Source organism: Amborella trichopoda, chromosome 4 (assembly GCF_054954075.1).
Source record: "Amborella trichopoda isolate Santa Cruz 75 chromosome 4, AtrichopodaSantaCruz75HAP2 v2.0, whole genome shotgun sequence".
Lineage (NCBI taxonomy): Eukaryota > Viridiplantae > Streptophyta > Magnoliopsida > Amborellales > Amborellaceae > Amborella > Amborella trichopoda.
This window is the reverse complement of record NC_142339.1, coordinates 41,575,267-41,647,355: the sequence shown is the minus strand read 5'-3', so window position 1 is coordinate 41,647,355 and position 72,089 is coordinate 41,575,267. Positions and strand designations below refer to the sequence as shown.

The 72,089-nt window shown below is 34.2% G+C and overlaps 2 long non-coding RNA genes, 2 other non-coding genes and 1 pseudogene across 5 annotated transcripts; all 5 read left to right on the top strand.

Annotated features, from left to right (window-relative positions):
- Nucleotides 1-48,746: 48,746 nt before the first annotated feature.
- On the top strand, nt 48,747-52,481 carry LOC148782459 (uncharacterized). Its single transcript, XR_016053552.1, has 2 exons — nt 48,747-48,963; nt 52,001-52,481. It is a non-coding gene; the product is annotated as an uncharacterized LOC148782459 (long non-coding RNA).
- LOC18425049 (transcription termination factor MTERF8, chloroplastic) lies at nt 48,929-51,598 on the top strand. Its single transcript, XR_016053551.1, has one exon. It is a non-coding gene; the product is annotated as a transcription termination factor MTERF8, chloroplastic (transcript).
- A 2,663-nt stretch (nt 52,482-55,144) lies between the features above and the next one.
- Nucleotides 55,145-61,989, top strand: LOC148782458 (uncharacterized). Of its 2 annotated transcripts, none has more exons than XR_016053550.1 (2): nt 55,145-55,364; nt 61,193-61,683. It is a non-coding gene; the product is annotated as an uncharacterized LOC148782458 (long non-coding RNA). The 2 variants fall into 2 exon arrangements; XR_016053549.1 differs by lacking the exon at nt 61,193-61,683 and adding an exon at nt 61,698-61,989 and having other exon boundaries at nt 55,204-55,364.
- LOC18425052 (transcription termination factor MTERF8, chloroplastic) lies at nt 55,516-56,761 on the top strand. Its single transcript, XR_016053548.1, has one exon. It is a non-coding gene; the product is annotated as a transcription termination factor MTERF8, chloroplastic (transcript).
- A 7,251-nt stretch (nt 61,990-69,240) lies between the features above and the next one.
- Nucleotides 69,241-72,089, top strand: part of LOC105421885 (cell division cycle 20.1, cofactor of APC complex-like) — a 3,005-nt pseudogene continuing 156 nt past the window's right edge.

Below are 72,089 nucleotides of genomic sequence, written 5' to 3'. Positions count from 1 at the left end.
TCAAGCTAATCCTACTCCTGCTATGGATTATCGTTGGGTAGAAAATTTTACTAAAGCCCTAAAGGATTTTCGAACTGAAGTACGTGAGATCAATTAGAGGTTGCAGTGGTTGGAGAACAACATGAAGAAGGTACTTACAACCACATTCATCTTGCACCAGTAATTCCACGACAAATCCAAGGTGTTGATTTCAAGCATATTAAAGAAATTTACAAGCTAGATCCACCGTGATTTATAGAGAAGCCATATCCGTCGCGTCTTATAGACGACCACAAAATTTTGACATTAAAATCGATCTCCCAAAATTTCACAGTCAAGGGTGTTCATCGATTGAACTTGGTGTTTTTTTGGAGCTGAACCCATTCTTGGTAGGGAATAATCAACCCAAGCTCGTATTCAACAATTACTCTTGGAACACAATTGCAGGCATCAGTCTTAAAGAAAGAATACCGTGGCTCATCGTGGGACTTCATCACCATCTTTTGAGCTCGAGGTCGAGCTTCTCTCAACTAGGGGAAACTGATGCAAATAATATTAGGGTTATTTTAATTTTTTATTATTCTTTAGTTTATCTCTTCAGGAATAGGAGAGAAGGTGCGCATGGATATTTGTGGGTTGAGTTTTGTGCGTGAGTTGATATTGATTGATTTGGGTTAATTAGTTATTGATTGATTTGGGTTAGTTAGTTTGGAATATAAATAGATAAGGTTAAATTAGGGGTGGTAGTTTAGGAGTATATATAGGATAAGATTGGATCTAAAGGGGCTTTATCTTCTCAACAACAAGCAAAGTTGAGGTAAAACATATGTTAGAAGCAAATATTTGGCATGTGATTTTAAGATAGAGAAAATAACGAAGAAAATATATAATAGGAAAAGTGTAGAGAGAGTTTTTTTGTTAAGATTTATCTTATTTTTTAGTCTATTTAAAGGGATGTTCACTTCATTGTAAAAAAGTTGATGAGTTGAACAAAATTTGGTCTCGTGAATAGATTTTTCGAGTGGATTCCCTTGCTGAACTTGAGAGATGGTATATTCTCTCAACCTTAAGTTGAATTCCCTTGCAGACCATAAGAGATGATATATTCTCTCAACCTTTTATTTTTATTTTTTTATGGATTTAGTTTCTCAATTTACATCAATTGATCTTAGAGCTGCATTAATTAGTATCAAAGCAAGTCAGACCCAGAGAGCAAGTTAGATCAGAGCAAGTCAGATCTAGAGAGCAAGTTAGATAAGAGCAAGTTAGATCCTGAGAGCAAGTTAGATCTAAGCAATCAAGCTAGCAAATTAGATTTAAGCAATCAAGCTAATCCTACTCCTGTTATGGATTATCGTTGGGTAGAAAATTTTACTAAAGCCCTAGAGGATTTTCGAACTGAAGTACGTGAGATCAATTAGAGGTTGCAGCGGTTGGAGAACAACATGAAGAAGGTACCCACAACCACATTCATCTTGCCCCAATAATTTCACGACAAATGTAGGGTGTTGATTTCAAGCATACTAAAGAAATTTATAAGCCAGATCAGGCGTGTTCTGTAGAGAAGCCATATCTATCACATCTTATAGAACGACCACGAAATTTTGACATTAAAATTGATCTCCCAAAATTTCATGGTCAAGCGTGTTCGTCGATTGAACTTGGTGATTTTTTGGAGCTGGATCCATTCCTGGTTGGGAAAAATCAACCCAAGCTCGTATTCAACAATAACTTTTGGAACATAGTTGCAGGCATCAGTCTTGAAAAAATAGTATCAAGGCTCATGGTGGGACTTCATCACCAACTTTTGAGCTTAAGGTCGAGCTTCTCCCAACCCGAGGAGAATGATGCAAATAATATTAGGGTTGTTTTAATTTTTTATGATTATTTAGTTTCTCTCTTCAAGAATAGGAGAGGAGGTGCACAGGGATATTTTTGGGCATTGAGTTTTGTATGTGAGTTGATAATGATTGATTTGGGTTAATTAGTTATTGATTGATTTGTGTTAGTTAATTTTGAATATAAATAGATAAGGTTAAATTTGGGGAGGTAGTTTAGGAGTATAAATAAGATAAGGTTGGATCTAAGGGGGGTTTATCTTCTCAACAACAAGTAACGTTGGGGTAAAACATGGGTTAGAAGCAAATATTTGGCCCGTGATTTTAAGAGAGAGAAAATAGGGAAGAAGAGATAAAATTAGAAAAGTGTAGAGACAGTTTTTTTTGTTAATGCTTATCTTATTTTTTAGTCTATTTAAAGGGAGGTTTCCCTTCATTGTACAAAAGTTGATGAATTGAATAAAATTTAGTATCATGAAGAGATTTTTGGGGTGGATTCCCTTGCAGACCTTGAGAGAGGGTATATTCTTTCAATCTTGGGGTGAATTCCCTTACCGACCTTGAGAGTCTACTCCTGCTATAGATTATCGTTGGGTTGAAAATTTTACTAAAGCCCTAGAGGATTTTTGAATTGAAGTACGTGAGATGAATCAAGAGATGAATGAGAGGTTGCAGCGGTTGGAGAACAATCTTCGTCGTTAAGAAGTACTCACAACCATATTCATCTTGCACCAGTAATTCCACGACAAATCCAGGATGTTGATTTGAAACATATTAAAGAAATTTACGAGCCAGATCTGCCGTGTTCTATAGAGAAGCCAGATCTGCCACGTCCTATAGAACGACAACGAAATTTTGACATTAAAATCAATCTCCCAAACTTTCATGGTCAAGCGTATTCATCGATTGAACTTGGTGTTTTTTTGGAGCCGGATCCATTCCTAGTTAGGAATAATCAGCCCAAGCTAGTATTCAACAATTACTCTTGGAACACAGTTGCAGACATCAGGCTTGAAGAAAAAGTATCGACGCTCATGGTGGGACTTGATCACCAACTTTTGAGCTCGAGGTCGAGCTTCACCCAACCTGGGGAGAATGATGCAACTAATATTAGGGTTATTATTATCTCTTCAGGAATAAGAGAGGAGGTGCACAGGGATATTTGTGGGCATTGAGTTTATGTGTGAGTTGATATTTATGGATTGGGTTAGTTAGTTTAGGAATATAAATAGGATAAGGTTAAATCTAGGGGGTTTATCTTTTCAACTTGGGAATGTTTTGGATAAAACGTAGTTTAAGAGAGAAGATATTTTTTTAGTACGTGATGGAGAGCACGTGAATTTAAGAGAGAAAAGATAGGGATGAGAGAAAATAGGGAGATAAAATAGGAATGTCAGTTCTTTATCTTTTTTTTTTTTTTTTTTAAAGTCTATTAAAAGGGACGTTTCCCTTCATTGTAAAAATGGTGGATGAGTTATGAAGAGATTTTTGGGGTGAATTCCCTTGCAGATATTAAGAAAGGGTGTAGTCTCTCAAGCTTGGGGTGAATTCCCCTGCAGACCTTGAGAGATGGTATATTCTCTTGAACCTTTTCGTTTTTCTTTTTATTTTTACGGTGTTATTATTTCTCTACATCAATTTATATCAATTGGTATCAGAATTGTATTAGTATGTCACCAGATGGCTTGGTCTATAGCGTTTGATATGAAACCTTAAGTTCTTCCATGATTTAAGGACATATCTGAGTAAATTGTTTATTAATTTTATTTATCTATTATCTATTTATTAATATTGTTATTATTTTAATTAAGACTAACAATCACGGCCACCACCACCACCACCACCTCAACAAAGACAATTATTATTATTAATCTATTATTATATGTCTTTCTGCATAAATGCCAATACAACACACATTGAGCAAGAACATTGAGATCATAGGGCTAACAAGTATTAGACGTGGCCTTGCGCCACATCCATGGTTCTGAGGGGCATCTAGGCAAAGGAGGAAGCATCATCTTCCTACGATACAGACCAAAAGGCCACCCCTCACAGAAACTCAACTCCTCCAACAGAGACCTCCATGCACAATCTAGAAAAATTTCTTTTCTCTCTACCAGGCTCGAACAACACGAGAAATGACTCCTCACTGAGAACCACACTTCTTCTTCTTCTTCTTCTTCTTCTTCTTCTTCTTCTTCTTCTTCTTCAAGTCCTTCTCTCTCTTGATTTTCTTTGACTTGTAGTGATATGTTGAACCCAAATTTGCTGTGCAAATAGGCGAGTAGAGGCTTCGCTTCTTCTTCCACAGGAGCGATGGTTAACTCTCCGGTGACAGGCGAGATTACCCATTGGAGGCCTTCACAGAGAGAGCTATCTTTGTGCCGGTGCCTTGCTTCCAATGCGAGTCTTCTAACTAGAAAAACAAATCGAACCAGTCCCAGAAACGGGCCTAACCAGGCAGGTCCCAGGAAGGTCAAAACGTGTTAGAAAAAATTAACAAAAAATACAAATCCTAAAAATTAAGAAAATAATATTTAAAACGTAATCAAACAAAGCATATCCTAATGAAGTTGGAAAAGTAGTGAAAAATATGAATTTTAAAAAATCAATTTGTGTGGTATTTTAGACAATCTAAAAAAAAAGGAAAAATGTAAACATGGCCAAAATACATTCCAATTTTTGCTAAAATGATAATAAAAACTAAAAAAATTAAAAAACATTAAAAACATTAAAAACAAATTCCTTAATTTTTAGGATTTTATATATAATTTTTTGAAATTTTTTAGTATAACCGGCTAGACCAATTAAACCGGCCTAAAGCCGCTCAGCCAATGGCCGGTTCTGAGTTGGACAGGCCGATTTGTCGAACACTGGTTTTGCCTGTGCATGACTTCGTGTGTGATATGCAAGACACAGAGAGAGAGGATGAGCGATGAAGTTTTAGATATTAGAGACATTTGTTTCTGCATCTTCCTCATCCATGTCGCTAGGGAGCATTTCCTCAGCATTGAGATCTTGGGGGGAACATTTTCCGGAGGGGAAAGAATGGCAATGTGTGAAAGCATGCTTCAAGCGAAAGCGGAGTAGTTTACAAGGGGTTGGGTGCCTCTTTGCCTCCTCCAACATGCCAAAATTCATCTTTAAATCTGCAAGAACCAATGCTTCAATGCTGTCCTGTACTTATAACTGTAGAGAGAGAGAGATTATAAGTGTAGAGAGAGAAAGAGATAGAGAGAGATGACTGTTTATTATAAAGCAAAGTTGATGGGATCATCCCTTTGGGGTAAAGCTAACGTTGTTTGAGGCGGTTAACAGTTCATGTTAAGACTGACTTGTTACCAACCCTTAAACTGGGACGTACTACGATATAGCTTTAACTTCGAGAAAAGGTCTCACATATTTGTGACATTTTATTCACATGATCTATATGCCCTTGATATTGCCTCCAATTAAGGGTTATAATGGGGCGGGCCCTTGTCCAAGTCATATTCTAAGTATTTAGGATCGGCTATATGAATTATGTTCTTTTATTCTTCTCTATCAACGTCATATCTTCAGTAAAACCAAAAATCGTCATATCTTTTTTCAAAATCTCTAACCATGTCTTTTTGGGTAGCCTTTCACTTGAACCAAATCAAACCTCCTAACCGGTGTTGTATTAGCTCTACGCTACACTCAGCTAGCCCACCTAGATCTACTTTGTTAGTATTTTTAATTTTAAATATACTTGTATGTATTTCAAAATAATAATGATTTTATGGTTCTTTTCCTAATATGTTTTTATAAAGAGAGAAAGTTGTGGGTTTGATTGCTACATTGAAGAGGAGAGTGTTAATCAAGGGCGTTTAATGACACAGTTTGCACTATAATTGGGTCCTTTTCCCATACGAGAGAGTGAATTCCAGCATACTTTTGAGCCTATCAATTCCAACACACTTTTGAGCTCTCAACATACATTTTGTTGGAAATGTAGCCTGTCGGGACCTTTTTCTTTCAGAAATTCATTTTTTCAATAATGATACAAAAGCCATATTGAAGTATATGTGAAATCACATGTGGTTAACATGAGACAATGTCATATAAATAGATCCATTTTTTAGCTTTAAGAGGATGTATCTCTGGAGGAAAAAGCTCAGTACCACTGGAGGAAAAACCCAGTAGTGTATTTGGTTTCCTTGTAAATTGTGGGAATGCTTAGATGACATCCTATTATATGAGTCATTAGTGGACTAATGACATGTTTAGCTCATTACATATGATTAACAGTTTGGTGACAATTTGTCAATCCTAATTAGCTACACTTAAGGGAATTAAGGCAGGAGTTACACTTGGGTCTCAACTCCTATAGACCATGAATATGAGAGTTACAAAATAATGTGTTCTTTATAAAATGATGTTAACCCCTCTAAAGAAAAAAGAAAAAGCTAATAGAAAAATAAAGATGGAAGGTGAAGGAGATTCACCAAAAGAACTTTCAAGGTAGCCTGTCACCGGATGACTTGGTCTATAGGATTTGGTGCGGAACTTTAAGTCCCTCGTATGATTTAAGGACATATCCGAGTAAGTTGTTTATCGAGTTTATTTATTTATTTATTGATTTTCATTTATTGGGACTAACACATTTTCCCTGAAAAACCTGGGAGATAAAAGTGGATTCATCTTGCTCTCTACTTGTTTTTCCTCTTTCTCTCGCTAAGACTTCATAAGACTCTGATGTCTAGTGTGTATGTTTCAAACTCGGGTGCACAGAGCTTCGAAACCCCAAAAGAGACGTCTCAGTTTTCCTATATCTCGAGGATGGATTGCCCTTCTTATGTACATCAAAAAGAGTACCGAAAGCGAGGGTTGGGGGCAAATATTGTCTTAAGATAACGCTCTTGTGTGCTCGAAAATAAGAAGGTTTGAAGCTTCAATTTTCAGAATTTGTACTATCTTTTTGCCCTATTTTCACCCACCCATTCCTAACATACTTTTCCTCATCTTATCTCTTATTGAAGTCCTACCTAAGATATATTGTATATATTTATTCTGAATTTTATCATTTCTTGTCTTGCCACAACCATCTCGATATCTTCATCTCAACTACGCTCATCCTAAAAATATGTTGTTCCTTGACCGCCCAACATTATGTTCTATAGAAGCATGCTTGGTCTTAAAGGCCTTAGAGAACTCCACCTTCAATCTCACTCATATACGACGATCACATAAATTTCTTGATGTACATCTCAAATTTGTCCACTCAGCTCTAATTCCATGTGCAATATCTTCCTCAATCTCTCCATTCTCCTAGATTATCAACCCTAAATGTTGAAAACAATCTCTTTTAGGTATTTATTAACCATCAATCTTAATTATTTCCGCTTTTCTACTCCTATTATGACTAAACTTACCTTCTATATATTTTGTCTTGGCTGGGCTAATTTTAAAAACCCTTAGATTCTAGTGCATACCACTAACGTTCTAACTTTGTGTAGGCGTTGCCTATAGTTTAATCAATCAAAACTAAAAGAGGGACGTACCAGTCTGGTACTAGCCCTTGCCCTAGCCCTGTCCTCGAGCCACAATTTGTGGCATAAGCCCTACTTTTTTTAGAGTAGGGCAGGATTGAAGATCATAGTAAGTCTTCTTTTATTTTGGAACTTTATTTTGGAGGTTTGGATTTACGGTTGTAAACTTCCCTAGAAGCAATTGGTTTTGAAGTTTGCACTAGAAAATTTTGAGTAACATTGTCCTCCAAAACAATTAAAATTTGCACTTGATTTTTCTTACTCTCTCTTCAAAATTAGTTAACAAATCGAATACGGAGTTGTTGCTGTACAACAAATAGGAGGAGAAACTAAACTTCCATTTAAAGAACCAAAGAAAAAAAAGGAAAACTTATGCCTTGGTTGCGACTTAACCAGACTATCATCCCAAATAGTCATATAATTTTCTTTATAGTTAATTAAATTTTTCATTGAGAAAATGAAAATCATTACATGAGTCATAAAGAGCAAAAAGGAAAAACGTCAAGACATTCATACATAGGCCACCAAGACATTCACTGATTGCAACACCTTTTCCCAACTTCAAATCCATTGCCGACCTACCCCCCAGAAAAACAATAAAGAAAACACTGCCCTCCCTATCTCCAACAACCATGATAGAAAGAGACGGCAAATTGGTATAGAGTGAATGTCATAGATATACCATTTGTTAAAATTCATGTAATTGCCTCCTATGAAAGGTCCATGGAAAAATGAAAAATGACCAAAGGCCTTGCTTATAAATCAAGTAAACCTCATCTTGACTATAGCACCTAAAAAAACTCTATCTTTCAAATTTAAAGCAAGAAATGATACATGTTAGTAGAAATACTAATATTTTAAGGGATTATATATAATGAGACTATTTACTATGAGTAGAAGGAGGTCACAATTACTTATAAACATTCGATGTGAAATCAGATAGCTTGGATGTGTCACAAAGTTCAAAAAAAAAAAAAAAATTGAACTTTGAGGTTGGCTAGGGCAACTATTACAACCACCCAATTTCACATCCAATGGTTAAGATTAATTGTGTCCACCTTGCACAGAAGATAAATGGTCTCATTATATACTTTTCTTTATTTTAATGAATGTTCATTATGACAACCCCCCCAAAAAAAAAAAAGACTCTGGCTTTCAAATTTAACATATGTTAGTATTTTTATGTATGTTATAAAACAACTAGGGTGCTTTGTATAGTGTGCAGTTTATACAAAGCAGTATCTTAAACAATCAAGATAAGTTGCTAAAAGATGCAGTGCTTGGTACCAGAAATCCTTGCAATAACCTAAAAATCTATTTTTACTCTTAAGTATAAAAGTTTTTTTTAAAAAAAAATGTTAAAAACTTTATTGATGGAGAAGAGATTACAAAATGACAAAAGCAAAGGTAAGTAATGCCCCTTTTAGGAAGAGAATCAGCCAAAGAATTTACCACACTATAAACTTGGTTGAACGAAATCCTTAAAGAATCTGCTAAATCTAGAGTTTGATACCAAATAGATCTATGTTCCAAAGGTACTCTTTGATCCTTTTTACACCATTTAATCACATTCATGGAGTCTCCTTCTATTGCACAATATACCCCCAAATCGTTGTCTTTGAAAATCTTTTGACCTTGAAAACGCACTACAAATTCAGCATAATTGGCAGTTGCCAAACCCAACAGGTCAACATACAAGAAAACCACTGCACCATTCCAATCCCTAACAACTCCCCCTATGCCAACATCACTCTGGTTACCAACAATTATGAAAGTTAAAGCTCTAAAAAATATGTAGATAGAAAAGATTTATAAACACAACTAGTTTTAGGTCTAAATAATGTGTTTAAAGATACCTTACTTTTAGGTCTTGAAATCTTTTTCTTTTCGTATGAATACATGAGCTTGAGATGATCACCAAGAGGCTTTTCCAAAGTTAAAACAGCATTTTTTGGTGGATTTTTGAGGTAAACTTTACTTCTATAATATAAAATTGACACCTTATATAAACCTTTTCCTTTTCATATTGTTTTGGTAATTTTTAAGGCGAAATTCCTGAGACACCAGCAGTGAGCCGAGCTGACGCAAGGGTTAGGGCCAAAGTCTTTCTTTTTTCTTTCTTGTCACACATCATACACCTGATTAGGCCCTTTCCTTGTGTATGGGGACCTGACTTTTGACCGAGGTTAATACATTTGATGAGGATCAAGTATATTTCTTACCGCCCTATACTTTGCCATATCTCACGGTGTTTACCACGTGTTAAGGCCTACACTCCACTGTTTAAACAACCAATAGGGTTGCAGCTCTCTATAATTATCCATTTGAGACTAAAAATTTGTTAATCCCTCCTACAATGTTTTTGTTGGGTCACCCATTCAAGCCCACAAAGATATGGACGTGGACAACATAACCTATAAAGCTTTGTGTTTATATGTATGAGTGGAAAAACATGCAATCAAGTAAATAAATAAATATAGTACGAAACATAAGATCGATTTGGTTTACTACATTCATGAGAGAAAGAGATGATCAATCCACTAAAAATAATAGAATACAAATTTTTTCCAAGATGCAAGGTCTCTTATTCTTCTTCTAGATGCATTCTTTCTCCAGGTTTTCCTTCCCTCGTGCTCTTCTCTCCAAGAGGCTACTTCCCTAATGTGGATTCTTTCTATATTAGGCTCCAGTCTACCTCAAAGGAACTTTCTTTCTCTCTCTAAGAGGATCTCCTCTTCTCTCTGACTTTCTTTCATTTTGGTTCTCACCTAAGAGGCTTCTCTCCTCTCTTCTCTCTCTCTAGAAAACCATACCAAGCTCTTTTTGGTTCTCACCTAAGAGGCTTCTCTCTTCTCTCTTTCTCTAGAAAAGGATACCAATAATAGGGCTGGCAACAAGCCATGCTTAGGTTGGGCCTACACCAGCCCTAGCCCAACCATAGTTCCTATGGGGTCAGCTTGGATTTAACTGAGCCAAAACGGCCTTGGCCCAAGCCCGTTCCTAGCCCTATCAGGGCCGGTCCAAGCTGGACAAGGCCAAGCCAAAAAATAAAAATAAAAAGCAAGAAAAATAATAAGGAAAAAGATAATCAGGCCAGGCCAAACCAGTTGGTCATAGCCCAAGCCCAACCCAGCTTTACCCTCAAGCTATAGTTGCATGGCACTGGCCTGGCCCTCAGGCTACATTTTGTTACCTAGGCCCTAAATATTTTTGGCTCCAAACTGAATGGGGTAATACTAAGGAAGCCCCACCTGTCTAAGCCTCCCTCAAATGGGGTAATACCAAGGAAGCCCCATCACATAGGATGGGACTCTCCTAACAATTCTGAACATATTTTTTTCGAAGGTTTTTTATCAGTTTTTTGTTGATAGAAATAAAAAAAAAAAGGTTTTTTATCAAATTTTTCCCCTTGGTTCCGAATTGAAACCAAACCCTAACTAAGTCGTTGGCGAAGGCAAATTTCTATGGAGACTTTGTGTGGAGTACTTTTCTTGGGCATACATTTAAGAGAAGGTTTAACAATGTTTCGTTGGGCTTAGTTATATCACAGGCATATTCCTGACAACCTGATTATATCATGCATTTTTCATGTTATGGGAGTTTAATATCTTGAAAATAGCAAGAACATAATCCCTTGTTAAAGCAAATAGTTGATTTCGTTTTAAAGTCTACTTTTCATCCCTTTTGGAACTTTATGGAGTTTCGAATGTTTGAACTTCTTGTGTCTAATCTAGACTTTACCATAAGCTTCTTCAATTTAGTTCAATGTTCGATCACTCCGACGAGCAAACTCAGATTTGCCACCCTTGTTTGAGCCTGAGTATCCTCGAATTGGGTGTCCAACTAGGGGATCTTAAAAAAATTGTAACAAAATTCAAAAAATAAGAATTATATATATATATTATTATGCTTTCTATCATTTTGACAAAGATTGGATAGTGTTTTGGGCCATGAATACTTTTTTTTTAATATTTTCTTTTTTTTTGGAATTATTTCTGGAATACCCATGTGACTTTTTCAAGTTGTTGACTATGGTCAAAGAGAAGTTCAAATTTTGACTGTGGTTAAATATGATGAGCTCGCGAAATTAAGGGATGCATTGCGTAGAGCATTAAAAAAAATAAAATACATTGAGTAGTTAAAAAGAAATATTTTTAAAGAAATATTCCAAAATTTTGTTTCGTAGACCAAAAGCTGTCAAAATACACTTTCAAGCTACCTTAAACCTGATGATCAAAGAAAAATTCCACTATATGGCGATCCATGAAAACTCATTGCGAAATTATTTTAAATAATAGGAGATTTATTCAAGTTATATACGTCGCATTACAAAATACAGGAGAAAATCATGCGTATATCTCTTTTAATGTACATTATTTAACTTTTACCTAAATAATTTTCATTATCACATTCCTGCCCATTTTGTTCGCAATTTTTTTAGAATCACCAAACGGGCCATAATTCAGATCTTCAAGCTCGAAATTGATCATTCTTGAAATTTAGTGATTATTTCAATGGGCATTTTGGATATCAAAATCCAAAAGTCAAAAATTTTCAAATCTTAAAAATCTGAAAATGCTTTTGGCCTTAAGCCAAATAGGGCCATGAGAATTTTTGGATTTTCAAAATTCTAAAATAAATTTAGACCTTTGAAAATACTGTATTTTAGAATTTTGAAAATACAAAAATGCCTATGGAAATAACATCCCACCTGTATTTTCAGATTTTTAGAATCCAAATATTAAAAAATCTTCAGATTTTAAAAATTCAAAAGGGCTATTGGCGCTGTTTTTGGATAACAAACAAATGATGTTTTAAAAATTTTAAGATCCAACAATTTAAATAATTTCAAAAAAATGGCAGTTTCATAAGATAAAAAGGAAAAAAGAAAAAAGAAATTGGGTATGAATTTAAATTTTGAACTATGTAGGGGACTTTTATAATAAAGTAAATTACAAGTAACTGGGTTGTGGTGGTAGCATCACCATTATAAGTTAAATTTTACCTTCAAAATGTAACTCCCCAATACAAGTTAACTTGTAAAATGGGAATTACCCAGTAGAACTTAAATTTTGGATTTTTTTGGGTAATTTAACTTGTAAAATGGGAATTACCCAAAAAAAATTACTTTCATAATGTAATTCTCCAATCTATTAAAAAAACTTTTCACCGGTTGTTTTTCCACTTAATTACTCAAAAAAATTCATTTCAAATATAACTCCCCCATCTATTGAAAAAATAGGTAAAAGCGTGTCTTCCCCACTAAACCTTGAGAATGATGGACCAGAAGGGAAGAGATCGTCCTGCCCACAACGGCCATTACATCATCCAAGACTTTGTTTTGCCAACCACCGAAGATAAAACGAACAGCAGATTAGGCCTCCACCTCCCTATCTCTACTTTTGTTTTTTTGCCTGATAGCTCCCTTACACCCCTATCCCTTCCCAGGGAAAAACCGTGTGGTTTGTATAAGGCTTCAACCTTAAAAGAGCAGACAAAAATCGATGAATCAACCTTAACCAAACAAACAAATGTACATCTCCAATGATGCAGTTTTGCTGAAACCAGTTTGGAATCCTTTTTCACCTCATGTTATAAAATTTGCCTTTTTAAATATGATGCAGATCGAGCAGATTTATAAATATTTTAAAATCTTAAAAATAAACGGACCAGATAACGTATTACAAGATATATTATTTTTAAGACTTAAAATCTTTTTTTTTTTTTTTTGTAATATCATGTATTTCGCGGTTGAGATGATCAATTGGGGTTTCCTAATGTTGAAATAACTTTTACAGTATAAAGTTGAAATCTTATGTAAATGTTTTTCATATGTTAAAGTTTACAACGAAAAAGAATTAATAATTATTTGTAAAATATAAGCAATTAACTAACGATATCTCTAATATGATGGACTTTAGAAAGGATATAAACCTTTGTAATATCTTTTAATTAATGTGTTAAAAAAATGATGACCGATATATGTTTTCTAGGAAACCGGGGGAGAAATTTATGAAAATATCCCCTCTTTTTTATAGACTTTAAAAGTTATTCTCAATATTTCATATTTTAAGCTCATGTCCCATTTTTATAGCATGTATCATAAGTTAATTTTTACATTTTTCTACATATCATATTAAGCTTAAATTTTGCGTATTCATACTTCTCACCATATGAACCTAAAAAACTAAAAAATAAAATAAAACAATAATAATAATAATAATAAAACACACTTAAATTTTGTATAAATATTTTGGTCATTTTTTAATGGGTATGGTTTCTATAAGGTTGCAACCTTAAACAATCTAATTAAGGCACACCTCCAAATTCTATTATAACATACAATTTTGGTGTAAAACATTCGTAGGATTATCTGAAAATCTATTTTTATATCTAATTATAAAATTTAAAACTCCAAAAATAGTTAAAATAAAGTAGATCTATAAACATATGAAAATATTGAAAATGATAATGTGTGGCAATATGCACTATTTTTGGGACTCAAAATCTTATATATATATATATATATATTCATACATCTTGATGTTGAGATGATCGCTTACAGGGTTTTTCAACATTAAAACAATCTTTTCCGATTGATTTTTTAGGTGCATCATTAATTCTACATTTTAAGGTTGCAATGTTATTTAAACTTTTTCCTTTTTTAAATCATTTTTTATATTTACTACAAATGTGTAATGGTTAGAAGCAGTGTTTTAAAAAACATCGAGTTGAACCGGACTCGCCCGGTTCGACTCGAAAATCGGCACAGTCCGTGCGGTTCTAGTATTTTACAACGAATTGCTCGATTCCAGAGAGAGCTGGGCGATTATGTATAGTGAATCGCCGATTCACTGTACCGAATCGACGAGTCTCATAAAGAACACGGGCTACACAGTGTTCTTCACGGGTGTCTTCAACATTTATCTTTTTTTTATTATTTGTCTTTTTGTTTTTGTCATGTGATCGAATATTCAAGCTTTATGCAAATTTTTTCAGTCTTTTCATGCATTAAATGGTAGAAAAATTTCAATTTTTTGGATCATGAAAGTTGCGGGTTTCCGCTTTTCTTTTTGTTTCATGCCAAATAAGGCATGAATATGTGAAAAGTTTGAGGCATATTGATCGTAACTGTGTTCATTAGAAATTTCTGTTACGAATTTGTGATTATCTTTGAGAAAAACAGATTAATTTGGAGGTTGAAGCCACGGGTTCACGAAACCAGGTAAGAACTCTGCGTTTTTTTTTTTTTTCGCCATTTGATCAATTTCAGCCCATATTTTGAAGATAATCAGTTAAATTTCTAGGGTTTTAAATCTTTATCATGTCTTTTATCATTTACCATATTCAATTTTATTTAATTTACTCAATTACAACCTGAGTTTTTAGACGAACACAGTGATGTCTGTGTTCGTCTAAAGATCTATTGTCCACGATATATTACAAATAATGTGTTAGATTTCTAGGGTTTGAATAGTTATAGTCTTGTTTATAATCAGATGTATTCAATTTGATCTGATTTATTCAATTTGAGCTTTATTTTTAGATTCAATGACTATTGTCTGTGAAGAACAACGTTTTTTTTTTTTGCTCAATTTAATCGATTTGATTTGATTTATTGATGATAATGTGTTCATAATTTAGGGTTTTGATCCCTTATAGTGTTATTTATCAAAACATGTACTCAATTGGATGTAATTTATTCATTTGGAGGTGGATTTTTGAGTTGAAATAGCTGATGTAAGGTGGCTCTGTGAAGAACAGATTTTTTTTTTTTTGGTAATCCATGATCGAATTTTTTGAAAATTTATGATTTTCCGAAAAGATGTGAAACTCGTGACAAGGTTTTGATTATCATGAGGTATTAAACCTTTTTTTTTTTTTTATCCATGTTCGCTTTTTTTGAAAAATGATGATTTTCCTAAAAGATGTGAAAATCGTGATCAGGTTTTGATTATCATGAGGTATTAAACCATATTTTTCATTTTTATTGTTAAAGTTTTTGTTGAAAAAATTATATATTGATAGATTATTTATGCAAAAAAATGCATGTTATTATATTTTTAATGCAAAATGTATTTTTTTAATTTGTTGTTAATGCATTTTTTAGTTGGAATGACTGATGTTAGGTGGCTCTGTGAAGAATTATTTTTATTTGTTTTTTTTTTTAAATACATGATCAATTTGTTTTTGAAAAATCGTGATTTTCCGAAAAGATGTGAAAATAGTGACCAAGTTTTGATTATCATGAGGTATTAAACGATATTTTTAATTTTTATTGTTAAAGTTTCTGTTGAAAAAATTGTATGTTGATATATTATTTATGCAAAAAAATGCATGTTATTATATTTTTAATGCAAAACTGTATTTTTTTAATTTGTTGTTAATGCATTTTTAAGTTACTAATTGTATGTTCTATTGTAGTCCATGTATGTTGATGTACTTATTTCATGATAATTCTATGTTTATCCTTTTGTGTGATGTAAATTAAATGGTAAATAGTAGTTCATGCAGGGAAAGAACATATCAATATTCGCATATTCACGCAAAGAAATGAAAATTCTTAATGGAGTACCCTCATTTAGTATTAAATTCCTAAAAAACAATAGTTATAATGAATTTTAATAATTTTTTTGGATTTTTTTGAAGCTTTAATCTGACCGATTCAGCCGATTCTCGATCCGGATAGCCGATTCACCGATCCGGATCGCCGATTCGCCTATTCGGATCGATTTTTGAGGTGCCTGATCCGGATCACAGATCCACTTTTTAAACCATTGGTTAGAAGTATGGAAGCACAAAATTTGACCTTAAATACACGCATAGAAAAAAAGCATAGAATGGAAATGCTAAACGCATTATTAAAAAGTAGCACATGAATGTAAAATATAAAATACTTCCTTAAATTCCAAAACAGATGGTTGTAAGCGTGTTATTTAATAGACACAAAGTTAAAAAAAAAAACATTTCTTGGACTTCGTGACTCACCCCAAATCATCCAATTTGACATATAATGAATAAGAATGATTATAACCTCTATATGTAAAAGATAAATGGTTTCTTTATAAAAAATCCCTTTTTAAATTATAAAAAATATAAGCAATATCCTATTAGTTTTCCCAAACTAATATAAAGGGTTTTCTAATACGAACCATTTTGAAATTCTAAGAATTTTCTAATACGAACCATTTTGAAATTCTAAGAATTTTCTAATACGAACCATTTGAAATTCTAAGAAAGCGATATCAAAGGCATGATGTCAATGTATAACAATGGCTATAAAGCTCGAATTTACCCATTTTTTGTCATACCAGACCATTTTGGCTCTACGGTGTAAACCGTCCCATATCGATCATATAAATGTCCGATCCGGACAAAAATGGGTAAAAAAACCTTCAAAGAAAGGTAGAGAGCCAATCAACGTAACAATGTTTACGGAAATCCCAAGAAAATTTCTATGCGAATTTTCTTTTAGTTTATAGTTTAAATTTAATAAATTAATAATTTTGATGGAGATTAGTGGGGACACAATCCAGAACTGAATTTATCTTGTGACACCAAGTCCTCTTTGGATTGTCGGGAACACATGCTAATCTTAGGAGCCGAAACAAATATTTTTGAGATAATTTAAAGGAAATAAATTAGAAAATGAAAGGTTTGTTATCAGAGCCAAGCCAATCAGCAAGAGAGGCTCGAAATGCAGATTTGGATACCAGTATCAGACCACATGTTGCTTTAAACCTATGCCTTCTTCTTGGAAGAATGTGATGAAATTGTTGTTGGTATGAAATTGATCTATGGTGAATTAGCTTTGCTCTCTAGGATTTTGATGCCCTAGGCAGGCAGGTTCTAGCTACCTCAAGTTTTCATGGCCATGAAGGATGAAGTCGCATCGCAGGGTTTGATTTCACCTAAAGATATGGTTTTGCTATATATTGGGAGTTCTAATCTCTCTAGGGTTTATGATCTCTTGAACTCCGATGGACTGCTCTTGAGTTGCAATGAACTTAACTTCGAGGCCCAAATAAAGGTTCCTTTTATAGGCTATTTGTGTGGCTTCACAGGTTTTTGGCTCATTCTAATATCTTAGAATAATCAAAATTAATCTAAACTATTGGACGTGATTTGATTCTCTCGTTGCACATCATTCGCAATGTGATTTGTGCCCTGCCTCCTCTCGCCTCCTTTTGCAGGCTGCAGGAATTTTATCTAATATAAATTAGTTGAATTACGTTGCATATGTGCAATTGCTTGTCGTAAATTAACTAAATATTCATTGATCAAAAAAATTTATTAATAAAAAATTTGATTAATCGCAAATCACCTTTTAGATAATAAGAAAGTTCATTGAGCAAAGAAATTTATTAATAAAAAATTTGATTAATCACAATTCACCTTTTAGATAATAAAAAAGTTTTAACTGCTCATCATTTTTGTGAAAGTAGAAACTTTTGTGTACATTCATATTCTCTCATTCTCTCTCTAATTAAGATATAGAAATAATGTGGAGATATGGAAACAATATTGAGATTTTTCTTTCGTGTATACTTATACTCTCTTTCCTACAATAAGTGCTTATTATATCCCTCTTCTCGAAAGTTTGGAATGTGTCTTTCAATCTTTATAAAATTAGGGTCCTTTCTTATTTCTGAGCCCCTTAACTGTGGCATAATCTTTTCCTTTAACAGTAAGAATGTCTCGTACAACTTATATAAACTTAGGATCACTTCATATTTTCACAACACGTGTCCACCCCTTAGCTCTGGCTTAACGTAGATAATATATACATATAGGAAAAAGTTTATACAAGGTTGCAACCTTATAATTTAGAGCTACGGATGCACCTCAAAAATCCAATGGAAAAGGTTATTTTAATGTTGAAAAACCATTTGATTAATCATCTCGACTTAGAGATGTATGATTATGAAAAATAAAAAAATTTTGAGTTTCAGAAATAGTGCATCTCACAACATATTATCTACACTGTCCATTTTCAAGATTTTCATATCTCTATAGATGTACTTGATTTTAACCATTTTTTAAATTTAAAATTTTATAATTAGATATAAAAATAGATATTGAGATAATCCTAAAATATTTTACATCAAAATTATATACCATCATAAAATTTGAACACCTTACCTCTACAACTACGGATGCATCCATATGCTAACTGCACCATACATATAAGGTGCGGTTTGTATAGAGCCTAGACTCTAAACAACCTTCAAATAGTGCCGAGAAATATGGTTTGAATACTGAAAATCTTTTAGATAACTTTAAAATATATTTTCATCTTTATTTGTAAAGTTTAAAGCTTCATAAATAGTATAGATTGAGATATCCATGAAAACTTGAAAGTCTTGAAAATTGACGGTCCAAAAATACCGTACAAAATATACTATTTCCAAAACTTGAAATCTATTTCTTCCCATGTCCATGCAATGTCAAGATGATCAATTTGAAGATATTTGAGCATCAAAACAACCACTTCTATTGAGTCTCCTAAAATCTCTCATTCTCTCTGTCTATCTTGTGAGTACTGTCTCTCCCCACATCATATTAATAGAGGGTATCTATTCCCTCCTACAATCACCATATAACTACGTTGGTCTTCTAAACCATTAAATGCAGCTGGACTTTAGATCGATCTCATGTACCTCTTATGGTCAACGATGGATTCTGGTGTGTTCTATAGTCTTATGCACGATCTCTATCTTTAAAGATCAGCAAATACAAAGGGTTGAAATACTACAAATTAAAAGCTTATTTTAGATACCCCAATAATAAAAACCTGCATCCCAAATCAAATTAGAGAGAGACCAAAACAGCCATCTCACCGACATCCAACGCCCAAAAAAACCAAACACATATACACATATATAGAGAGAAAGAGGAAAGAGAGAGACAACCCATAATAAAGATGAGAGAGAAAGGGAGAGAGAGAACCATAATAGAGAGAAAAAGAGAGAGAACACCCCATATGAATTAGCACAAAAAACAAAATGAGAGTGAGCACCTCAAAACCAACACATATACAAGCATAGAGAGAGCATACAATAACCATAAAAAAAAATTAAATGGGTTTCTCAATTTATCCATGAACAAAATCCTAATATTCTTTTATCCAAGATTTCACTACAAAAAACTAGAAGAATAACATGAACAATATGAAATAAGTAAAAGGCCATAACTTCCTTAAATCAAATAACAAACTAAACCCCATAAATCAATAAATCGATTAATCAAATAACAACTAAAACCCATAAATCAATAAATTGATGAAACTCACGTATAATAAAACCCATAAACCAATAAATTGATGAAACTCACGCATAATAAAACCCATAAATCAATAAATTGATGAAACACACTCATAAACAGAGAGAAAGAGAAACGAAGCATACCTTGTTGTATAAAAAATAAAAAAATAGTGTACCTATTTTGAAATGTTGAGTACTTGAAACTCAGACTGAGTATTTAAACATTGCTATTACTTACTTGGACATGCATCCAAAATTCCAATATATTTCCTGATGGAAGGGTATGATGGAATTCTAACCGAGGCAGCAACCAGCAGACCCTGGCCAAGATGCCCACAACTTAACCATGAAGTCAGTAGGCAGAAGCCAAGTAGCAATTTTATTCAAGAGGGCACTCGGTGCTTAAATGTTTAAATCAAGTAGTGAAAGAAAGACCTATGTGATCTTTTGTCAGGGAAATACCATTTTTTTTTTTTTAATAATAATCACCCCTTATAATTTTGGTAACATGATCACTCACAGATGATCTTATTACAAACAATAGAAATTTCAAAACTAAATAACATATCAATAAAGTAAATCTCAACTACTTGATGCCATTCATACAACCTAATATTGTGTTTGAGAATACAAAATAAAAGAAAATATGCCGGAGATTACCTCAACAAGGCTTTTTATACCCCACACCGAGTCACAACATCCAATGACGTGGGATCAGCGGTCAACCTTCAATCTAGAACCGGAAAAGCTAATTTCGGCAAAACTAGGTAACCACCCTTAAATCTCTACAAAACCTTAACCCCCAAAAAATAACTTTAGGCTTTCCTCTGATTTTTTACCCTAGTTTCTTCTTAGATCTAGAGAGGAGAAATAAGGGTAGAGAGAGAAAGCTTGAGAGGAGAGAGAGGGACGTGGCTCCTAGGGAGGAGAGAGAGAGAGGTGTGTAGAGATGGGGGGAGAGCACCCCTATATATAGTGAAATTTAGATTTAGGGTTTCCCATAGTTTTCTTCTTTCTTGAGATTGAATATGAACCATTGATCAAGGTGACTTGTGGGGTGAGAGATCAGAGTCATCCATTCTATATATGGGTCATCAACATTATGGAAGGTGCATGAACCATTATCCCCCTTTCCTTAAACTATTTTCCCATCAATATATTTAAATAAATTAAATCCATTAAAGATATAGTGCATACCCTAAATTGCATATTCCACCTCATATTTTTCGTAAGAACACTTCAATAATATCAAGTCAAGATATTCCTTCAATAATCAAGATAAGATATAGTTAATATTTCCTAATCAATATTTGACCATATGCTACAAAATATAGTTACTATATTTAATAAACTTGAAGACCAAGCAACAAGAGAAGGTATCCAAGGGTGGCGCGTGCCACCCATGTATGGTATGTGGGGCCCCACCTAATACCCACATGGTGGGCCCATGTGCACTATGGGCCCCTATGTTTTTTTTTTTTAATAACTATTTTAAAATTAAACAAAATGAATTTTAAAATATTATAACTTTGTAAATCAATAACTTCGTTTTTATACGTCCAAAAATAAGAAATAAAATAACAAATGACTTATAAAAAAAATTTCAAATAATAAATCTAAAATAATTTAATAATAAAATAAACACAATTAAATTAATATGATGGGAAGTGGATCCATATGGTTCAGGAATTCTATCAATGATCACAAGGTACTCCACCTTCAACTGTGGACTACAGACCACACTTGCTTTATCAAACCGACCCAGTGTTTTTCATGACTCACAGTCCAAGTAGGGGCTCATTAGCGGGTCACCAAAGTCTGACCGATAAACCAAGGGGTTGCAATCCCAGTTTGTGGATTACAGGTCCTCCCCTAGAGACGATTCAAGGTCACCACTATCTGATGCGGCCACAACTCTATGGCGCATAGAGGTATCTCTTGCACATGCGCACGCTTCACTCAAAGGTAGATATCTGGCTTTTCCGAACGATCTATCAATATGCATGCCGTATAATGGAACATAGATGAGGTTTTGGCCTCTGTCTCAGTAAGCCTACCATCACTCACAAGGATCACACAGTCCCTCGGCTTTCTCTTCTAGGCATAAGCTCCGACCTCATCAAGGGCTAACCCAAAGGTTAATTCTTTGTACCTAGGTACCTTGGGTTTTCCAACCATCTAGCCTAGATCGATAAGCACAGTCTAGTATAAGCAAACATCGTTTGCTTAGTATGTTCCTCAAGGGGCCACACTTCCATTGAGTTTATGTTTAATTATAATGAAAGCATTTCAATACACACTCATAAGGCCTTCAAAGGTCACATAAACCCAACATCTCCCACTTGGCCTTTGAAGGCCTTACATTCTCTCTTCCTCATTTTCTCTCATCCCCATCTCTCTCACATGTCTTACAAAAATATTAGGGACAACTCCCTTAGTCAGAGGGTCTGCAATCATCAAATATGTAGATATATAGTTGATCTCGATCTCTTTCAATCTTACCTCATTTCTCAGGTGATAAAAATAAGGTTTAATATGCTTGGAGTTCTTGTGAAACCGATGCTCCTTAGAGACAAAATAGCCATAGTGCTGTTGCAGAAAATTCGCACTGCCTCACACCGTACAAGATGAAAATTAAGTTGATTAAGAAACTTCTTAATCCACACGGCCTCCTTGGCTGCTAGACAGCATACCATATACTTGGATTCTATGGTGGACAAGGCTACAATATCTTGTTTCTTTGACTTCCAATAAACTGCACCCCCTCCAAGCATAAACACATACCTAGATGTAGACTTCGCATCATCTTGATCCGCGAGATAGCTTGCATCTGAATATCCCTCTATTGCTATTTCAGTTCCCCCTTTATATGTGAGCGCATAGTTCATGGTCCCCTTTAAATATTTAAGAATTCTTTTTACAGCTTTCCAATGCTCCTGTAATAAACCTAAAGTTTCAAAAAAAAAAAAAAAAGAGAGAAAAGAAACTTTTAATAAGAGATGGTCCACATGAGCATGATGGTCCTTAGGGACTATCACTATTTTCAAAAGCTTTTGGTTTAAGCTTTTCCTTACCTTTACCACGTCCTTTAGTTGACGTGGGGTTTAATATTTCTGGAGTAATATATTTGTTACACCTCATGTATGAGATGTAACTTAATAAAATAATATAATAAGGTGTTTTAAGAATTTAAAAAGGAGAGGTGAGGGCTCTCACCCTAGAAAATTTTGAGATCTCTTTCTCTCTAGTCAAAATGCAGTGAGCTCTTTCTCTCTCTAGCCGAATTTTTATCGAAAGCTCCCTCTCAAATATTTTGGGTAAGTGGCCTCATTGTCTCGAAAAATAATCCATTCCTTTTAAAAATAAAATAAAATAATTACTTCTGCTTATTATCATGAATTTTAGGCGCGATAAATTTTATGTGCAAGCGACCTGATTATTTCGAAGAATAATCTTTTTAGTAAAAATGGTGGCATTTTATCTATTGTAAAATATTTTAAATGTTGTAAACTCTTAGAAATAAATTTATTTATTTTTCTTGTCCATTGTTAGAAAATTTTAGATACTGTAAAATTATTAAAAATAAATGTGATATTTCTGCTTTTAGTAAAATTGTGAGATTTGTTTCTACTGTTTTTGAATATTTAGACATTGTAAATTTCATGTGCAAATGACTGCCTTATTATTTGAAAACTAATATTTTTGCATTTGATTATAGCATTGTCTGTGAAATGTTCATTTGCGAATTGACATCCCATAAATTGTGATAATTCTATATTCATGAATTTCTATAAGAGTTTTTCTATCCATATTAGATTGGCAATTATGCTAGAATGTCTTTACGAACTGCTACCTTTCTTCATTTGAGCCCAAAATATTTGACTGGTTATTTTTGAAATGTTATTGAACGTGATTGTTATAAATGGTTTTAGTAAAATTCATATTAATAATTTCAGTGATATGTTGAGTACATGATATTGCTGTTTTCGAATGTTTAAAGAGATTTAGAAATACTTTAAGTGTGCAAGTAGACTCATCCGGTTCGCCGGTGAGGTATAAGTGGGCCCATCTAGGACTTCAGTAGGATTTAAGTGGACTCATCCGGTACGCCGGTGAGGTATAAGTGGACCTGCAGGGATTAAGTGAACCTATCTGGGACGCCGATAGGGATTAAGTGGACCCATCAGGACGCTGATGGGGTATATAGGTGACTTACTTGGGACGCCAGTATGGTAATTTGTGAAATCCTTTGAATTATGCATTGCCGTTAAAATGTTATACGCATTTCAATTATTCGAATTATACTTAATTATACATTTTTTTTTTAAAGTGAAACTATTAATGCATTTCTGTTAATAGATCTCCTTTTTGAAAATATTGATATCTTTCAATCATGATTATTTTTAGGATTATGATGATCACTTACTGAGTAGCCAAACTCATCAAATTATGGTAAACATTTTTTCTGGATAACTGCAGTTTCATTTTGAGTGCTCGTCAGGATCAACTTTGGAAGATACTGTAGTTGTGCTTAAACTTTCTTTTGTTACTTTATAAGAATTCGCCACTGTAAATTTGTCCTATCAATGAGATGTATATATGCTTTGACTGTCACATCTCAGGAATATCAGTATTGTAAATTCTTGGGGCGTGACAATTATGGTATCAGAGCAATATATTTAAGATTCTTAGGAAATTTAAAAAGAATGTACTTAAAATCATATTTATTGCGTGTACAACCAGCGACGAAGTCAAGATTCAGAATAGCTGAAGCTAATATGGAAGGAATTCACAAAGCCTTGAAAAATATGGTTGCTCTAATGCAACATCAGATGGAAAACAACAATCCACCCAGGCAGTCAGTTACGGGAAATGGTGAGAATTATATCGAATAATTTAAGAAATTGAACCCAATTTCTTTTAAGGGTGTTGTAAACCCACTGGAAGTCGAGGGATGGATTATGCAATTGGAGAAAATATTCGAGGTAATGGAATGTTCTGATGATAGGAAGGTGGCCTTGGCAGTTTTTATAATAGAAGGTGAAGCACAACATTGGTGGCGAATGACATAAGGAGTATTGGTCAAAGAAAATACTTGGGAAGTATTTCTAGAGGCATTTAATGAAAAGTATTTCCCAGATTTTATTCGAGACAAAAAAAAAATGGAATTTCTGGAATTAATTCAAGGAAACCAAACAGTAGCACAATATGAGGCCCAGTTTACTGAATTAGCCAGGTTTGCACCACATATGATTTACAATGAGGCAAGAAAGGTGAAGAAATTTGAAATGGGTCTCAGACCAGCTATTAGAAGCAGAATATCAGTCTTAAAATTGAGAACTTATGCTGAAATAGTAGATCGAGCCCAAATTGTCGAAAAAGATTTTCAAGATTACCAAAAGACGAAAAATCAGAAAAGTCAGGTTAGACCCACACCATCTAATCGACATCAGTTTGAAAGGGCAAACAAGAAGCCAAGGCTCTTACCACTTCAAAGCCCAATAGAATTATGTAAAAAATGTGAGAAAAACCATGGATCGAGCCGTTGTTATTGGAATACCAGAACCTGTTTTAAATGTGAAAAATTGGGGTACCAGATTAGATAATGTCCTAGCTTACAGATGCATCAGCATCCAAAGCAGGGAGAGATAGCTCAAAAGCCTCATATGAAAGGAATAGTATTTTCCATCACCCAGCAAGACGCTCAGGCCTCAAAATCAATGATCCAAGGTATTATTATTATCTTCCATAAAGTAGCTCGTGTTTTGATTGATCCTGGATCTACTCATTCATTTGTGTCACCACACTTTACATGCCACTTAAGGTAGAACCAGAACAATTAGAATACATTCTAGAGGTAGCCACACGGATGGGAAATTCAAGTGACACCAATATAATGTACAAATCCTGTGTAATAAAGATAGAAGAAAGGAATTGTTGGTTGATTTAATATTCCTAGAAATTTAAGATTTTGATGTAATCTTAAGCATGGATTGGCTTTCTGTATACCATGCAAGTATTGATTGTTACAAAAAAATTGTTACCTTTAGCATTCCGAATCAACCAGTATTTTACTTCAATGGTATCAAAGAAGACTCCCCATCATATTTAATCTCCTGTATTCGAGCTAATCGCCTCCTTCGAAAAGGATGTCAAGGCTTTCTTGCCTATATCAAAGAAGATAGGAAGGAAGAAATAAATTTGGATACAACTCCGGTTATCCGAGAATTTCCTGACGTTTTCCCTGAAGAATTGCCAGGATAACTGCCTGACAGGGAAATTGAATTCTCTATTGAATTTTTGCCAGGGGTAGCCCCAATTTCTATGGCACCTTACAGAACGGCACCTGCAGAACTTAAGGAACTTAAACAACAATTGGAAGAATTATTAGATAAAGGTTTTATCAGGCTCAATGTGCTTGGGGTGCTCCGGTATTGTTTGTTAAAAAGAAATATGGGACCATGAGATTGTGTATCGATTATAGACAGTTGAACCAAGTAACAGTAAAAAATAAGTATCCATTACCTAGAATTGATGATTTATTAGATCAATTACAAGGATCACAAGTGTTTTAAAAAATTGATCTTAGATCTGGATACCATCAGCTTAAGATTAAAAGTGAAGATGTTCCTAAGACAGCTTTCAGAACAAGGTATGGCCCTTATGAATTTTTAGTCAGGCTTTTTGGAATAATCAATGCACCGACTACATTTATGGATTTGATGAATCGAGTCTTTAAGCCTTTTTTGGATAAATTTATTGTGGTATTCATCGATGATATTTTAATTTATTCCAAGAATCAGAAGGAACATGAGCAGCATGTAAGAATGGTATTGCAAATATTAATAGAAAATAAATTGTATGTCAAACTTAGTAAATGTAAATTTCGGCTTGAACAAGTGACATTTTTAGGACACGTCATATCAAAGGAAGGTCTATCAGCTGATCCTTCAAAGGTTAAAGCTGTTGTTAATTGGAAACAACTAAGTAATGTGACTGAAGTTCGAAGCTTTTTGGGATTGGCAGGATATTGCAGAAAATTTGTAGAAGGATTTACTCGAATCACAACCCCATTGACTCGATTGACACAGAAAAATGTCAAATTTGAATGGACAACTGAATGTGATGAGAGTTTTCAAGAACTAAAAATTTGATTAACTTCAGCACCTATTTTAACTATTCTTGAGGGGAGTGGGGGATTTGTGATTTATAGTGATGTTTCACATAAAGGCTTGGGTTGTGTATTAATGCTATATGGGAAAGTAGTAGTATATGCATCCAGACAGTTGAAAGAATATGAAAAAAAATATCCAATTCATGACTTGGAACTGGCTGCAATAGTATTCGCTTTGAAAATGTAGAGGCATTATCTATATGGTGAGCAATTCGAAATATACACAGATCATAAAGGCTTGAAATATCTCTTCTCTCAGAAGGATTTAAATATGCGGCAGATAAGATGGATGGATTTATTAAAAGATTATGATTGTAAAATCCATTATTATTCAGGAAAAGCTAACGTTGTGGCCTACGCTCTAAGTAGAAAATCTACGGGAGTCTTAGCTCATGTAATGATCCAAGAAATGAGATTGTTAGAAGAAATAGTGGATTGGCATCCGGCTCCATCCATTAATGGCATGGTATGTATGATTGCCAACATTAAGGCAGAACCTCAATTATTCCAACAGATTCGATCGATACAAAAGAAAGACCCTCAGCTTATAACAATTGTAGAAGAGGTGAAGCTGGAAAAAGATACGAATTCTCTATATGTGGTGAGGATTTGCTAAGATTCAAAGGTCGGATTTGTGTCCCGAATGATGAAAGTGTGAAGAAAGCTATATTGGAAGAAACACATCACTCTCGTTATACGATACATCCCGGAAGTATTAAAATGTATCAGGACCTGAAGAAAACCTTTTGGTGCAATAATATGAAAAAAGAGGTAGCACTATTTGTGTTTAAGTACCTAACAATCCAGCAAGTAAAAGCTGAGCATCAAAGGCCCGCTGGGTTGTTGCAGCCTTTACCCGTGTCAAAGTGGAAGTTGGAGCACATCTCTATGGATTTTGTCTCTGACTTGCCTAGAACAAATTCAGGACATAATAACATTTGGGTCATTATGGACCGGCTGACCAAAGCTGCCCATTTTCTGCTGATTCGCACGACATACACTTTGGATCGACTGGCCCAGTTGTACATTAAGGAAATAGTGCAATTGAATGGAGTTTCGGTCAGTATTGTATCGGACAAGGATACTCGGTTTACTTCTAAATTTTGCGCCAAGCTATAGTCAGCTATGGGGACGAGACTCACCTTTAGCACTGCCTTTCATCCCCAAACTGATGGACAATCGGAGAGGACCATCCAAACTTTGAAAGATATACTGAGGGCCTGTGTCATTGACTTTACAAGATATTTACCCCTGATTGAATTTGCTTATAATAATAGTTTCCAAGCTAGTATCCAGATGGCACCATATGAAGCCCTGTATGGAAGAAAATGCAGGTCACCCATCTGTTGGGACGAGGTTGGTGAAAGACAGCATTTGGGGCCAGAAATTGTCCAGGTAACCGCAGATAAGATAGCATTAATTCGAGAAAGGCTCAGGACAGCTCAGAGTCAGCAAAAGAGTTATGTCGATAATCGAATGAGAGATCTTGAATTTGAGAAAGGTGATCGAGTTTTCCTAAAAATCTCATCAATAAAAGGCATTATGAGATTCGACAAGAAAGAAAAGCTGAGCCCACGTTACATCGGACCATTTAAAATCTTGAAAAGAATCGGAGGTGTCGCTTATAGACTTGCCTTACCACTCGAATTGGAAAACGTCCATAATGTCTTCCATGTATCATCACTACGAAAATATCAGCCCGACCCATCCCATATCTTGAAATATGAACCTTTACCGATCAGGAAGGACCTATCCTTAATTGAGCAGCCAATTTTGATACTGGATAAAAGGGTACAAGTGTTGCACAACAAGGAGATTCCTTTGGTCCGTATATTATGGCAGTATCATTCAAGAGAGGAGTCGACTTGCGAACGAGAAGACGATATCAGAGAAAAATATCCCTATCTTTTTCAGTAATCAGGTACACAAATTTAGAGGACTAAATTTCTTCAAAGGGCGAAAAATATAATAATCCTAAAATTAAAAAAAAAAAAAAAGAGAGAAAAGAAACTTTTAATAAGAGATGGTCCTTAGGGACCATCACTATTTTCAAAAGCTTTTGGTTTAAGCTTTTCCTTACCTTTACCACGTCCTTTAGTTGATGTGGGGTTTTTCAAGAGTAATATATTTGTTACACCTCGTGTATGAGTTGTAACTTAATAAAATAATATAATAAGGTGTTTTAAGAATTTAAATAGGAGAGGTGAGGACTCCCACCTTAGAAAATTTTGAGATCTCTCTCTCTCTCTAGTCGAAACGCAGTGAGCTCTTTCTTTCTCTAGCCGAATTTTTATCGAAGCTCCCTCTCAAATATTTTAGGTAAGTGGCCTCATTGTATCGAAAATAATCCATTCTTTTTAAAAATAAAATGAAATAATTACTTCTACTTATTATCATGAATTTTAGGCGCGATAAATTTTGTGCGCAAGCGACCTCATTATTTCGAAGAATAATCTTTTTAGCAAAAATGGTGGCATTTTATCTATTGGAAAATATTTTAATTGCTGTAAATTCTTAGAAATAATTTTATTCATTTTTCTTGTCCATTGTTAGAAAATTTTAGATACTACAAAATTATTAAAAATAAATGTGATATTTCTGCTTTTAGTAAAATTGTGAGATTTCTTTCTACTGTTTTTGAATATTTAGACATTATAAATTTCATGTGCAAATGACTGCCTTATTATTTGAAAACTGATATTTTTGCATTTGATTATAGCATTGTCTGTGAAATGTCCATTTACGAATTGACAACCCATAAATTGTGATAATTCTGTATTCATGAATTTCTATAAGAGTTTTTCTATCCATATTAGATTGGCAAACTTTACGAACTGCTACCTTTCTTCATTTGAGCCCAAAATATTTGACTGGTTATTTTTGAAATGTTATTGAAAGTGATTGTTATTAATGGTTTTAGTGAAATTCATATTAATAATTTCAGTGATATGTTGAGTACATGATATTGATGCTTTCGAATGTTTAAAGAGATTTAGAAATACTTTAAGTATGCAAGTGGACTCATCCGGTTCGTCAGTGAGGTATAAGTGGACCTATTTAGGACACCGGTAGGGATTAAGTGGACTCATATGGTATGTCGGTGAGGTATAAGTCGACCTGTAGGGATTAAGTGGACCTATCTAGGACCTCGATAGGGATTAAGTGGATCCCTCAAGACGCTAATGGGGTATATAGGTGACCTACTTGGGACGTCAATAAGGTAATTTGTGAAATCCTTTGAATTATGCATTGCCGTTAAAATGTTATACGCATTTCAATTATTCGAATTATACTTAATTATGCATTTTTTTAAATTGAAACTATTAATGCATTTCTGTTAATAGATCTCTTTTTTGAAAATATTGATATCTTTCAATCATGATTATTTTTAGGATTATGATGATCACTTACTGAGTAGCCAAACTCATTAAATTATGGTAAACATTTTTTCAGAATAACTGCGGTTTCATTTTGAGTGCTCGTCAAGATCAACTTTGGAAGATACTGTAGTTGTGCTTAAACTTTCTTTTGTTACTTTGTAAGAATTCTCCACTGCAAATTTGTCCTATCAATGAGATGTATATATGTTTTGACTGTCACATCTCAAGAATATCAGTATTGTAAATTCTTAAGGCGTGACAGCTCCTCTCCTGCATTACTTTGGAAACGGCTTACCAGACTCATGACGAAGGACAAGTCTGGCCTTGTTCCTGTCATGACATACATAAGGGACCCAACTGCGCTCCTGTATGTCACTCTCTCCATGTGTCTTATATCCATGTCTTCGGTATGATACAATTTATTACTAAGCTTCGTCTTTTTGTCAATTGGGGTTGACATTTGCTTACACATACTCAAATCAAACTTTTTCAATATCCTCTTATAGTACGTTGCCTGAGAAAGTTACATAGTCTTCTCTCTGCTGTTTCTTATTATCTTGATGCCCAACACATATGAAGCTTCTCCAAGATCCTTCATATCGAAGTATTGTGGAAGGAAATTTTTTGTCTCTACTACTAGGGAAATTGAGCTACTAACAATTGGCATATCATCCACATATAACGATATAATGACCATATTACTCCCACTGACCTTTTGATGATACAATAATCCTCATTATTTATAGAGAATCTTGCAAAAGCAAGGGTCTCTTAGAATTTTATGTACCACTGTCGCGATGCTTGTTTCAGGCCATAAAGGGATTTATTAAGTTTGCATACTAGGTTCTCTTTCCCTTTCTCCTCAAATCCCTCAAGTTGGGTCATGTAAATTTCTTTTTATAAATTCCCATTTAGAAAGGTTGTTTTGATATCCATTTGATGAACCTCAAAGTCAAAATGAGCTGCTATAGCTATAAGGATTCAAATGGATAGAAATTTGGTAACAGGGAAAAAAGTTTCCTCATAATCTATCCCTTCTTTCTGAGTGAAACCCTTTGCAATCAACATAGCTTTGTATTTTTCTATTTTCCCTTCAGAGTTCAACTTTTTCTTAAAAATCTACTTACAGCCAATGGGCTTACGTTTTTCAGGTAGGGGTACTAATTCTCATACATGGTTTTAGTTAATGGAAGCATACTCATCTTTCATGGCTTCTACCCAGTATTCCCTTTCAGGACAGGTCAAGGCTTCACGGTGAGTTCAAGGTTCTGAATTTGGATCTTCACCAACATTATCAAAATGTTCTCCAAGGTAGACAAAATGTTCTAGGTAAATAGGTGGTCTACTGACTCGGTTATTTCATCTTGATTCAGGTAAATGTTCACTTTCTTTAGGGAGTTTAGAAACAGGTTGAGTTGGTTTAGAAGTTTCAGGTTCAAGGTCTTGAACTACATCCTTGTTTTTGGCATTCTCATAACAGTTGGCTTGTTTTCTACTTACCCTTGCTTCAAGGAACTCTTCCTCAAAGAAGTGAGCATCGCGGCTTTCAATAACCGTACCAGTTTCAAGGTTGTAGAATAGATACCCCTTACCATGATCTGGGTAACCAATGAAAATGGATTTGACAGTTTTTAGTTGTAATTTGGTTCTATTTTGATGTGGGATAAGGACATGCGCTGAGCAACCCCAAACTTTCTGATGTTCAAGGAGGGAGTACGACCTGTGAAGATTTTGTGATGAGTAAGTGAGATAGCTTTTGTGGGAGTCGGGTTAAGGATGTGACATGCTGTTAATACGGCTTCTCCCTAAAACTCCGATGAAATATTTGCATACCCCATCATATTCCTTACCATTTCCACTAAGGTCATATTTCTTCTCTCAGTTACACCATTTTGTTCAAGAGTATAAGGCATGGTGTATTGATGGATGATCCCATTTTCAATGCACAATTCTTTGAAAATGTCAGATAAATATTCCCCCCCTCTATCGGGTCTAAGGGCTCTAATTTTTAGGTTCGTTTGATTCTCTACTTAGGCCTTATATTCTTTAAATTTTTCTAGAGCTTTTGATTTTGCGTTAATAAGGTACACATGGCCATAGCACGAGTGGTCATATATAAAAGAGATAAAATATCTTTTTTCACTTTTGGTGGTCACATTCATAGGTTCACATATGTCACTATGAATGATTTTCAATATGCTAGTAGCTCTTTTTACCCTGGTGGTATTTTTCCTTATTAGTTTTCCTTGCACACAACACTCGCACACTTTCGATAAATCTCCCGTATAATTTTAAAAATTCGATCCCTTTTTAATCTTTTTATTCGTTTGATATTAATGTGTCCTAACCTCATATGCCATAGGGTAGCATCTAATTCATTAGGAGACGAGACATAAGCAACGTTCTCTTTTATTTCAATAGTAAATAGCCCATCTACAAGTCGTCCAGTCATGATCACATCTTTCCCCTTCTTGACCACCACTTTCTCCCCAATGAAAGTTGTTATGAATCTAGCTATGGATATCTTAGGAACCGAAACCAAGTACTTCCTTATATCATGAGCATAAAATGCTTATTTTAAGATCAAGGTGCTCTCATTCTTCAATTTCAGCTCAAAATCTCCTCCAAGTACATCAGTCTTCTGATTTCCTCCCATATAAATATGATGTTGTCTTGGCCCCATGGGAGTGAAAAACGGTAACAATCCTTGGTATTGGTGACATGGGTCATAGCCCCTGAGTCAAGACACCAAAAAGCTCCCTTAGGGTCTGCTAGCATGGACTCGAAAGCCACACGTGCAAATTCCTTGTTAGATCCACTATATTTGTTGAACCGACAACTATTGGCTATGTGGCCCACCTTCTTGCAAATAAAACAAGTTCGAGTCTATCTCTTTGCTCCCTTATTTCCAAACTATCTTCTTTTGAAATATATTTTCTTCTCAAAAGTATTTCTTTCCTTTATTTTCTTAAATTTAAAAAATGGTTGAGTTTTTACCATATGCACAACATCCCTTGGGATTTGCCTTGAACTCCTCATTTCTTCTTCAGATTTGATGGTCGTGATGAGTTCCTCCAATTTTGGTGCCTTTCTTCTAGCAAAGATAGAAGATATGAAAGTCTCCCATGAATTAGGAAGAGAATTCATTAAATGAATCACTTGCATAGATTCATTGGGCTTCATGCCTATATCTTTCAAATCTCTAGCTAACGCACAAAACATGTATACATTATCTGCAAACTTGGTACCTTCTGCCATTTTTAAATCATGGTACATTCTCATAGCCATAGTTTGTTTCATTAGAGAGGGTTCAGCATACTCTCTTTCGAGTTTATCAAAAATCTCAATTGCAGTATGGATTGACTCGTACTCAGAAGGATACGAGTCAGTCATGCCACATTAAAGAATGTGCTTGTATCTCAAGTTCCTTCTCTTCCAATTAGCGTACTCATATTTGATTATTTGAGATGAGTCATTAGTTAGACGATGAGATCGGTCATCAAAGTGTACTTCATACAATTTTTCATCATAGAGAAGCAAAGGTGGTTCCATCAAACCTTTCGGTTTTCAGGATCTCAAAGATGAAGTACTAGTAGCCATTATATTTCTATTCTCAAGAAAAAAAAAAAGAAAAGACTCCTAATGGCAATCAAGTAAAACTAGCTCTGATAACAATGAAAGAACGACCTATGTGATCTTTTGCTGGGAAAAAAAAAAAAATATATATATATATATATATATATATATATATAATAATCACCCCTTATAATTTTGACAACATGATCATTCACAGATGGTCTTATTACAAACAATAGAAATTCCAAAAATAAAATAACATATCAATAAAATAAATCTCAACTACTTGATGCCATTCATACAACCTAATACTGTACTTGAAAATACAAAATAAAAGAACCAACAAATAAAAGAAAAGATGTCAGAGATTACTTCAATAGGGCTTTTTACACTGCACACCGAGTCACCACATCCAATGGCGCGAGATCAGTGATCTAGCTTCAATCTCGAACCGAAAAAGCTAATTTCAACCAAACTAGGTAACCACCTTTAAATCTCTACAAAACCTTAACCCCCCAAAAATAACTCTAGGCTTCCTTCTGATTTCTTACCCTAGTTTCTTCTTAAGTCTAGAGAAGAGAGAGAAGGTTAGAGAGAGAAAGCCTAAGAGGAGAGAGGGGGGTATGGCCCTAGGGAGGAGAGAGAGAGAAAGAGAGGTTATGGGAGAGAGAGAGAGAGGTGTGTAGAGATGGGAGGAGAACACCTCTATTTATAGTGAAATTTAAGTCTAGGGTTTCTTTAAGATTTCTCGTAGTTTGCCTCTTTCTTGATATTGAATATAGACCGTTGATCAAGGTGACTTGTGGGGTGAGAGACCTGAGCCATCCATTCCATAGATGAGCCATCAAAATTATGGAAGGTGCATGAATCATTATTCTCATTTCCTTAAACTATTTTCTCATCAATATATTTTAATAAATTAAATCAACTAAAAATATAGTGCATACCATAAATTGCATATTCTATCTCATATTTTCCATAAGAATATTTCAATAATATCAAGTCAAGATATTCCTTCAATAATCAAGATAAGATATGGTCAATATTTTCTAATCAATATTTGACCATATGCTACAAGTCATAGTTACCATATTTAATAAACTTGAAGACAAAGCAACAAGAGAAGGTATCCAAGGGTTGTGCCACCCATGTAGGGTATGTGGGGCCCCACCTAATACCCATATGGTGGGCCCATGTGCACTATTGGCCCCCATATTTTTTTTTTAATAAATATTTTAAAATTAAATAAAATGAATTTTAAAATATTATAACTTTGTAAATCAATAACTTCATTTTTATAAGTCCAAAAATAAGAAATAAAATATCAAATGACTTATAAAAAAAATTTTCAAATAATAAATCTAAAATAATTTAAAAATAAAATAACACAATTAAATTAATATGGTAGGAAGTGGATCCATATGGTTCAGGAATTCTATCCACCTTCAACTGTGGACTACAGACCACACTTGCTTTATCAAATCGACCTAGTATTTCCCATGACGCACAGTCCAAGCAGGGGCTCATTAGCGGGTCACCAAAGTCTGGCCGATAAGCCAAGGGGTCATAATCCCAGTTTGTGGATTACAGGCCCTGCCCTAGAGATGATTCAAAGTCACCACCACATGATGCGATAATAGCTCTATGGCGTATAGGGGTATCTCTCGCACATGCATATGCTTCACCCAAAGGTGGATATTTGGCTTTCTCGAATGATCAATCAATATGCATGCCGTGTGATGGAATATGGATGAGGTTTTGGCCCCCATCTCAGTAGACCTACCATCACACACAAGGGTCACATAGTTCCTCAGCTCTCTCATCTAGGTATAAACTCCGACCTCATCAAGGGTTAACCCAAAACCCTCATCGGTTAATTCTTTATGCCCAGGTACCTTGGGTTTTCCAACCGTCTGGCCTAGATCGATAAGCACAGTTTGATATAAGCAACATCATTTTCTTAGTATGGTCCTCAAGGGACCACACTCCTACTGAATTTATGTTTCACTATAATGAAAGTATTTCAATACACACTCACAAGGCTTTTAAAGGCCACATAAACCCAACAAGTAGTGGGTGCATAGGCGAACTCATTAAATAAAAAACTGTAAGAATGGACTCAAGGAACACATGGTTTATGGTTAGTACGGTGGGCACACGACATGACGCTTAGAGTTCCAATTGTCAACATGTCCCAAGTTAACATAAAAACAAAAACATTAAATTATGAAAAAATAAAAAAATTTAAATTATGAAAGACTAATGATGAAAGTTTACCTCTCTTCTACATACGAGAGTGCGCGTATTTGTCAAAGAGAGAGAGAAGGGCGGTGCATGTGCAGATAAACATTAAAGGGCAGAATAAAAGAATAAAAAACTCTTAAGAACATGAAATATTGGGACCCTTCCAATAAATTGCTGCCATGAAGTGACGAAAATTGCATAGAATTACGAGCGAAATTTGCAAGTGAATTCCATCACCTAAGTTTAAAAGTTAAATTTGCAAGACAAATCCACAGATTAAATATCAACCAAATTCTGATGTCATGACCAAGAATTCTGCACAGTAGTCACTTGAGAAAGCAACAATTTTTTCAAACGAAGTTTAAGTTAGTCATGATTTATTTGTGCTCAAAACCAATTCATAGTAAATTGTAATGATATAGTTGTTCGATGTATTTCGTGCCAAATCAATTCTGGAATTTACGGTGTTCCACATGTTGCCAGTACTGAGGTAATTGAGCCCATCTTAGGTGTAAATTTTCCTGCCACTTCTTATGTTCTTCCCAGTGCGTTGGGACTTGGCCGAGTCGTCTCGGACTGCCAAATATCCCGACTATGGGCGAGACCGGTGTTCGTAAAATCGGCCGGTTTGAACCGGAATCGGTCGGTTAGATCAGAATCGTCATGGTTCCGACTTCGATTACGGTCGGTTTTAGGGTACAAATACATAAACCCATCTCTTACAAAGAGAACCGGTCCAAAACCGGCCGTTTTGGGTTTGAACTGTCCATATTTATGTTTAACCGGTCGGTTTTGATCTAACCAAACCGGTTTTCCATTAAAACGACGTTTTTGGGAAAAAAACGGTCAAAATGAAATAACGCCCGTTTTTTGAAATAGAGCCCGTTATTTGCAGCAGGATCTGTAAATCAAATTTTCTTGCTTTTTTTATTTGATTTCCTTGCTATTTGTTGACGTTTTTTATGCTTTGGTGTTGTAAACCATTATTTATGGTCTATGCAATAACAAAATTCAAATCAATGATAAAAAAAACAATAGTTCTTGTGGATTGAAGTGGCAGATTTTCTACTCTGCCATTTCATCAATTTCTTCTTCAATAGTTAACGATTATTGATTAAATTTGAGATTTTTGAAACGTAATGGAATTGGTTACCATATAGATGTTTCAATTTGTTCAAAAAACAATATATAGGGTGTTGAATTTGGCCCGAAACTTTGCTCGAAGAACTTGTGTTCAAGCTGCTTGAAGAACCCTACATTGATCCTCATTTCGTTAATTTCATCTTTAATAGGTAACTATTATTGATGAAATGTGAGGGCTTTGAATCATAATTTAATTGGTTACCATATGCATGTTTCAATTTGTTCAAAAAACAGATATAGGGGATGAGTTTGGCCCGAAAATTTGCTCGAAGAACCTGTGTTCAAGCTGCTCGAAGAACCCTAATTTGATCCGCTATTTCCTTAATTTCATCTTTAATAGGTAACAATTTTTAGTGAAAGCTGAGCGTTTTGAATGATAAACGAATTGAATACCATATCCATGCTTTAATTATTCAAAAACAAGATATATGGGCTTGATTTTGACCTCAAACTTTGTTGCGTGAAGAACTTGTCTTCAATCCAAAACAACAGATTTTTTATCAATTAATTGGTCTTTTTTATCAAATTGATTTATGGAGTTTGATCATCATGGTTTCATCTGTCATATAAATAGGTATGTTGATTTATAATTAAGAAAAAAAATTTATATGAATTTATTTCTTGCTTGATGTCATGAAAGTTTCATAGGTCTAAAGTTTCTGCAATTTTTCAAACTAAATAAAAAATACCAAATATTTTTTTTATAAGATTTGGTGCATTTGAAAGATGATGGAAGCCTTTACAAAGCTTTTTGTATTGATTTTTTTGATTATTCGAATATTGAGGGTCGTTTTTTATTGAAATGTTGCTCGATTTTCGGGGTTTTTGAGAAATCGATTTTTTTTAAAAAAATAATTTTACTTAATATTATTAAGTCAATAAAATTATTTTTTATGATTAATAATGGAAGTGTTTCTCTATTTTGTTTTCTAAAATTATATTTTTTTTATAAAATTATGTTTTTATGATACAAATATTTTTGTTTTATGAATATGACAAAAAATCGATTCTTCTTTTTTAAATGTTATAGTTTTTATAACAAACAAGTAATAACCTAGAAAATATATAGATAGAGAAATGTCATTTAAAACTTCATAAAAAAATAATTTAGAATGAAATATTCTAATGATATAAATATATATTTAGCTGCATAATGAATTGGACGTCCAAATTTGGTGTTCCACCTTTTTTCTATAATCTTGATCACTTTACTAGCAAAACTACACTTCTCCCCAATAGTCGATTTGGCCCTCTCGATACCTTCATAAGGAATGCCCATGGTAGCTTTCTTGTCAGCATCCATCATTCGTAATACCGTGACCAAAGGGGCAGTGGCCTCTACGATACTGGAACATTGAGATCAGAACCTCCTAATTGAGACTATGACATCCACTTTTAGCCCGGTACTAGACTTCGAGAGGCGGTCATTTAACTACTATTCACTGGTAAACAATCTCTTTATTGTACCTTCAGATTCTCGAATGGAGTCCACAACCAAGTAATCTATCGCAAAGCTGGTTATGGCAGGCATGACTATCTCTTTTTTCTTAGAGTGTTCTCTGAACAAAAATAAAATTTTAGAATGGTTATATATAAATCTTGACACCAACCTCGCTTCCTGTAGAGTCTCATTCACAATTTTGATCTCATCGATCTCCTCTAACATAAGATCGATGTTGTGTGCAGCACATGGGGTCCATACTAGATGTTTCCTCTTATCCATCAACTTGCTGCCCGCAGAAACATATGCACGAGCATTGTCTGTAATAAACTGGACTACATGCTTATCTCCCACCTTCTCCACTATCTGATCATATAGTCGTACGTAGAAATTTGCATCCTTTTTCGTCCCTGATACGTCTTTGCTAGACAAAAAAACTGTACTTTTTGGGGAATAGGCCAAGAAGTTTACAAACTCCTTTTTGCTAACTTTATTCAACCTACCATCACTCATGAGAGTAATGCATGTTCTTGGCCAACTCTGTTTATATTCTTCAATCCACTTTTTAACTTTATCCATCTCTTCATCCAATATTGGCTCACTGAGCTCATATGTCGTGGGGGGTTTTAACCCAGGCCATACTCTCTGGATTGCGTTGACAATAGGTGGAAAATATGGGCCATTAGCTGCATCAAAGGGGATCCATTTATCGCAGAACCATTTATCAACATATCTGCCCAACATGTTTCTCGTACTTTTCATCTGTTCTGACTTAGGCTTTGAGAGAAATGGGTCTATACGACCATGACCTGCAATACTGGCACTTCTAGATAAGCTAGAAACAATTTCTTCAACGTCTGATTCCTCTTGATACATATTGCCACCAACCCCTCCATACATATTTGGGCTGGGCCCGCCATGCATGTCTGAGCTGGGCTCGCCATGCCCATGTCATAACCATCAGGCATTCTAAACCCGCGTTCCCTCTGGTACGTTTCCTATAAACTCATTCTTGTAGCCATCTCCAAGTCATTATTATGTTGCTCTTCTGTATAATTCCCGCTTGATGGTGTATATAAACTAGCTATCTCCTCATCCATCAACTGCTTTGCAATTTTTTTACCTTTGGTAGCCTAGAGAAATGCCGCCATTTGCTTTCTTACATTATTAGGGACACTATTGCACACAGAAATATCTCCCTTAACCCCTGCCAAGTGTTGCTTGAACCTATGTATCCCACTACTTATCACTCTTTGGCAGTAATTACAAATAATTTTGTCTTTTTTGTTGGGATCAAGTCTGACGTTGCCATGCAGGGTTTTCCGCAGATCTTGCCATGGTTCAACTTTAATATATAGAAGGTTAAAAATTAACCTGACAGTTCAACATGAAAAATAATTACCATGTGTATTGATAATATATAGGTAGTTCATGAAGTTATATTTGTTATTACTACAAAATACTTCTATTGACAAAAATATTTTGTTCCTACTGGGAAAAATAATTTATTTATGCAACATTATAGATAAAAATAGCCTATATTAGCCACTACATATAGAATAACATATAGAATAAAAAATTTACATTGATATAGTATCAATAAAAAATATATTTACAATGGTATAGTAATTCACAATGCCAACACATCTGGACTTGTCACAAATTTTCATTTTGACAAACATGAATTAGTTCCTACTAAGAAAAAATATATATTTATGCAACATTATAGATAAAAAAAAGTCTGTATAAGTCACACTTAGAATCAAGAAAAAAATTACATTAATATAGTCATCCATAATGCCACTACACGTATATTTGACACAAAAAACATTTACAATGTTATAGTCGTTCACAATGCCACAAATAAAATTTACAATGATATAGTGGGCACAATCCCAACTCGATTGAAATGATCACAAATAGTTGTACATCTCAATTATAAATATGCAAGAGAATATAATAAAAAATGCAAGCTCCAAACATGGCTACAACTAAATTATCAAGAACATACATTTTTTGTATTAAAATTTTAATAATAAAATTGAAAAATGCAAGAAAATATAATTATCATACGTGCCACAATATTTTTACAATGATATTCACTTTAATTCCTCATGATAATACAGTTTAACAACATGTACTTTTTGCATTAAAAATTTAAAAAATTAAAAATACATTTTTAATGCAAAACTACATTAAAATGTATTTTTTTGCATTAACAAAAAACTAAAAAATATAGTTTTGCATTAAAAATATAATAACATGTATTTTTTTGCTTAAATATTCTATCAACATGCAATTTTTTGAACTAAAAATTTAACAATAAAAATTAAAAATATTGTTTAATTCCTCATGAAAATAAAAAACTGGTCACAATTTTTCGGAAAATCACTATTTTTCAAAAAAATTAATCATGAATTAAAAAAAAAAAAAAAACGCAGTTCTTCACAGACCCACTTAACATCAATTATTCCAACTCAAAAATCCACCTCAAATTGAATAAATTACATCAAATTGAATACATGTTTTGATAAACAACATTATAAGGAATCAAAGCCCTATAAAATATTAAATAAAATCGATTGAATTGAGGAATAAAAAACGCAGTTCTTCATAGACAGCAGTCATTCAATCTCAAAAATCAAGCTCAAATTGAATAAATCAGATCAAATTGAATACATGTGATGATAAACAACACTATAAAGAATAAAAATCCTATAAATTGAAGACATTATTTGCAAATTATTGAGTAAAATTGATAGAATGGCGGGAAAAAAAAACAGCAGTCAATTTTTTCTTCACAGACATCAGTCTTTTTTTCTAAAAAATCAAGCTCAAATTAAATAAATAAAATAAAATTGAATATATGTGATGATAAACAACACTATAACGAATCAACACCCTATTAATTTAGCACATTATTTGTAAAATATTGAGTGAAATTGATAGAATGGCAGAAAAAAAAAAAAAAACCAATCCATTTTTTCTTCACAGGCATAAGTCTTTTTTACTCAAAAATCAAACTCAAGTTGAATAAATAAAATCAAATCGAATACATGTGATGACAAACAACACTATAACGAATCAAAAGCCTATAAATTTAACATATTATTTGTAAAATATTGAGTGAATTTGATAGAATGGCGGAAAAAAAAAAAAAAACGCAGTTCTTACCTGTTTTTCGTGCACCCGTAGCTTCAAATTCAAATTTGATATGTATTCGTCTAAAATACTTACAAATTATACGGGCAATTCCGGGTATTGTGGTAGAACTGGCACGGGCACTGTCGATTCCCGAATCGAATCGGGCGAGTCCAGTTCGACTCGCTGAGTTTTCAACCCCTGGTTGAAACAAGCGCCATGAAAAATAAGCTTAAATAATTTGTAGTTAATACAATAGAATCATTTTCAAATTGCAATAGAAACTAATCTTTTTCAAACTTTTTTAAAATCATTTTCAAGAATTTCTTGAAGTCAATACAATACAATCATTTTAAATCATATTAGTAAAATTTTAGCCATAAATAATTTTGATAGCGCAAAGGCAAATCAATTTTAAATTAAGATGATTAAAAAATCGGTATGCTAATTTGAAATATTTGTAGTATAAAATCGTGTACATATTTTTTAGAAGTGTGAATCACGCTAACTTATTTTTTAATAGATTACTAAGTTTCAATTGAAATGTTAGAAGAACAAAATAAAGTATTCAAAGAAAAAAAAGTCAGTACTATTCATTGACTAAAAATTGTGTCAGAAGTGTTAGCATATAAAAGCATTTGAAAAGAAAATAGAATGGGCATAAAGTTTACAGTATTGAAATATTACTTATTATAAAATCAGAAAATAGTCACAAAAAAAAATGTTTGAAATGTAAAACTTTATTTGAAGTTTGTCATTTTGTATAACAATTATTCACACCATATGATTTCCTACGTCCTATTTTTGTCAAGTAGTAAGCATTAGGTTTTTCTTTTAAGTATTTCACAATTTACTATGAAAAATCTAGAAATTACTTGTAATCTATTTTGAAGGACAAAAATTAATAAAATTATACATAAGTTTAATTGAAAACCATACATATTAAGACATTATTTTAAAATTGGTATTAATTGGTGCTTGATACAATATATTTTGATTTAAAATGTTTCAAATCATAAAAATTTTGTTATTGAAACCACAAAAATTTTGTAACAAAGACTTTTAAATTCATTAAAAATATTCAAACATATAAAGTTATTCAAGTACTAAACAAATAAGAAACTCTTGATTTCATATTTCCTATTTTTGCTAGAAAAGTTAGCATAGTTTCTATGGAGCATTCAAAAATTAGTCCTAAGAAAGTTGGGAATTGGTCATAGACATCTTTCATATGTCAAAAGATCTAAAAAAAGAAGGAAAGATTCATAAGTAGGAATATTTAAATTTTAAACTAAAATATAAAGAGTTTAAAAATTATTTTATTACTGTTATAACCAAGATACTTTATTTTATGGAATTCAAAACACTTAATAAAAATTTGAATGATTTAGTTTTTATCATATTATTTCTAAAAATATCAATAATTTTTTTTTTTTTTACTCGGCTAAGTCGGAGTAACTCGCCGAGTTCATAGGATCATGTCTGGCGGGATTCAAACCGTAGAGACTGCTGAAGCATGTATAATAGCCATATAATGGGCAAAAAGCCAATAAAACCACTTATGATTATAGCTGGAGATAAATAATATATACTAGAGTGTTGCAAGTGATATTTAATATTAATCATTGAAATATATTTATTATTGAAAAAATTTCAATAAAACATTATCTTAGAGAGAGAATTTAATGCATTTATTTTCACAATTGAATATTTTATTAATTAATAATAAATGTGATAGTAAATATTATTTCTAAAATAATAAAGATCATTTAACAATAAATTAAATTATATAAATAAAACTAATAAATAAATTTATGCAGGGTATATCTAATATATTATTTTAAGACATTAGATCCTATTAATGTCTATATCTAGGCATACTCAAGAAGTATTAATCTTATTATAAACAAAAGAGTGATAAAAATTTATATATTAATCAATACCTAATTTCAAGAATAAGATAGGGGAGAGAGATTTAGGGGTGAGAGGTGAGATTAATACATATTTCTTTTCTTAATCCACATTTTATCCATTAAAAATAGACCTGGAAAATAGTAAATTGACTGAGAGGGATAAATTATCATAAATAAAAATATGTACATTTTTATTGGGTTGAGGGCTTTTTGTTGCGCATGGGAAATAGTGATTTGAATGTGAGATAGATAAATTATATTTAATAAAAATTATTAATGGGTAATGGGGAATGTGCATTTTCAATTGGTCGTGTTTTTTCAATTGCATTAACTTAAGAAGTAAAAATTTATTTAAAAAGCATGAACAGAAGAAATAATTCAAATATACTATTTATCATAGAAATAGACTAAACGTGACCAAAAGATTTTTAATTTTTTTTTTAAATAGGAGAATCAAGAGGGATATAGTGTAAATGAAAAATAGTAAGAAAAAATTAGAGCAGACAGGATCACAACAAATCTGTTATAAATGATTTTTAATAATTCAACATTCATAACTAGAAAATAAAAGATATTCAAGTATCTCAAAAAATAAAGAATCAAACTTTGTATATATTGAATCACATTAAAAAATATATATAGTATTGTCATTAAAAAACTAATATACTATTAAAATAGTAACAAAAACTTCTAAAATATAAAAATTATAATTAAAATATGTAAAGACCAAAATTGAGATAAAAATAAATTTATTATTTTATTTTATTTTTATTATTAATAATAGTATTTTTATTATTTTATTTTTAAAATACAATAACAATAAAATACGAAAATATTATTAGTATTTTATTTATATTAAAATAAATACTAATAATAACAATAAATTATTATTAGTATCAATTTACTTTTATCTTCTAAGGTAAGGCTCATTGATCTAAAGAAAAATGATTATTTTTCTTTTGGATACTTACGTTAAATGATAAATCGACTTTGTTTCTATCTCAATTTGGCCATTTAAAAAAAATTTTCTAATAAAGAGTTCAAAAGAGGCAATAATACATTTGGAAAATAGCTAGAGAAAGCTATTATTGTCATAAAAAAAACCAATGTAATGTTAAAATCATAAAGGGTGAAATTGAGACATAATCAAGAAGGAAAGAAAATCAATTTTTCCATTGGCATTTAAGATCCATGGCTTTATGTTATATGATAAAAATAATTTATAAAATAAAATAAAAATATTATTTCATAATAGAGGCATAATACAATTGGAAAATAGCAAAAGACAGCTAAAAGAGACATTAGCATAAATAAATAACATATAGGCAACCAAAATAAAATAATAATAATAATAATAATAAATAATAATAAGTATTATTTTATTCTTATGTTCAAATTTATAATAAAAAAATTAAAACTATTCAAGAATCTAAATCCTTAGTTTTTTCGATCTAATTGAGTTTCACGACCTATGAGATAGATAGATCAAACCATTTATTTTCTACATGTAAAAATGTCATAGTACAATTTGAAAAAGGGTAAGCTTTCTATGCTTCCCCTACAATATAAAACTTATATACTTCCAACCGTCCATTCTGAATGGAAGGCTAAGATTGCCCCAATCACAATGTCACATCTCTACACTATTTTATTTTTAATTGTTTTTCTATAAACTATTTTGACATCAAATTTTGGACGTTTAATCTTATATTAAACTCGCACTAGCTAAAAATATACAAAAAAATTATTTTCAATAAAATAAAATAACCAAATTACCCTTGAAAGTTTTAAGGGGTATTTTATTCATTATATTTTATCGAAAAAATATTTTTAATATTTTTTATAGATGCGCTCCAATGAAAAAATGGCTCATACCAAATTTTGCATTTATACAATTTGTATAAAAAAACTAAAAAAAAAATACTTTGAGACATCGGATCTAAGATCAAACGGTGAGTGGCTATCTTGATCAAAATTGGACGGCTGGATGGTAGGGGAAGCATAGATCTTCTATGTCGTAGGGGAAGCATAACAACCTTTCCCTTTGAAAAATATGCCACTATTTTATTACTATGTTCAAGTTTATAATAAAAAATTAAAACTATTCAAGAATCTTAATATTATTACTATGTTCAAGTTTATAATAAAAAATTAGAATTATTCAAGAATCTAAATATTTAGTTTCTTCAATCTAATTGAGTTTCACAACCTGAAAGAGAGATTAAATCACTATTTTATTACTATGGTCTACAAAGAGACTATTTATTTTTTTGTACCGGTCACAATCATTAAATGTTAAATTAAATGGTTTGAGATGAGCCACAAAATCCAAGAATTTTTTTCTTTTGAGCTTTGTGTCTGTTTAAAAACATTTTTACAACTACCCATTTTGAAACTTAAGGGACACTGTTTAAAGACACTTTTACAACTACCCATTTTGAAACTTAAGGGACACGAATGATTGTGAAACAATCTCGTGGCATAGTGAACCATTCCATTGGTTTAGATTAGTGTCTTAAAAAATGGAGCACCCAGCAATCCGAGTGCACTTCAGGAGTTCAAAGTCGGCTTCTTGACTCAAAGCATTAAGGACATCACCAAAAGGAAATTTTATGCAATCCGAGTCCACTTCAGGAGTTCAAAGTCGGCTTGTTGACTCAGAGCATTAAGGATATCACCAAAAGGAAATTTTATGATAAACATGGGAAAAGATGATGTCGTCACGTTTATGAATCCCTTTAGAAATAAGGGAAAATTACGTAAATATTTGTTATTATGAAAATACTTAAAACTTTTTGTTATTACGTTTATGTTCATTTTGTAAAGTTCAGATCATTGTTTTTCTTTTCTTTTTTTTTGCAAAGAAATAAAACTATCGACTTCAAATTTTCAAGGCCTGATTTCGGTATTTGAAAACCCAAAATACAGCCCTTTCCTCATACTTTACTGGTTTTTGGCAGACAACTCTCGAGTTCCATGACTGAGTTGTCTTTGCAGACAATACTTACTTTGGACGAAGAAGGTGAGTAGCAGAGATCAGTAGTGGTGTCCAGGCATTCAATGCTGGTGGGTATTCAAGATACTTCCTCAGCTGCTAAGGATATGGGTTTGAGAGGTGGTTGTGAAATGGGAAGGAATAAAACCCATGAAAAGAGAAGCACGACCGGTGCAAGGAAAGGTGCCATGCGTGAGTTTTTGCAGGAACAGAGTTGATTGAGAGAGAGAGAGAGAGAGAGAGAGAGAGAGAGTTGAAAGAGAGAAAGAGAGAAGAATGCAGACTACTGTGCCAGTGGATTTTTGGTTTGAGTGGTATTCTGAAGAGCAGAGAGAGGGATTTTCCCAAATGCTTCTGGTTTCGATAGAAACTGAGAGATCCTCTGCGATGAGTTTAGAGAGCGTTAGCAGCCAAGCTGAGTAACGGAAAATGTAAGTTTTTGTCAATAAGAATAGAGTGAGAGAGTGAATATTATCCCCAAAATATCCCAAATTTCATTGGAAAATGAGAGTTTGCCTGAAATATATTTGGTGCCGCTGGGCTCTAGAGAGAGAGTGATACCACAACGGTTAGCACATTGATCTGGATGTAGATTGCTTGATTGTTGGCGTTGATGGAGGTGGTTGCCGGCACCACGTCCACACTGAGTTCTCCCATGCATCTTTTCTGATTGCCACAATATTTATTTAATTATTTTATTAAGACTGCCGCTGGTGGCACCAGATTTTCAAAAAATACAAAAATAAAAATTCAGATTAATTTTGATTTTTTTTAAGATCAAAATATTTAGTAATTTCGATTTTGAAAAATCAAAATATTTTAAATATTTATGTTTTTCAAAAACCGAAAATAGGCGGTTTGTCTTTTTTTAAAAAACATATTATGAAATTAAAAAAAAAATATATATATATATATATATATATATATATATATATATATATATATATATAATAACAGAAACTAAAAGGTATTTTTGTAGTAACGATAAATATGACGGATATACATAATTTTTATTAGAAATAATGTGTATCTCAAATATCCAATAGAGTATTTTGAAGTTGGAAAACTTAACAATTGATCATCGACATTGAGAGAAATGAATTTTAAGAAGAAATGAATTTCAAGTCCAAAAAATTATGTAGTTTGTGTAACATGTTACATAGACTTTCTATTTTTAAGATTTTCAAGTGTTTATAGATTTGCTCAATCAATTTATAATTACGGTTCAACATAGATTTTCAAGTTATCGTAAGATTTCCAACACTAAAACTATTTGTACAAGGAGCTCATTGTAAGAAATCTAACATAGCTCACCTCCTTTACCTGGGCTTGGAACCGGCGTAACAACGCGGGCCCTACAAGACGGAGTTTATCAATTAATTTTTTTGATAAAATTTAAAATTTTGCCAGTTAAAATTATTAAATTATTTTAGCAATGGACCTAGACCCGACTTGGGACCCAACGGACTTACCCGACACGGGTTCATGTATGGATCCAACATTTAGACTCGCAGGTTGGGTCTAGGTCCAAAACCATGACTCAAACACTATTTGAGTCTGGGTCTGGGTCTGGGTTTGATTGGACCGGACCTATGCTCATAAACTGTTGGTGATAAAATACTTTAATTCATATTCGTTTGGGTGTATTAAGAATCATATACAATAAGAATTTATAGTCATCTTTAACTATTAAACGAGAAATCAAACAGCTTTAAATATAGAAAAAGTATATAATGAGATTATTTACTTTTGGTATAAGTCGGTCACAATTAATATTCACTATTATATATGAAATTGTGTGGCTGCATGTATTTTATTGAGCAAGCTCAAAGTTCTAAATAAATTTTATCGTGACACAACCAAGCAATGGGATTTTACATTAGATGGTTGCATTATATACAATCTCTTAAATTTAATTGCTAATGATTGTGAACTTGTTATCAATGTGGGTGTATGTATTATAAAAATAAATAAATCATAGCAGTGGCAATGGACTCAATCAGACTCGATGGGTACAAGTATGATCCAGCTTCTCGATCCGAATACATTTAGGTCTGGGTTGAGTCTAGGGCCCGCCGGACCCGACCCATTGCCACCCCTACTCACGAGAACCTTAGTCTATACTTCCACGAACCCAATGTTTTAGAGAGAGAGGAACCCTACGTTTAAAGGGAAAGAGAATGTTTTAGAGAGAGAGGAACCCTACGTTTAAAGGGAAAGAGAATGTTTTAGAGAGAGAGGAACCCTACGTTTAAAGGGAAAGAGAGAACTTGGCCCAGTTGATTTTTGAACTGAGGCTCGCAAAGTCGCAGCGAGAGAGTATGTGTAAAGTGGCGGTTTCTTCTACCCTCATGAACTTGTACTAGGTACGTTTTCTCCAACCTCTCTGTAACCTTTCCATTTCCTTTGTTTTTTCCTTGAGGTCTTATTCGGAAATGGTGTTATGGGCCCTTTTAATGTAAATGTCTTTTGCAAAACCCCATTCTTTCTCTCTCTACAAACCCCATTATCTCCTTTCCCTTGTCATACCACTTTCTTTTCCTTCTCTCCACCAACACTTTTCTTCAGGGCCATGTCCTCTCTCTTCTCCTCCTCTTATTATTGGGCTCCGTCTTCTTCATCTTGTATAGTTAATTTTCTTGTAGACTCTGTTGGGCTCTCAAGGGAATCAGCCATTGCTGCTTCTTCCCACCTTGGTAACTTCAAAACCCCTGAAAAGCCCCTCTCTGTAATAAACTTCCTCAAAAGCTCTGGTTTCAATGAAACCCACATTCATGATTTTATCAGGATACGACCCCAAGTTCTCAAATGCAGTGTAGAGAAAACCCTAAAACCAAGATTCGAATTGCTCCAAAGTTTGGGTCTTTCGGGTCCTGAACTCGCTTCTTTCCTATCTTCTAGCCCATTCATCTTCTGCTACAGCATAGATAAACATCTTAAGCCATCCATCCTCTTCCTCAGAAGCTATTCAACACCAATGAAGAATTTTTAAGTGCTATAAAGCACTGTAAGCGCTCCAAGATAGTTGTTCTGGGGAATATAATGAAACCCAACTTGGAGTTTTTGGAGAGCTGTGGCATTGCTAGGCCGACACTCCAGAAGTTCATGCTTAGCAGGCCAGGTTTTTTCTATCAGAGTACTGAGAGGCTTAAGCAGATCGAAGAGAGAGTTCGAGAGTTGGGTTGTGACCCAAAATCAAAGATGTTTGTCAGTGCAATTTATACCATGAGTTCGTTGAGCGAGAAGAAATGGAAGGCTAAGCTTGAGCTTTTGGAGAGTTTTGGTTTTTCAAAAGGAGAGGTCTTCACTATGTTTTCTAAGGTGCCATATTTGATGTCCCGATCAGAGGAAAAGTTAATGAAAGTTATGGATTACTTCCTCAATGAGCTCAAATATGATAAATCTTTCCTAGCTTCACGTCCAGTCTTCTTCGGTTATAGTTTAGAGAAAAGGGTGATTCCTAGGTTGAATGTGTTGCAAGCTTTGAGATCAAGTGCTTTGCTCACAAGGGATGTGAATTTATTAAAAGTTTGTTTGATTTCGGAGGAGGCATTCTAGCAGAAGTATGTATTCAGTTTTGGGGAACAAGAGGAGTACCTGTTGAATATTTTTAAAGGAAATAGAGAAAATAATGAAATTGATGCTAAGGCGAAGGCTTCATCTTCTTCTTCTCTCTCGCTTCCTCTCACTGGTGATGAGGTAAACTTAATGTCTCCTTCTAATTCATCTCTCTCACCTCCTTGTAATAGTACGGAAATGGCCTTATCATCAGCTTCTTTGATGGTTAAACAACTGATAGACTCAGTTGGCCTTTCAGAGGAGGCGGCAATTGAAATATCTCACCAATTTCTCCACTTTAAATCCCCTAAAACGCCTCTCTTTGTGTTAAAATTCCTCAAAAACAGTGGTTTCCATGATACCCTTATCTCTAATATCATCACCAAGGTTCCCCAAATTCTTACCACCACAACTCTAAAATCCAAATTCAAATTGCTACAAGATTTGGGTCTTTCTGGATCCGATCTTGGCATATTCCTCTGTTCAAATCCAGCTTTTATTACATGTAGTACCAATAAGCATCTCCAACCGTCCATGCTCTTTCTAAAGAGTATTTTGAAAACAAATGAAGACATTTTGAGTGTTCTAAAACGATATAGTCAGCTTGTTATGGCCAACCCCAAGAAGGCATTGTTGCCCAACATAAAGTCTCTGCTGAGCTATGGAGTTGGTGCCTCCCAATTAGAGGAGTTCATGTTGGCACAGCCTGCCATTTTTACACAGGAACCCAAGTGGTTTAAGGAGATCTTGGGAAAAATTAAGAAGTTGGGACTTAATTGTCAGACTATCGTGTTCTCTCGTGCAGTTTTATGCATGTGTTCCCTGAGCAAGGATACATGGTAGAGTAAGCTGAAGACCTTTGAGAGTTTTGGGTGGTCAGAAGAGAATGTTCTAGCTGTGTTTATCAGGAACCCTTTGTTACTGGAAATGTCAGAGAAGAAGTTGCAAAAGGTTATTTATGGTTTTATGAACATACTGAATTTCGATAAAGATTATTTGGTTTTGCACCCTTCTCTTCTTTGTTTTGATTTTGAGGGAAGAGTTCTTCCGAGGCATAAGGTGTTGCAGGCTTTGAAATCAAAGAATTTGGTTAAAAAGGATATAGGATTATCAGGCGTTTGTGGACTGACAGAGGAGAAGTTTTTGCAGTATTTGTTGGGTTTTGGGGATGAAGCTGACTTTTTATTGAGGATTTATAACGCAAGCAAGGAGAACACGAGAATCAGTGGTGAAATGGGGGGTTAGAAGCCGCCTAGCTATCCAAGTCTGAAAATCATGTGTGTTTTGCAAGTGGCTTCTCATAATTTTCAGGAATTGTGCAGTGTGATCCTCATGAGTTTGTGATATTCTAGATAGTTAACAAAGTTGTGATACGAGTCATTGGCCGCACATGTTTATTATTTTGTCCCTTCTACTGCATCAATTGAAGTTTCTTCTTCGGGATAGATTTTTTAGTTTGCTTTCATCTTTTTATTAATTTTTTAAAGTTCCCTTTGACAAGGGACCATAAATTACTCCATTGGAAATGTTTCACAGTAGGTCGGGGTAAATATTATCAAACTCTTTTGGTGAAGATATAAATTTATCATACGTTGAGAAGCTAGCGTCTGTCTAAGCTTTACGTAAAAGTTAATACCTTTAGTGGTACGGCTGTGAATAATATCCATAGTATAAACTTAAATTGGAAAGAAAGATGTTTATGATCTTCAGGTGTCTCTTCGAACTGTTCTTTTCTTGTGCATATGGCAAGGAAAAGGATCCTCCCTCTCGTTCTTTTCTTCAAGAACAATTTGCAGACCAGTGAGAATGCAGTTCGATTTCTTAAATCAATCACTTGGGTTTCAGGTGGCATAATCAAGAGAGAGCGGTGATATAAGGTTCATAGAGAGCTATGGAGCTGAGGGCTCGAAGTTAAGAACGCTCGTATTGCATAACCATTGTTACTTTGCCTGAAGCCCAGTTGGTTTATATATTCACCAAGAAAGTTAAGGAATCGGTTCTTGATCTTCACTCTCAGATGTTTCCTACTGCAATCCTTATCACGAGTTCAACGAGCAAGGAGAGAGGGAAGGCTAAGATTGATTGCTTTGATAGTTATGGGTGGTCACAAGCTGTTTCTATTGCTTACCAGATAGTGCCTGATGGGCTTGCTCTGATCAGAAGTTGAAGATGTTTGTTTATTATTTTGTTAGTGAATTGGAATATGATAAATTATAATTTTTTGTATCCCCATCTTTTTCTTTTATGGTTTTGATGGAAGGGTGACCCCTGGGTATAATATATTTCAAGTATTGAAATAATGAAATAGGATGTGAATTTATCGACAGCTTGTGCACTATTTGAAGAAGTATATGTTGAGATTTGGGGACTAAGGCGAAAAGTTGCTCAAGACTATGGGGTCGCGAGGGGCTTAGGGGTCAGTCTTCATAGCCATTGATGTCAAAAAACGAGCATGTCTCCTCTGTTAAATTACTAAGAGTTTTGTGTGTCGAATTTTGCTATACTATGGGATTCTTATCACTGTGATTTTCACTTCTTTTCTTGTTTATCAGCACCCATTATATTATCCATGCCATATACCAAGCAAAGAAGGCTTGAAACTGATGCAAATGACATGAGTACTCTTTCTTGGATTGAGGAGATACTGATGGAAATAAAACTTAAAGGATTGATATACTGATGGAAATAAAACGTAAAGAGGTACTCGAACGGGATGATTAACGATCTTAATGTTTTATGAAGTGTTTTGATCATTTAAATGATTTTTTCCTTAAATATTAATTTAATTAAATGATTGAAATATGCTAATTATCTATTAATTCCTAATAAAAGGGACGATCATAATAACATTCCAAATTCGCGATATGAGCCCCCACCAATTTAACCTAATGGATCCGGTTTCTATGCGGCCAAGCCCGCATATGTAGAAATGTGGGTTCTTAATGAATCTATTTTTTAGATGGATTTTAAGACTTAATTTTTAAGGACATGTGATCTCAATTATGGAGATCATGAATATGAAATAATAAATAAATTTTAAAATTAAAAATAATAATTCTAATAAGAAAACATTTGGACCGTTAGTTTTCATTGTTTTTAGATGGAACACCTATTTGCATCCATCTTTAAAATGGATGCTTTACACTTTTTGAAAGCATATGTAAAAATGCGGTCCAGCATGAAACAATTTTCTTATCTCAATTGCTATATTCGGTGCAATACTTTTGCTTGGAAAAACATGCTGTGCCACATGTAGCATCCAACCAGCCTGTGAGTTGCCTCCCTCTTATTACTGCAAGCAATCTCAGTCTAGGTCAAATGACCAACATTGAAGGACTAATGTAAAAAAAAGTGGGAAAAAAACTTAAAAAGTAAAATTGGAACTTCGTAAAAAGGTAGTGTCTGATGAACTAAGGTAGCGTTTAGAAAGGCACGTCTGAATCTTAGAAGGGCACTAAAAGGAAATATATTTGTATATAATGTAGTATGAGGTTTCAAAAACAAAATAAAGCCTTGCCTCAAATCTTCATCCGGAAAGTACTTTCAACGATGGCTCTAAAATCAAATTTCAATATTGACAATAAATTTTGAAACTAAAAAAAAGGTATAGATCTAGTGGACTTATGAACACTTATTTTTAAAGTAAAATGAACAATCTAGATAATTTGTTAGAGAGCAATAATCCAATGCAACGATTGTATTATAGTATAATATAACGACACTTCTAGAAAACCATGTTTGTGATATTTGTATGACTCCAAATTTTACACACACACTCTCTTCATCTCAATAACCAATCACTCCAAAAAAAAAGTTCAATTTGAACCCTAGATTTGGTCAAAAGAGTCCCCTCCAAAAACGAATCTAGACCATCATTTTGTGAATTTAAAGATCTTAGCCTTTATAAACTCAAAATCATTTCTTTCTTTTTTAACATTGTTCATCTAATGATAATAAAGCCATCCAAAAAAATTGGAAATGAAAAAATCATTCTAAGGTCTAGATCTAAACATCTCACCAAAATGAACGGTCTACGTTAATTGTACTAGAAAAATACTTTCTAGGTAGTGCTTTTCAATTTTTTTTTTTTAATTGTTCATTAGAATGAAAAGAGTATATATTTCAAAATTTGGATCAAACAAATGGCCATAAGATGGCTTTTTAACGTTATTACATCATCGGTTGCATGAAATCGTTGCCCTTTGTTACAGTATGCACTATTTTTAGAGTTTGAAATCGTAATTTGTTTTACAACCATAATGTTTAAGTCGAGATGATCAATATGAAGATTTTTTAATACTTTAATTACAATTTTCAATGAGTTATAAAGTGAGGATTTACTTATTTGCACTATTAAACAATTTTTCATTTTATAATAGGAAACTGGTTTGATAGGGCTCCAGCCCTATCAAAATAAACAAAGTCTAACTTCATAACTCATCCAAAAACACAATTCAGGCATGAGAAAACTTTCATAAACAAAGTCTAACTTCATAACTCATCCAAAGACACAATTCAAGCATGAGAAAACTTTCATATCAATCATCTGGACTTCAACATTATGGTTGTGAAAAAAAAAAGGATTTCAAGTTTTAAAAATAGTGTATAATGTTATAAATTATCTAGACTCTTCGTTTCACCATAAAAATAAATAGTCACATATATAAGATCTGTACTATTTTTTAGTTTCCAAATTTATTGCTAGTGTTAGACTAATTTTAGAGTCCGAAAGTGTTTTCGGGATGAGGATTTGAGGTGAGGCACGAGTTTGTTTCCATAAAGCCCAGGCCTTAGATAGGCCCCATCTTTTATAATGAGTTATGAGCGTAGATTTCCCAATTAGCCTACCATCGTCGGCCGTCCATTCCTTCGCTCGTCCTACGATCTTAACCGTCCGTCCTATCGAGCCGAATGATCACCCTTCGCCCTACTCTTCAAGGGGTCATGGCTACAGTCTCTCTCTACAAAGTTTCCTCAAGAAATCGTACCAGTGCTTTCTCACTCATCACCAACAATGTGGCCTATCCACCATTTCCCTCTGTTTGAAATTGAGTGAGAGAGAGAGTACCTCCTTCTTCCTCTCTATTTGAAAGAAGACAGAGGAGAGAGATTCTCCTTCTCCATTTTAGAGTGAGAAAGTTGGGGTGCTTGGGAGGAGAGAGAGAGGGTACACATGCCACAGCTTACTCGCGTTACAGCAAGCCACAGAGTACGGTTCTCTTTCTTTCTATTTCATGGTTGGGTTAAATGATTCTTGTTTTTTTGAGGTTTTGTATTCCTTAATGGTGTTCTTTGTATTCGCCCCAGAACTGGTTATCTTCTTCTAACCCTTCCAAATCATGGCCTTGACAAAAGCACAATCTCTCTCTAAACCCCACTATTTCATTTCTTTTGTTATTCCTCCCTCTCTTCATTCTTATGTTGAACAATTCTCCACAAATCCCCTTTCTCTCTCTTCATCTCCTTCTTCTCTCACTGAGGATGCCATGAGCTTAACTTCTTCCTCTCCTTCTTTCATGGTTAACCTACTTATAGACTCTTTTGGGCTCTCAAAGCAATCCGCCATTGCCACATCTTCACAGTTTCTCCACCTCAAAACAGATGAGAAACCCCTGTCTGTTCTAACCTTCCTAAAAAACAATGGTTTCGAAGCAACCCACATCCATGACATTTTGAGCAAGCGACCTCAGTTCCTTGTAGCTGATGCCGAGAAAACCCTAAAACCCAAATTGAAATTGCTCGAAGATTTGGGTCTTTCTAAATCTGAACTTGGGGCCTTCATCTCTGCGAATCCATCTATTCTTACGTATAGTTTAAACAAAAAGCTTCTCCCTAGCATTTTCTTCCTCAAAAGCTATTTGGGAACCGATGAAAATGTCTTAAGGTTTGGCAAAGGTTGTAGTTCGCTATTGGTGTCTAATAGATTGCTGCCCAATATAAGGCTCATGGAGAGCCATGGATTTTTGGTCTCAAAGTTGAAAACACTCCTATTGCAAAACCCGTACATGTTCAATCAGAAGCTCAATAGGCTTAAAGAAATCGCAGAAAAAGTTAAGGAATTAGGTATTGAATCTCACTCTAAAATGTTCTCTCATGCTGTTGGATGCATGAGCGCAATGAGCAAGGAGACTTGCCAGAGGAAATTCAAGTTCTTTAAGACTTTTGGATAGTCAGAAGAAGATATTTGCGCTGCTTTCCAAAGGATGCCCGTAATCATTTCTTTATCAGAAGAGAAGTTGCAAAAGACTATGGATTATTTTGTTGATGAGCTTAAATATGATGAGAAATATCTGTGTTTTCATCCCCATATATTCAGTTATAATTTAGAGAGAAGGTTGATCCCAAGGATTAATCTATTGAAACTGTTGAGGTCAAGGGATTTGCTGAAAAAGGATGCCAATTTATCGACAGTTAGTGTGTTATCGGAGAAGGTATTCTTGGAGAAGTATGTGCTAAGTTGCAGAGAAGAGGCAGAAAGGTAACTAAAGTTTTATAAGGGAAACAAGGAAGACCCAAGAATTGGTGCTGAGTCTGCGGATCTAAAAAAGGCTTCATAACCATTAAAATCTGAACACCATGACGCTTGTTTTGTTTATTACTGAAAAAGAAGAATTTGTATGTCAAATTTCACTTGGAGTTGGCTTCTTTCTATTTTTTCTTTGTTTCTGCATTGCAAAATATGGGTTAGTAGATTATAAAAGGCTGCTAACCTCTACACAAATGCAAATTAGCAGGCTATAATTTTGGTTTTATTCTGACCATGTTTCGGTTTTGTCTAGGATTTTGTATGTGTTTATTTGTGCAGAAAGTCCACCCATTTGTTTCGATTTTCAAACTATGGACTGAAAATGCACTCCCCTGTTCCCAAGCTATGACTTTCTGCCTTAGGCACAAAAAATTGGTCACCCCTTTTAGGGATGGAAGTATACCCTGGCGTGGGAAGTTGAAAACCCATTTCAGGGCGAAGGGCTTCACTTTCTCTCTTATTTATCTCTTCTCCCTCTCTCTCTCTCTCTCTCTCTCTCTCACACACACACACACACACATTTTGAATGGATGATTTCCCCCAAAATGAGAGCTGTTGGTTAATAAGATTTGGTTGCTTCTTTTTATGCGAATACTCACTCTCTTTCTAACTCGGATTCTCAACCAGATCCAACCACCTACTCCTCCTAACCCCTCATTGTGCTCTCTCTTCGAAAGTTTCTCCGTTCTCGCTCTCTACTTCTTGGTTTTAGAAACTGGGTTGGATTAGTTACATAAGAAACGATGGAATCTATTGATGGAAGCATCAGTTGTTGAGATAATAATTCAGCAGGTAGCAGCTACTTTTCTTCTAAGGCATGTGATGTGAATTAGCTATTAAAATCTCATTCATGGGGTGGATTTCTTTTTCTTCAAAATTTTCATGTCATCTTCAAATGCCTCTTTAATTGGGAAGCTGCCATTTCATTGTTTCTTGGACCTTTTTTTATGATTCTTGCCTCAACAATTGAGTTGGGTTGATTATATGAGAAATTTTTTGGAATTTAAGGATTGAGGCATTGGTTGTGGAGGGAATAATTCAAAAAATGCTTCTCTCAAAAAAAAACATTCAAGAAATGCATTTACATTTGTCATGGATTCTGCAATTCAAGAATTCAGTTGGCTCTAAAAATTGGATTGATTTTAAAAATAGGGTTAGCTTGGAGCTCTCTCTACATATGACTCTTCATGTACTCTCCAAATTCTTGTTTAATGGAGTGTTGGCATTTCTCGAGTTTCTCTGCTTCCTTGGAACTTTTGGAAGACAATGCTTGGGGCTTTATTAGAGCAATGCCTGGAATCATTTATGGAATCTTGTAGCCATTACTTTTCCATTAGGACTGGCCCCATCATCAGTATGAAGTGTGTAGATAGTGTAAACTGGCTGCCATCACAAAATTCGAGGCATCTTGATGAAGATTAAAAATATTGTCTTGGTTATTTTACCTCTGAGATCTGCTTTTCGTGGAAGTTATGCAGCTGGAAGATTGGATCTCGTATTCGAAACTCTACTACAGCTGAAACTTGCATCATTCAGATTTTTCAACGACAGCGGAGGTGGTGATTGATGATACTAATCTAGTTGAAGGGTGCTTGTTGTCACAACTAATATAGGGAGCATCATTTGGTTACTAGTCAGTTTTCACATTTGTAGAGAAGCTACCTACTTCCTGAGATTTATAAATGTAACTTGCAAATGACAAATACCATATGGGGGTCACCAAATGTTTGACCGAGGGCACACACGGGTATGTTTGTTTGTGGGGGTCACCAAATGTTGGCTCTCATTAGGCTTCTGCTGATGCCATAGCATTATCAAAGCCACCCTCCACTAACGACCTGACCATTTACCTTCTCGTTGATGAGTTCCCTGAAACAATGCAAGGCTTCACCCCCAAATGAAATCCACTTCCTTTGTAGCCAAAAGAAGGCCAAATTCCTTGGAACTCTATAGCAGCCTGCAAACTTGACATTTAATTTGGGGGTTTTGCTCTGTAAGGTGAGAAATGAAGATGGGGTAGCCTAAAGGGCATATGTTTTGCAGGTGATCAGGAACCCATCAAAATTTGAGAAAATGGGACATTGTGTATTTTGCAAAAAAGCTTTTTGGAGAAGGAAGCTTTCTGAATTTAAATTGTTTGAAGATTTGGGTCTTTCTAAATTCAATCTTGGGGCCTTCATCTCTGCAAATCCGACCATTCTTATGTATAGCTTAGACAAACGACTTCTCCCTAACATTAGCTTCCTTAAAAACTATTTGGAATCCAAAGATGTCTTGAAGTTTCTAAGGTCGTAGTTCGATAGTGGTGTCCAAGAGACTGCTGCCCAATATTAGGTCCATCGAGAGCCAGGGAATTGGGGGCTTGAAGTTGAAAGCACTCTTATTGCAAAAGCCACACTTATTTGAAGTGAATTCCATTAGGCTAACAGAAATCACAGAGAAAGTTAAGGAATTGGGTGTTGAATCTCACTCTAAAAGCTATTGAGTTTAATTTCTTCAAGAGCTTTGGGTGGTCAGAAGAAGGTATTTGCACCGCTTTCCAAAAGATGCCTCCAATCTTTTCTTTATCAGAACAGAAGTTGCAAAAGACTATGGATTATTTCATCAACGAACTTAAATATGATGAGAAATATCTGTGTTTTCATCCACATATATTCAGTTATAGTTTAGAAAGAAGGCTGTTCCCAAGGATTAATTTGTTGAAAAGTGTTGAGGTCGAGAAAATTGCTGGAAAAGGATGCAAATTTATCATCAATATGTACTTTATCGGAGAAGGTGTTCTTAGAGAGGTATGTGTTAAGTTTTGGAGAAGAGGTTGGAAATTTGTTCAATATCATAAGAGAAACAAAGAAATGCCAAGAAATTGATGCTGAGTCTATGGTCTAAAATAGGCTAAATAGCCATTAAATCCTGAATTCCTTGACTCTTCGTTTGTTATATTTCTGGAAAAGAAGAACTGAATGTCAATTTTTTGTGTTGTGTTCCTTGTAATTTTGGCTTCTTTCTTCTCATTGTTCTGCATTGTATAGTATAGGTTAGAAGAACAGAAAAACTTGCTAACCTCTACACAGATGCAAAATTAGATGGTGATAATTTTGGGTTTATTCTAACCATATGATGGATTCGTCTGGAAATCTGCACACATGTTGGCCTCTCTCTCTATCTCTCTCCTGATTATACATTCTCTAAACATGGGAATTCATTATTGGATTGCTGGGCTTATTTCTCCTCAAGTTTAGGCCTTTTCTTGATTTCTCCAAATGTGGAAGCTCACTTGCTGGAAGAGTTGGGATTCCCCCTCCTTCCCCCTCTTATGAGGTGGTTTTAACTCCGGTTTGGAGTTGTGTTCAGTTGGTTGAAGAAAAACTAGGGCTAGAAGAGTTCAGATTCCCCCTCAGGTGGTTTTAACTCCCGTTTGGAGTTGTGTTTAAGAAAAACTAGGGCAAGGAGGAGATTCTTGTGGATTTTTGTAGATGGAAATAACGTAGTAAGTTTTGACTCCAGATCTTGAGATGGAGGCTGTTGGATTTTTGTAGATGGAAATAACCTAGTAAGTTTTGACTCCAAATCTTGAGGGAATGCCGCATCAGTTGTAACTTGCGCCGAAGGAGTGTGGAAGGCCCACAAGGAAGGTAATAGGTTATGGAATTCTGCTTTTTCTAGCCAAGCGAGCTCGAAGCAGAAGGGTTTTGGACCTCGATGGATGCCTTCGATGTCAAGAAGGATGGGTTTGTGATTAGAGGTGGGTTTGGGTAAATCAGAGGAATGGGTTATTGGGAAATAGAGTCCCAAAAGGTGCAAATTAGGTATCGGTCCAGTTTGGATAGGGAGGGGATTGTGGAATGGTTGGACCAGGTATAGCAAGTTCCTTCTAAGGGGATGTTGATTAAGAGGTTTCTGGGGATGAAGTCTAAAACCTTTGACATCGAGGGGGTCACCTTGAAGAGGTGGTGCCTTCATGGAACCAGCGTGTGGCGTTGAAATCACCTCCCAAATAGCAGCACCGAGGCAGCAAAGCAGCAATTGCGTCCAATACTTCCCAAAACTGTGGTATTAGGCTCTCTGATGGAGTGGGGCTTTGAAGAGCCGGCTTGATTATTTGGAGTATCTCCAAAGCCCATAATGTTGAGGACCTTGTTGATATCACCTTGAGCACAATCCAAATTGTTCACAAAGACAATGTTCACAGATGAAGGGGAAGAAGGATTCGTCGTCGCAGAGGAAGTCTTCTGTAGCGGAGGGGAAGCGGCAGGCATGAGCGGGGGTGTTCTGAGGATGGGGTGGGGGTGAGGTGAGGTCACATGTGTGAGGGACACAGTAATAGCATCAGGAGAGTGGTTGGGACGAGGTGGACAGAAAGGGTGATATAGAGAGGAGAATAGCCAAGGCTTGGAAGGGAAGTTGCAGCAAAGTTTATGAGCAGAGTCTGAACCCTCTTCTATTAACTGATAAATCTAGCTCACGCCCTAATTGCCGGAGACTCACCTTTGGTTATTTGTTTTGCTATACAGGATTGCAGCCTGACGGATTCAGGAAATGGGGGTAGAAGTTTGACATGGGACAATCGCCAGGTTGGACCCAGGTTGAACTTCTAAAATGCTTGCTGCGCTGCTTCGGACCATGCAACCTTTGTGAGATCGGGCCAACAAACTTCTGATGAATCTTTAGTCCTGTAATAACTGCAAACAAGAATTGGCCGGAAAACCTGACGTCTCCCTCTCCCATTTTCTGGCCACCCAATCTTGTCGGATGTCTTTTTAATTGAAGTTACCTAAATCAATGAAGATAAAGAAAGGCCAAAGGGGTTTGTAAATAGTTATGTATGACTTCTCTAAACGCAGAACCAACAGGAGCATGTGCTCCCCCTGAGAGAGAGAGAGCACTTAATCGGGGAAGAGAGTGCTTTTATCCCATTATAGAGCGTGGGATTGCATACTTTTTTTCTTTCTTTTTTTTTTTGAACTGACATTTTTAATACCAGTTACTTCTGAGTTGACGTCCCTTTTTTTTCTGTAGATATGGATGCACATCCGACAGTACAGAAGTGGGGTCTTATGCAGCTTGTATGGGTGAGGGGCTCACGGGATCGTTACTCTAATAATTAAGTATAGGAAAAAGCTTATATAAGGATGCTATTATAATGTAAAACATGCCCCTCAAATCCTATGCAGCTTGTATGGGTGAGGGGCTCACGGGATCGTTACTCTAATAATTAAGTATAGGAAAAAGCTTATATAAGGATGCTACCTTATAATGTAAAACATGCCTCTCAAAAATCCATGGAAAAGGTAGTTTTAATATTGAAAAACTCTTTGATTGATCATCGAAAAATAAAAAAAATTTTAAATCTAAAAAATAGTGCCTTTTACAACTTATTATCTACCTGTCTATTTTCAAGATTTTCATATGCTTATATATCTGTTTGAATTTAACCATTTTTGAAATTTAAAATTTTATAATTAGATATAAAACTAGATTTTGAGATAATCCGAATAACATTTTACACCTCTTTATGCCAACTACACCCTTACGTATATATTCGTGGTAAAAGAGAATCACAAAAACATCCCAATAAAAGTCCCGACCAATTATATCCCAATAGCTGTAATTGTCACAAAACATTTATGCCAAAGGCTTGTTTGCTAGCTAGTGTAATACTTTCGCTTGGAAAAATATGTTGTGATACATGTAGCATCCAACCAGACTGGTCTTTCACTATTATACCAGCTTTAGCAGTGTAGGTCAAATGGCCAAGATAGGAATGATTGGAAAAAAGAAGGAAAAAGGGAAATTATAAAAAATATATTTTAATTTTTAGCATATTAGAAAAAAATCCATATTTTTAAGCCTAGTCCATACCTCTTTCTCTTTTTTCTTTTTTTATGTTTTTTTATATGTTTTGACCAAAATAGCTTTTGTATTAGTCGTATGACTGTAAAGGCCTCACGGTAGACTCAATGCCGTGATGGTCTTAATGTTTTGTGGCATCATGACATTTAAAACACCGTAATGACTATTAGAAATATCACGACATTTAAAATATCGTAATGCTATGAAAAGTATCACAATACTTAAAATGTCGTTATGGTTAGACGGAATATATAAGCAAATGGCTATAGTCATTAAGAAAGTAAAATTTTTTGTTGATAATTGAAAACTCCTTCATCTTGCATATTGCATTTTTATTTTGGATCAAAAGGAATGCTAGATGCCATTGAGGGTCACTCTTGATATGATGCTATCCTATGGTTAGCTGTCGGCCATAGCCCTTCTGCGTACACTTTTTTCCAAACCATAATGGGGTATCATAATAGCACTTTGAATGCTGTAATACTTCTTATAGCCATCACGGTGTTTTAAGTGTCGTGATGTTTCAAAACATTAAGATCATTACGATATTGAATCTACCGTGATGCTTTTATGGTCATATAACTATTGTGAAAGCTATTTTGATAAAAAAAATAATAAAAAAATTGAAAAAAGGGTATAGAAGACGTTGAGTAAAGTATGGATTTTGTTTCTAATAAATTAAAAATTAACGTATATTTTTGATAATTTCCCAACAAAAAACAACTAAAAAGTAAAATTGGAACTTTGAAAAAAGGTGGGAGTTTGCTGAAGTATGGCACATATAAATCTCATAAAGGTGCCAAAAAGGAAATGAAATCATCTACAAAGAAATTTATGCTCTTATCTCTAAGGTAACGGGTTATATATATATATATATATATATATATATATATATATATATATATAGAGGAAAAGCTTGGGTGAGCCCATTAGCTCATGAAATACTATAAGCCCAACGGCCCAGGTTGAATATGAACCGATTTGACGAACACGGATGTCTGGTAGTGATTTGACGAATACGGATGTCTGATGTGAGTACAATATTTTAAGGACTATGGTTGAATCAAATATGAACTAGAACAGAAGTCTTAAGAACCATACAAATATTCATCATTAAATATAGCTACAAAAATATAGAAACAAAGAGTCTCAAATGGGCTAGCAATCATCATTTATATACTAGAAAATACTACCAAAGAATACCAACTAAGCCGTCTGATTACGTCTAAAAGTGAAAAAGCGGAATTGACGTGTGCATTTTATTTGCAAGTTCAAGAACAAGAAACTAAGAAAAATACAAGAGTAATCCAGTGATAGGATCACATGGGTCTAAATCTAAACATCCACTATATACTATTCCATGCATGCCAACAACTAACAAAGATCAGCGTTGTCCTATACAAACCCACAATTAACCCATATGTTTCCTTCCAAAGAAGGACTTTCTTATATCAATCAAGCTATGAATCCACACTACACTCTCATTAATGAGCACATGCTAATGAAAATGAACGGTTAGCATGTAGCTACAGATACCAAATTGCATGAAGATTTTCATTCGCCAAAAAGACACTCATCCAAAACCTCCATCAGAAGAAACATGAACAACTAATATGCGACCATTAACAAAAAGTCCCATAACGACCAACCCAAGAGCTACATGATTAAACATGAAAAACAGCATATAACTAACAGGAAAAGAAACCAAAATTAAATAACTTGTCAACCAATTAAATAGCTTATCGATGCAATAAATACACATAAAGAGGGGAACCTTGAAAGCACAATCTGAAAGTCAGTCCCCTAAAACATGAATATAACCAAAAAATTGAGATCATTTTAATGGACATTAACCTAAACGATGGTTGGAACTCAGTTGGAGTGCCTTCCTTGTCACCAAATTCACCAGGAGGTCCACGACGACCCCCACGGTACCCATCTCGATCACCAAGTCTTGGCCTTTCACCATCAAAACGAGGTGGGCCTCTGCAAACACAACACAAACAATATCCAAATTACTTAAAACACTACTAACATAGCTCACCAACAACCAACGAAAGAAAATGAGTATGAAGATGAAGAGAAAAACATGAAAATCCAGTTCAGCGAAAATGTTTCTATACTTCCCCTCAAGATAGAAGATATATACTTCCCTATCCAGCCATTGAATTTAGATCAAGTGAGCCATTAACCATTTAATCTTAGATCTGTCAGATTATTTTATTTTTAATTTCTTTTACAAATTATATAAATATGAAATTTGGTAATGCTATCATCTCAATGGAGCGCACCTAAAAATAATATTGAAAATATATTTTCGACAAAATAAAATAACCAAAATACCACTAAAACCAAAATATTCCTTTTCGCATGATACTATTTAATTAACTTGTCCAAATAAATTAAGAAATTCTAGATCTATTTTCACGTAAAAAGAAAATAAAAACATTACATTGATTTATTTAGAAAGAGAAAAAATTTCCCAATGAAGAATTACAAAGATGGACATTGTAGCCTTATATTATATAGCTTGAACAAAATGAAATTATAACAAAATTTATCTCCTTGGAGAGCCAAATAAAGGCATATTCTGAGTTGCATTTAGATACTATCAAAGAGGATTATCATATTTCCTAAGACTTTTGTCTGGCAGATGTATATCCGAGAATATTCATCCCTCAAGCAAACGCATTTCCAAGTACCCAAACGAGAAATTAGACTTGTCTTTATAAAATTTGTGATCTTCTCTCTTCTTGATAGTTGTCTTATTCTCTATTATTTAAAGCTACATATCCTACGTTTTAAATGTGACTCAATATCAGATAATTTAAGCCAAATTATTAGATTATCTTGTATTTTTCCTTTTGAAAAAGAAGCATGATAGGGTTTGCAAAATCGAGACATTTACCATCGGTTCTACCTACACCAAGTTGTGGGGATGCATCCTATTGAAGCTAGCGGCCAACCACAATAACAACAACAGTAAATTGAAAACTATTGAAAAGGGACCGTCGATGATTGGATCTAAGTGTTTTAAGGAGAGAAAAATAATAATAACCTTAAGTGTTGTTTTCCTCTTTTTTTCCCTGAAAAGCATTTGATGATTTCTAGGTACAACCAAACATTTTTAATTAAAAAATATCATTCTAAATACCTCATTGGCCCGAGGGAGCAAACAATTGTACTCTCCCGTGAAAGCGTAGTATATGTTAGCAAATCTGGATAACCCCAATTTCCACTTCATGTGGTAAACTATTCACAACAACAAATCTAACACCTTAGAAGTGATTTGCCAATCACTAACGAGCCAATTTGAAGAAAACAAGATGTTGAAAAATAAAAATATACGTGATAGAAATGGGGAAAAATATAAAATGGACAAAAAGCTATGAAATAGGAATCCAAGAAAATACAACACACATGCACATAGCAAAAGGCACATGCCAATTTATGTTGTTTGCCTAAATGGGTACACGGGCAACAAGTAAGAATGCATTCACTATCAATGGAGAAATTACAAGTTTTAGGGATCTTATAGAAATTACATCGCAATGGTAAAGAAAGTTCAAATCATTTTTCTTCATACCACAAAGACACCATTACTCAACTCCTTTATTTGATGCAATTGCCCGACCGCATCTTTGTAAAGAATTGTTCGTAAGTTTGGCCTAGGGCACAACAACGCTACGGTTTGCCAATAGATATGCATTCTCCCAATCCCTCTTTTCCCAAAACTGCTTAATTCTCAGTTTTCTTCTCTTTTACGGTGACTTATATGTGCTCCAAAAAGGTAATTTTGGCATTTGACCAAATGACACTCAACACATAGGAAAATATCAAATAAGAGGTGATTTTGCATAACCGTCCCAAAACACCTTCATATATAAAAGGGGTACGAGACATCATACAATTCTCCTGTAGGAACAAAATGTATACTTGCTTCCTTTGGTAAATGACTTACTTTATGAGGAGTTTTATGATATTAAACTATAGGATCTACCTTAGAATTTTTAAATGACCATTTTCCAAATGAACAATTGGGCTCCTGATCACTTTTGAGAGAATAAAATAAAATAAACAAAGCCCCATAACAATCGAATTGGGAACTTATCAAGTTGCAAAAACTCAAGACATCAAGATCAGGGTTGATGAAGCAGCCTATGCGTATGGAACACTGTCCCACCTTAGGGGTTTCTTCGGCCTCTAGTCCCCAGTTTTCCCTAACTAAGGACTAAGGTTTTTGGAAAATTTTATCGAAGATGTTAAAAAAGAAAAACACACTTCTTTGGGCGTGTTTGAAACAAAGAAGCGCACGAAAGTGGGAAATCGAAGCTTGAAAGTCGGAAAAAAACACACTTCTTCGGGCATGTTTGAAACAAAGAAGCACATTGAAACAAAAAAATACCCATTTCATGTGTGTTGGCGCTCCTGGTCCACCACTAGAGAATCATTGTTACAGACACCAAAGATGGAACTACCAAGACACCTTGTAGATCAAGCAGAAAGCGAATATAGAACATCAATAAAATTGACATCCAAAGATTTCAAGGATAACTTACACGCATTCACCTGAGCTCTACAAATGGTAAACAATATTTTTGACATTTGAATGTTCCGGGAGTGTTTGATCTAATGTAACGGTTGTATTTGTGAAATGATCTAATGTAACGGTTGTATTATAGTATAATGCAACGACACTGTTAGAAAGCCATGTTTGTGGTATTTGTATGACCCTAAATTTTGCACACACACACTCTTCATCTCAATAATCAATCCCAAAAAAAAAAAAGTTCAATTTGAACCCTAGATATGGTCAAAATGAGTACCATCCAAAACGAATCTAAACCATTCATTTTGTGAATTTCAATATCTTAGCCTTTATAAACTCAAAAGCATTTTTTCTTTTTTTAACATTGTTCATCTAATGATAAATAAAGCCATCCAAAAAAATTTGAAATGAGAAAATCCTTCTACTCACCAAAATGAACGGCCCATGTTAATTGGGCTTTTAAGGTTGTTGCATCATATTACTATTCATGAAATCATTACTATATATATATATATATATAGATATATATTATATGTGCTAGATGACCCAAATTGACCGATATGGACACTGGACAATTCATATTCATTGACAAAAAAAAATAGGAGGGGCATCTTTGTTATTTTTATGTATGCTATTTTTTGACAAATTATTTTTACCTCAAAAATTTCATCAAAAGAGGTTGTTTTGATGCTTAAATATTCTTAAATTGATCATCTCAACATCAAAATGTATGGACATGAGAAAAAAATGGATTTCAAAGTTTTAGAAATAGTGTATCTTGTAATACATTTTTGGACCGTCAATTTTAAGGTTTTAAAATTTTCATAGACCTGTTTGATCTACACTATTTTTGAAGCTTTAAATTGTATAATTGAAGATGAAAATATATTTTAAGGCTATCACAAATATTTCCAATATTGAAACCACATTTTTTTGACACTATTTGAGAGTGCGCTTTACTTTGATTGTTTAGAGCCTCAACTCTATACAAACCACGCCCTTTTCAAAAGGAAAAAGTTTATATAGAGCCGAGGCTCTAAACAATCAAATTTGAGCCTACATACAAAATTTCACTAGAATATGTTGTTTTGATGCCCAAATATCTTCAAATCAATCATCTTGATGTCGATATGCATGAACATGAGAAAAAAATGGATTTCAAGTTTTGGAAATAGTGTGGTTTGTAACATATCTTTGGACAGTCAATTTTCAAGATTTTCAAGTTTTCATAGATCTATCAATCTATACTATTTTTAAAGTTTTAAAATTTATAAATACATATGGAAATATATTTTAAAGCTATCACCAAGATTTCCAATATTAAAACTATATTTCTCAACACTATTTGAAGGTAGGCTCTAATTTGATTGTTTAGAGCCTAGGCTCTATACAAACCTCACCTTTTTTAAAATTATAGATATTCAAAATCTAAAGATCTAAAATTAATATTTTTCCCAATTTTTTGGATCTTAAAAATCCAAAATTAAGAATTGAACTAATTTCATATTTTTGGATTTTGAATATCAAACTTTTAAAAAAATTAATTCCAAATGTGATTAGTTTTGGATTTTGAAAGTTCACGTGAGGGACTTTTTTAAACATCAACCTTCGAAATACTAAGGCCATTTTATCATTTTTGAAAGTCATCAACAAATTGAAAACTTAAAAAAATAAAAATAAAAAAATAAAAATAATAATAATAATAAAAAAACGTGCTTTTGAAATAACAACAGGGATATACACGTTAATTACACTAAAAAAACATCTGTTACATAACGTTAAGTCGGTGTTTCGTTCCTTTAGTGCTCTATCAAATGGCTAGTTCCCGGAACGGCTACATCCCATGTCTTTGAATGAAGGAAGCCTTGTTTCGACTGTTAGCGCACATAAAAACATTAATGGAAAGCCTAGTCTTAAGAAAAACCCTTATGTGCTCTCTCTCTCTCTCTCTCTCTCTCTCTCTATATATATATATATATATATATATATATATATATATATCCATTCACTCTATGAAAAGAGCCTCAATCACCAAGTGCTCAAGTGTTTTGTGAATTTGTTGCAATTCTCTGTTATTTTTGCGTAGATATTTTTTTGTTCTTTTTCTGTTTTGTAGGTATTTTCTATTTTTTCTTTACCCTTTTTCTTTAATTTATAGATGCAGTTTCTCTCTCTTCCTCTGCTTCAATGAAGCAAGAGAGGCGTCACCCTCTTCGTGAGCAGATGGTTCCAAGAAGACCTTCTTCAAGGCAACAATACGTAAGAAATTTGTGCTTCGTAGCCTCTTTTGAATTTTAGGGCCTGAGTTGTTAAAGGGTTTGATCTTGATTTTTTGCCTGTTTCATTATTTCTTGGGTGATATTTATCCATGATTGATTTCTCCATTTTCTCTGCTCTCTGATACATCACAAATTAACCTTCCTACACTTCTTTTATGATTTCTGTAGTTATTTGTAATTATTGAGGAAATTGTAAATTTAGGTATATGATCTTAATGGAGTTCAGAATTCTCTTCATATTTCTTGTTTTCTCCTCATTTATTTATTTTTCTTTGATAACAACATTTGGTACCTTAGACTTATCCCATGTTGTTCATTTTTATCCAATTGAGTCTTCCCTTAGCAATGCACAGGAGATGATGGAGACTCTAATCTTCTATTTGAGGATTTTGCCACTTGATTGTTTTATTTGCCATATTAGGTTATTAGTTGTAAAGGGCCCCTTTGTGTTGAGTCAAGATTTATTTTCCCTTGACATACGTCCCTTCCTTGAGTCAAGATTTCTTGCTTCTGTTTGTGGTTTCTTTCTTTAATTTCTGAGTAATATTTTATAATTTCAACATGTTTTCTTCTTCTTGTTAAGTCAAGACTTGCTGTGGACATAAGTCCCTTCCTTGAGTTATATAGACCTTTTCTTGTTTCTGTTTGTGGCATCTTTTTTGTGAATGAAGGCCAATTCCATATTGTCTTGTTCTTTGATCCATATGTTACTTAATTTCATTTTCTATAAAACATGGTGATAGATTCATCCCAGATAGAAGAGCAATGGACCTAGACGTTGCTCGATATATGCTCATGGATTCAAAGAAAGAGAATACCACCTCTGGTTCACCATCAAAAGAGGCTTATAGGAAGCGTCTCTCCGTGATTGTATTCCAAAATAAAACGAGAATCATCGCTTTTAAGAGCAAGCCCCCAACCCTTGAGAGAGTTTATGAGGAAGTTCTCTCAGATAAGCATCAAGTGCGATCAGGCAAGCCTCGAAGACATATTCCTTAGGTTTGAGTCTCTCCCTAGAGACATTACCTTTGCAGTCTCTCTCCCCAGAGTTGTTGGATGATTACTATTTGAATCTGTTGGATACCTTTGCAGTCTCCCTCCCCAGAGTTGTTGGATGATTACTATTTAAATATGTTGGATTAGAGTAGTGGCAATGTGTTGGCCATTGCCCTTGGGAACACAATTTATCTATGGGATGGTTCAAAATGGATCTACTTCTGAGCTAACAACCATTGATGACAATGGGCACCTGGTGGGCAGCATACAGCTGTTGGATTGAACAATTCTAATGTCCATCTCTGGGATTTAACTTCGACTACACAGGTTCATGTTTATGCTAAAATATCTGTGCAAGCATGCATTGGTTCTTTCTGTGTGTGTGTGTTTTTGGGTTTTCTGCATCTCTTTTCATTATTGTTTTAGCTATCGAGCAACCCACAGGATGGTCTATGTGAAGAAACCATCTCAAACATCAAATTGAACTGTTAACTAACAAAAACCTCTCATGTGGTTTTTCTACAGCTACGAACTCTAAGAGGTAGTCACCGTGGGCGAGTTCCCTCTCTTGCGTGGAATTATCATATTCTCACAACTGGTGGCCATTATCAACAACGATGTCAGATGCCACCAACAAGAAGTTTGTGGTCTCAAATGGTCTAATTCAGGCAAACAACTAGCAACTGGTGGAAATGACAATATCCTCCATGTTTGGGATCAAAGCGTATCTAATTCCAGCAACGCACCGCTGCATAGATTAGAGGACCATTTGGCGGCAGTGCCCATTTCAGAGGAATTTATTGGCTTCAGGTGGAGGTGGGGCTGATAGGTGTATCAAATTTGGGATCAAAGCTTTTCTAATTCCAGCAACTCACTGCTGCATAGATTAGAGGACTATTTGGCGGCAGTGCCCATTTCAGAGAAATTTATTGGCTTCAGGTGGAGGTGGGGCTGATAGAAGTATCAAATTTTGGAATATACACATTGGAGCTTGCATAAATTTAGTGGATACGGGGTCTCAAGTGTGTTCATTACTTTGGAGTAAGAATGAGATAGAGTTGTTGAGCTCTGATGCGTTTACTCAGAACCAATTGACACTGTGGAAGTATCCATCTATGGTGAAGTTGGCTGGGCATACTTCTAGAGTTCTATTCATGGCCGAGGCATATAATTTTTCATCTTGTGACTTTTCAATTTCTGGTTTTGAGAATTAATTGCTTTTCATTTGTTTCTGTTTTTTTTTTTTTTTCCTTGAGAAAAGTTTTATGTTAAGTTTGTTGTTTCTATGCGGAGCCAGATGGGTGCACAGTGGTCTCAGCTGAAGCTGATGAGACATTGAGATTTTGGCAAGTTTTTGGAGCTCCTGAACTCAACAGCAAGTTTGAAGCTAAGACCTCATTTGGCCCATTCAGCAATATCCAAATCAGATGAGAGAGAGAGTAAACGAGGGAGAAGGAGAACTGATATAATCCATTTCAAAGCGAAAGGTCTCTACCCATTCTATGCATGTCAGACTGATTGGAGAAAGAAAGAGGTATAAAATTTTACACATCTCCTTTTTGTAATTTTGTCCCTGTTTATGTATTGCTATGTTTATTGGTTTTTAACGCGGAATGTTGTGACTGTTTGGGGGCATAGCTTTTATTTATTTCTCAATTATTCTTTTATGGCTCAGCAAGCGTGCGACTTGGATCAATAAAATCAGTCAGTAGGTAGTGTGCGTTTCTTGCAATT